Source organism: Helianthus annuus, chromosome 12, assembly GCF_002127325.2.
Source record: "Helianthus annuus cultivar XRQ/B chromosome 12, HanXRQr2.0-SUNRISE, whole genome shotgun sequence".
Lineage (NCBI taxonomy): Eukaryota > Viridiplantae > Streptophyta > Magnoliopsida > Asterales > Asteraceae > Helianthus > Helianthus annuus.
The window spans coordinates 86529807-86601895 of NC_035444.2; the positions used below are offsets into that span (position 1 = coordinate 86529807).

General features: G+C 35.5%; 2 long non-coding RNA genes and 1 other non-coding gene across 32 annotated transcripts; 2 read left to right on the forward strand and 1 right to left on the reverse strand.

Moving 5' to 3' along the window:
• Positions 1 to 41012: 41012 nt before the first annotated feature.
• Positions 41013 to 41119, forward strand: LOC118485362. Its single transcript, XR_004875662.1, has one exon. It is a non-coding gene; the product is annotated as a small nucleolar RNA R71 (small nucleolar RNA).
• A 5258-nt stretch (positions 41120 to 46377) lies between these two features.
• LOC110895401 lies at positions 46378 to 50054 on the reverse strand. 30 transcript variants are annotated; one of them, XR_004875009.1, is made up of 8 exons: positions 49877 to 50052; positions 49676 to 49757; positions 49555 to 49582; positions 49309 to 49413; positions 49060 to 49123; positions 48659 to 48967; positions 48266 to 48570; positions 46477 to 47454 (listed from the first exon to the last, which is right to left on the reverse strand). It is a non-coding gene; the product is annotated as an uncharacterized LOC110895401 (long non-coding RNA). The 30 variants fall into 30 exon arrangements; XR_004875008.1 differs by having other exon boundaries at positions 48266 to 48378; positions 48503 to 48570; positions 49309 to 49582; XR_004874995.1 differs by having other exon boundaries at positions 46378 to 46794; positions 47227 to 47306; positions 47389 to 47454; positions 49309 to 50052.
• Positions 50055 to 53878: 3824 nt separating this feature from the next.
• Positions 53879 to 55398, forward strand: LOC110896884. The gene is made up of 3 exons (XR_002568249.2): positions 53879 to 54220; positions 54312 to 54387; positions 55338 to 55398. It is a non-coding gene; the product is annotated as an uncharacterized LOC110896884 (long non-coding RNA).
• Positions 55399 to 72089: the final 16691 nt, after the last annotated feature.

Consider the following 72089-nt stretch of genomic DNA (forward strand, 5'->3'; position numbering starts at 1 on the left):
TTTATTGAAATCGAGTAGGAATTCTAGATAATATGAATATATAGTAGTTATAATATGCTTAATTTCGATTATGTTGATGTTTTGGGGGAAAACCCATTTGTAGAAGTAGTAGAATGAAGATGATGATGATTACATATGTTTTGTTTTATGAAAGTTTGGATGGATGATGTTAGATGTTGTAGGATGTTTTTGAATGAACCTAATTAGAATAAAAGTTATGGGATATTTGTGGAATCAATGATTTTGATATGAAATAGTAAGATTATGCACAAGGTACTTGTACTTTATGCTTTGTAAAAAGTACGCACACAACATGTTCGATGAAATGCCAAGGCTGATTAAGTTATCCTTTTAGCATGAAATTCTTGTTGAATTGATGAATTAGTATGAAAATGAAATTTGTATGCGAATAATTAATGTTGGAATTATGTTGTATGTGCATATATGATCTTATGGTTGTATGTGTGTTTTACTATGTGAGTAGGGAATGAAAGGATCCGATTCTAGTTTATATGTTGTGTTGTTGGAAATTGACGTACTAGTAAAGTTAAAATAGGATACGAGTGTGATATGAATGCAATATTAGAATGTGCGTTATACTAATGAAGTATGTAACCTTGATGGTATGAAAGTATAGGATCATGTTTAGATGGGAAAGCATAGAAGGCAAACGGAAAGGATATGAGGAAGCATGTACGAAACGGGCACTCGAGGTAAGTGATTTCCGTAATCACTTCTTATTTTGTTTAAGTAAGGTAGCGTTAGTTTATCGAGCATGATGATGATTGAGGTTTGATATGGTTTTGGTTGCATGAAATCGGTAACTTTTACTACGTAGACCGAACGGGTCAAAACAAGGTAGTATGGATATGTCGGAATAATGCTTAAGTAATGGCTACGGTTTTGTAACCGGGTAATGGGTAGAATTTCATATAAGATATTAGTAATTATTATGCTTACCGTAGTTTCTCGGTCGACACTAATGATATGGTAATGTTATATGACAGATTGGGGTGGTAGAAAGGCGAAAGTGATTAAGTCTTGGAAGCGGGTCAACGATATAAGGATTTAGTGATATTTTGTTCACTAAGTATATGGGTTTCCTTATTGGGACAATTAGACTGAATTATTTGTATTTTGGAGTTTAAGGCCAACGTTTGTTTTAGCAATATGCTAGTATGTCAATGTGGTAATGAGTTATGTTTGTTTAAATAAAAGAGAACTTTGGATGTTAAGCAGGTTTTGTTTTCATAAGGATTGGTCGTTTTGCAAATGGGTCATGACGAAATTTTTCTAAATACTTGTTTGTAAATGTCTTATTAATCTAGTGACGTGGATTCATATATTTGGGGATAGTATCCTTTATTACTCACTGTAAAAAAAAAAAAAACCGGGCCTATTTTCCGCAAAGTATTTTAATATTGGTTTTTTAACGTTCTGGCGTTTCATTAATCGATGTGTTTGAGCATGATTTTGAGCCTGGTTTGCTGCTTGTTCGATAATCTGGGGAACCCCATAAGCGGTTTTCCATGCGGTTGTCCATTGAGTTCCCCCAAAACCGCTTTCAAACAGTCCATAATTGAAGCTGAATTGCCACTACCTCCACCACCACTACCTCTAGACATCCTACCACCACCCTCCACCACCACACCACCACCTCCACCACCGCATCATCCCCACCACCACCACCATCACACTGCCACCAACACCACCATCTCACTGAAACCCCAACACCAGCATCCAACTGCCTCCACCTCTGAACAACCACGAACACCACCATCCTCTCAAAACCCCAACAACCACATGTTTGACGAAATGCCCTACAACAAAAAACAGTTTTTTTTGGTTCAACTTATGAATTTCAACTGACCCCCTGTTTCAAGATGTGTAAACATGAAAATCCCTAAAATGGAGTTATAAATTGAGTGAATTTGATGGGGGTTTTGTATAAGGATGCGTTGTTATTCTGGTGTGTCGGAGATCGTCGACGAAGAAGGTTATGGAGCTGCCGGTGGTGGTTGTGCCGAGGAGAGTGCAGGAGGAGGAGGTTGATGACGGTGAGAAGAAGGTTACGGTGTTTTTCAGTACGCAGACTCGAATGGCTAAAGGTTTTGCTAAGGTGAACATGAATTATTTGATTAGTTTTTGAAATTTGAATATGAGTTCTTTAGTGTTGTTGATGTTGATTTATTATTGTGTAAAGCCACTTGTTGAGGAGATGTGGTTCTCATGGATTTGAAGCTTGTTTACAGATTGAGAGAGAAAGTTCAGGTTTGTTTTTGAGATAGAGATAAGGAGAGAGAGATGTATAAGAGAGAGAGAAAAATCTAAACAAATTAGTTTCTTTTTATTTTTTAATTATAGAGATAATTTGGTCATTTAACATTACTTAACAACAGAATTCTAATTGTGTTAAAAAATTGGACTCAAATGGTTATGAAAAGTGGCTATAGGGACTCAGAGCGTTAAAAATTTTGATTTTAAACTCAAGTGGTTAAAATCATTAAAACACAGTGATTCAAAAAAGTAATTTATCCTAGAAAATTAAAATGTTTCTTTAAAATACAACAAAATAATCCCCACCTTATCCTTAAATGGGTCCATATAATTACGAAATAGCACATCTATTCAATTCGATACTAAAAAGTATTTTTATTAAATGCATACTTCGTATGAAAATATATGCATAATAAATATCATATATATATATATATATATATATATATCTAATCTAATCTAATCTAATACTAATAAAGAAGTCCTCTTAATGCCACATGGCATTATCTCATAATAAAGGCTTTTATCAAAATGACATGTGGCAATTTATTATATAACATTAACCATAATAAATAATTATATTTATATATCATCTCACTCAAAAGAAATCGATATGCCATTATAATTGAGTTACTAAATTGTACTGTATTATATATAGATAAAGATATAAGAATTAATTTCTCTTAAATATACCGATTTTACATATTAAACAAGTTTATCTTCACCTCTATGACATACGATAAAGGGTCATTATATTTTTTTTAATATGTCTGTATTTAATATGAATATCCTTTAAAATCAAAAATCTTTTAATCATTAGTTTATTATTATCTATAACAAAACTATTATTATTATTATCTTCGATTTAATTATTTATGCATTATTATATTTACATTATTTGATAATATAACATCTCATTAAGATTAACCACATATATTTCTAAAAGCAAATGATTTAAAATATTAATTATAGTTAAACATGATAAAGTAACAAATCTACTAATAAAAAAGTCCCCTGAATGTCACATGTCACTCTAATTTAAATTTTACTAAACATCAAATGTTATTTAACTTTTAATATAAGATTCCAATTATTGTCACATGTCAATTTCTCCTTCACCCTTACAATTTAGACTTACATTTAATTTAAAAATATTTTTTTAATCCTTATCCTTACTAATATAATAAATTTAATTTAAATATGTTAATAACCATATTAGGATGCACTATTTAATTAATTTTATAGATAAATACAATGTATTTTATTAATTATTATCATAAAATAAAAAATATAACAATTAGATCTTTTTTAGTAAACCATCCTTAGATTAATACTAATCAGAAAAATGCAATAATTAGACTATACTAATATTACATTTTTTAACTATGTGATCAAGATTATATAGAAGTATGATTTACAATATTTTTTTTTATTTTACATGTGTAATACACGGATTTGTAACACTTATAAATTAAAATATTATTCAATCTAAGGTTTTTATATTTAATCTGTGTAATACACGGGTTTATAGACTAGTTTATATGTATAGGGGACCGCTAAAATGAAAACCACCTCCAGTTGTACGAACCATGAGAACTACACTGTACGGGGCGAGTTGGACCAAATTTTTTTTCATAAACGTAGATGCGTGTATTATAAACACATTTATAAAAAAAAATCCAAAAAAAAAATTGTTGTGTGTTTAGTTTTGAGCACCACAAGTTTGTTTTTACGGGTACGTAAATTTTATTTAAAATTTACGGTACCCGTAAACGCAAACTTGTGGTGCCCAAAACTACACACATGACTTTTTTTTTATTTTTTTTACAAATATGTTTATAATACACGCATCTACGTTTATGAAAAAATATTTTGGTCCAACTCGCCCTGTACGATATAGTTCTTATGGTTCTTACAACTAGAGGTGGTTTTCATTTTTGCGGTCCCATATATATATATAGTTAGGGGACTAGGGGTGGATCCGTGATGAAACCCCATCACTCGTGATTGAGATTTGCACACCGCCACCACCTCAAAATATAACTCGTGGAAAATTACACGCATGAAAAACATCACGCGTTGTAATTGTTGAAAATTATGAACGTTGCTTCAGTTTGGCCTGGGTTTGTGTGTTTGTTGTTTCTATTTCTAGAAATATTAAAACTTTTGATGAAGACTTGCCATGTGAGTGCCTGTTGGTATTATATTTATTTATAGTATGTATATTCGAAGAGGTGTCCAAATCCAATATTACACAATATGCACCCATGGCATTATAGCCTAGTGGTATTTTGGTGGTGGGATAAGGCTTATGACCATTAGGTCATGGGTTCGATTCCCACAAAGAGGGTTTTTCCCAGATTTAATGGGTTTCCTTCTGAATTGGTGTATAGGCATTATTGCCTAGTAGAGATGGATATGATCGGGTGGTTCTGCTAGTGGCACGATGATACTCCAGTGGTCCGTCAGTGATCCAAATTTGCCGTTCAAAAAAAAATTACACAATATGCAATCAACAAAGACGGACGTGCAATATCTCTGGATTCGATGCCGGATCCCCCTACACAAGTTCACGTTCCAGAAAATATCTAACAAGACTTGCGTGATGAAGAAACTCACTTTCGGTTGAGATACGATTTAATCGAACTAGTAGGTTCTTTAGGTTTGGAGTTTCACGAGTCGGATGAGGAGTTGAGTTTCTTTATTATTATTATTATTTTTTTAAATTGTAGTCTAAAATATTTCTAGTATGTTTAATTGAACTAGTATGTTTTAATTGTAATGAAATTTATAATTTTAGTGTTTTATTGTTAATTTCTAATTTAAAAAAAAATTAAAAAAAAGTTGTGAATAATGGAATTCCATCACTAGTGATGACCACCGCCACTAAAAAAAGCTTATGAGTGATAGAATAATGGTTGATGACATGACGGAACTTGATTGGATGTTGTGAGTGATGAGTGATTACCACCCCCACTCCCGTTAGCATCAACCCAACATATTCATCAGAACAACTAATGTAATGTCAGTCCAATTGAAAGGTGGACCATTCAATTTGGATGAATAACAATTATGAGGGGCGGACCCAGGTATAATTCTGGGTGAGCGAGCGCACCATTTGAAAAAAAAATAGTGTATTTTTTAGACAAAAATCCGACTGCACTCCTTAAAAATATGGTTGAACCATTCATTCACACCCCCCGCAAATAATTCCTGGGTACGCTACTGTGCTTCGTATTATATGTGTATGATTGAACAATAGTGTAATATCTGTAATTTTGGTTAGTTCAAAGTGATGGATTTCACACAAACAACCAAACGGGTCAAAATAAAGAATGGTGATAAGTTTGGTTAGTTCAAAGTGATGGATTTCACAAGAATCACCAAACCAAACGGGTCAAAATAAAGAATGGTAATAAGTTTGGTTAATTCAAAGTGATGGATTTCACACGAACCACCAAACGGGTCAAAATAAAGAACGGTGATAAGTTTGGTTAGTCCAAAGTGATGAATTTCACACGAACAACCAAACGTGTCAAAACGAAGTTATAACGCATACCGAAACGGATGCGTGGGTAATGACTTCGGTACAAACCCGGTTAATGGGTTGAGTTACGAAGGCAAACGTAAACCGGGTAATGGAAGCGCGATCTATAAGTCAGTGAACCCGGGTATTGGGTCATAATCAAAAGATTTGCGAATTCTTGAAAAGAATTCGGTCTAATGATGTTCGATTATTAAAAGGTTGAACAGATCGAATAAGCGTAAACGCAAACTGGAAAACGAACGCGTGAAATGTGAGATTAATACCTCGGGTAATGGGGTTAAGTCGTAAAAAAGATATATGTGCGAAAAGGATATGAATGACATAAGCTTAAATGCTTAAACATGATAACGAGTCAACTAATTAAATATGCGATTTTAGAAACAATAGCATAAAACTTAAAATTTTAAATCCGGGTTATTGGTTTACAAGTTAAGAATGTGGGCAAATGTTTTATGGACACGCAGGAACAAATTTCGTGCGAAACGGATGAGTATTTGCGAAGATACGAAGTTTTTAGTTAAAATGGTAAAATTGGAAAGAACTGCAGCTGAAGTGTATCGTAGCCTACGGCTGGAATTTTATGTTGGTCGTAGGCTACGGTGGCCAGCTATAGCTTACAGCGGGGTCTGAAACAAAATTTTTGTTTTGTTTGTTTGGGGGACTTGAGACTTTTAGATATGTTTTATGCATTACATAACTAAAGTTTATGACAAATTTTGTAATGTAGGTGATTGTTATAATGTCACAGATGATTGGTCAAGCATAATGAAGAACCGAACACAATCGAAGATCAAGCTTCCGCTTTTGTTTATTTGTTTCACGAATCGAAAACTTTAACGTGTTGAAGTGTTTCAAATATTTATGAAGTTTTATCAAACCTGAAAACTTATATGGACTTGTATTTGCATTACTTATGTATATAAATGCAAAATCTTATAAATTTTTAGTTATGTAAGTCCGGGTCATACCTACACAAAAAGATTCATAAAAAATTTAGTTAAGATTCATATTTAAATTTAAGAGAAAATTGATTTTCTTATAATCTTTAAGTGTTATTCTACATTTAGATTACTATATTATTTATTTAATCATATTGTAATTTTTAATTTACTCTGTTTTCTTACCATAATTATTATGCTAAAAAATACACACTTATAAATGGGTTCTATAAAAGTCTAGATTTGTCTCTCAACGTACTTATTTGTATTAGTGTTTTTACATGTTTTTTTCTTCACGGATGCATAGTCAACATATTTTGAAAACCGAGCCTTGCAGGTTTTAAATACCTGCTTTTAAGGGTATTGATCGAATCGAATAACGAATTTTCGAATTATCCGAAATCAAACTTTTCAATTTTTTTACCTAAATTCGTATTCGATTCGATTAGTATTTGAAAAACGACTTAATAAATTCGATTTAATTCAAATTCACTCTAAACAATAAATTATTTTATTTTCATTTTCTATAACTACTACAAACTAATTATATTCAACAAAAAATATTATAACCTATAAAATTAATTAACTATCAATATGTCAAAACACTAAAATTTAGAAGATAGTTGATTATAAATAGCGATTTAAGTTAGATAAAAATTTATAAATGAGTAGTATGTGCTATTGGTCAATATGTTTGGTGATGTTATGAATAATAAACTTTTCACTTATGGATGTAGTTCATATTTTGGCCAAGCTTACAAGTTATACATGTTTATATATATGTTAAATAAATAATATATATATTGAATTCGAATTTCGAGTCAAGTCGAAAATAATAAATTCCTATTCGATTACTGGACTCGAATACCAGTCAACTCGAAGCCGAACCTTATTAATCGAATTCTGAACACCCCTATTTGCTCCAATGTGCAGGTAACCACTAGATGATAACTAATTACGCATGTATCAGATTTTTTTAGAGATAATTACATAGTTAGTCCATGTGGTTTGAACAAAGTAACATACTTAGGTACTAATAGTTTAAAATCACATTTTAGGGTATTAACTTTTCATTTCATAACGTTTGGAGGTATTAACGTTATTTGTAGGTTTAAAATCACATTCTAATAGTACCTAAGTATGTTATTTTGAGCAAACCACATGGACTAACTATGTTAATACCCTAGAAGTTAATACCTCCAAACGTTACAAAATTAAAAGTTAATACCCTAGAAAGTGATTTTAAACTATTAGTACCTAAGTAAGTAAGTATGTTATTTACTTATTTTGTGCAAACCACAGGGACTAACTATGTTATTAACTTTTTTTTATATAAAAAAAAGACTTTTGTATGTTATAAGGACGAATAAATAATAACGTACAATTTGTAAACATACGAAATAAAATTTTTAAGTAAATAATATTAAAATAAAACTTTCCAACGCACTAACAATTTTTATGACTAGTATTAATGCAAAGTTTAAAAAAAGTAAACTTCTAACATAAATGAAATGTGATTAATTGTATGGGACCAAGCCGCCATTACTATAGCCTAAAGGTAAGTTGGTCCGAGGATCCGAAGATTGTCGTCTGTGTCACATGCCCCTCTTTATGAGCGTCAGCTTTTTTTTTTTTTAACAGCAACAACTCTATATATATATATATATATATATATATATATATATATATATATATATATATATATATATATATATATATATATATATATAGGGCCAGCAAGAAACTGGAAAAAAGACATACAAAAGGAAAAATAAAAGCAAAGCAAAAAACGCAAAACACCGGGGACTTATAACATGTCCGCTACATCAAAACTAACCCATTCTCCCAAACCGGACGCCCAACGTTGGCTCTATTACAAATCCACAGGTAAGCATCCTCCTTAATATGATCCAGCATCTTTTTGACCGGAATGAAAGTGCTTTCAAAAACTTTCATGTTCCTTGCTTGCCAAATCCTCCACGTTGTAGCCGAAGCAACCGTATAAACGATCCTCTTCCAAATCTTGCTTCCAGGATTACTTTGAAGCTCATCCAAAATATTGACCAAACTATCATACTGGAGGGGCGGTTTTAACCGGAGCCAAACGAAAATGTTCCACCATAAGCTTCTGGACCAGATGCACTTGGCAAAAATATGGTTTGGGTCTTCGTCCGATATGCCACATCTCGGACAGGAAGTGTCGGGAAGGCTGACACCTCTATTAACCAATCCCGTTTTAGACGCTACCTTACCCAAAAGAGCCCGCCAAAGAAGGTAGTTAGCCTTAGGGGAAGCCCACGAATTCCAAACGAAATTTCCAGCCCCATTGTCACTCTCATCAGCAGCAAGAACAATTTGTTTTCTCAGCTCCTTAACCGAGAAGATATCCCCGCCATCGTTAACCCAATACCAAATATCTTCGCTATTAGAGAGCCTCGTATCTTGCAGCCTGGCCGACAAAGCGAGGATCTGACTCCACTCCTCGGTAGTGGAAGGATGGTTATTCCAGTCCCAAAACCAAGCGGAATCCCTCTCGGTACTCGACCAAAATTCAGCCACGGACGCATCTTTGTTCTTGACAAGCTTATAAATTGCTGGGTAACGGTCCATTAAAGGGGACTGATCTAGCCAGCAATCCTTCCAAAAACTAGTGAGCAGGCCATTTCCCACCTTAACACGCAGCCTGTCCTTGATGTTAATCCCAAAATTCTTCAGAAACGCCTCCACTTTTCCGATATCCTTCCAAATCCCAGTGACCGACCTTTTAAGCGGGATCATATTAGAAATTTGTTTGTTCGAATGAATCGCCGAAACTACTTTCGCCCACAATTGATTTGGGGAAGCTTTGAATCTCCACCACCATTTAGTTAGCATAGCCACATTGAAATCTTTAATACCGCCCATCCCCAAACCCCCATTACTTTTCGGTTTAATAACCCATTCCCACTTGACCCATTTGATTTTATGCCTATTCCCATGTTTACCCCATATGAAATTCCGCCTGATCCTTTCGAGCTTAATTAAAACCGATTTAGGAGCCAAAAATAAGGAGAGGTAGTAGGAAGGTAAACTTCCCAAGACAGATTTAGCTAGCAGCAACCTACCCGCGAACGACAGGTGGTTCGCCTTCCATAACGCGAGCTTTTTATTGAATCTGTCGAAAATTGGTTGCCAAAATTTAGCTCGTTTCATGTTAACTCCAATAGGGATACCGAGGTATGTGAAAGGGAGGGCACCGTCTTTGCAATTTAGCAAGTCAGCATAACGTCGAACCTCTTCTTGATCAACTCCAATACCGAAGAGTTGGCATTTTTTATGGTTCACTTTCAGACCAGTAACCAAGTTTAACCATCTAAGGAGACGTGCAAGGCAAAGAATATTATGCTCTGACCACTCGCCAATGAACAGTACATCGTCCGCATAACACAGATGAGATAAAATTGGGCCATCGTTGGGGAGTTTGAATCCATGAAAAAGCCCCAAATTCACTGCTTTTTTCATAAACATGTTAAGAACCTCCATGGAGATGATAAAAAGGTAAGGGGAGATAGGGTCACCTTGTCGAAGACCTCTTTTGAACGAGAATTCAGCGGATGGGGATCCATTAATGAGCACCGATCCTCTCCCGGAGGAGAGACATCCTTTCATCCAGTCCACCCATTTATCGGGGAACGCCATATAACTCAATGTTTGGAAAAGAAATTTCCAGTTTATTGAGTCATAGGCTTTTTCGAAGTCCACCTTAAAAATCAATAATTTCGATTTGCTCCGTTTGGCCCAAGAGATTGTTTCGCTAACGATAAGTGGATTATCGAGGATATTCCGGCCTCCAACAATTTCGAGTTCTCGTCACCGAATTTAATCCACTTGATAAATGCTAAAAACTAACCCCCCCCCCCCAAAAAAAAAAAAACCTAAAAAAAAACGAACCCCAATAAAAGGTGGTTCCTAATGGATCTCTCTACTGTATATATATATATATATATATATATATATATATATATATATAGAGAGAGAGAGAGAGAGAGAGAAACGGGATCAGGAGAAAACACTCAAAATTGTGAGAACGCATCCTGGCCCAACACGTGTCACGCGCCATAGAAAAGGGCGGAGGGGCTTTTTTGTCCTTTTATCTTCTGCTTTTCCAGTTCCGCTTTTCACAATATTGTTTTATTTTTGGGGTTTTGAGATTTTTGGCGTTAACCAAATTCAATAATTAATGGCGTTTAATGGTTTCATTGTGTATATATATATATATATATTGTGAAAAGCATAATATATATATATATATATATATATATATATATATATATAGAGAGAGAGAGAGAGAGAGAGAGAGAGAGAGAGAAACGGGATCAGGAGAAAACGCTTAAAATTGTGAGAACGCATCCTGGCCCAACACGTGTCACGCGCCATAGAAAAGGGCGGAGGGGCTTTTTTGTCCTTTTATCTTCTGCTTTTCCAGTTCCGCTTTTCACAATATTGTTTTATTTTTGGGGTTTTGAGATTTTTGGCGTTAACCAAATTCAATAATTAATGACGTTTAATGGTTTCATTGTATTAATATTTTGGCGTTTATGGCGTTTATGCAAATAGTATGCCATTGGAACTCCAGAGGGGTCAGGAAATCTATCTGAATGGCGTTTTTTTTGAAGGCGTTTTAAACAAGATGGCCCATTGTTCTATTATTTTTTATATACATTTTGGCGTTTGTGGTCGCGTTTTACAATTGTAAGATTATATTACAACCACAGGGAAAAAAATCGAAGCGAAGAAAATAAATTGAAAATCCTAATCGGATCTCTCTTCACAGTCTTCACTGTCATCAATCTCTCTCTTATTTAATAGTACAAGAACTGTCACCAAATATTTGGCGTTTTATGTAAAACTTAACAAACCCATCGGTTTGATTATTTTTCCTGCTCGTCTGTTGAAGTGGCTTTTTGTGGATGTTTGGGGACATAGATGTATGACCTGTGGGTGGGTTTTTCACTTTTTCTTCATCTTGATCTTTATCTTTGTAATCATCTCACTGTTCAGTGTCATTGATCTCTTCTCCTCATCCAAGCATTCTTCAAGAAGAAAGAATACAAAATGACATATGACTGTCATCAGTATCTTTTTCTTGAATTTTTGTCCATCTCACGCAGCAAAATCTTACTGAGTTACTCCCCTCAGCTAAGAATTCATCCAGTGAAACTTCCGGAAGAACAATACTGAATATCCAAGAAAGCATATTAGCAATCTTTGATTTTTTTAATTTTTGGCGTTTTACAATGAGTGGTATTTAGTAGTATTGGCGTTTGTTTTTTTGGTTTGATCAAATGGAAGTTGCTTAGACATATCATTTCATAGGATGTCTTTTTGGCGCGTAAGTTAGGCGGTGTATTATTATAATAAAGTATTCGTTGTTTCAGTTAATGTTTGTAATTATTGTTTTTGATAAGCTTTATCTCTGAAGTCTGTAACACGTCCCATCTTTCAAGTTTGGCGTTTTAGATTCTAATATAATAATTTTTCCCTCTCTTCAGTTTTACTGATTTGTAGTTATTGTTTCTAGTTACATTCTCAAGTATGGTTTTTATTTATTTTATTTTTTTTGGGTTTTTTATAATAGTTGTCCAAAGTAATTTTATTATGGTTTGGTAGTTTTTGGACCGTTTTATGGCATGTTGGCGTTTTGACAAGCATTTGGCTGTGTGGCGTTTTTATTATGTAGGACCGGTTTTGACACCGTTTGATTGCGTAACGAACGTTCGACGTGCGGAATCCATGAACGTGCGTGACCGAACACACAATAACGTACTAGAACCGTGATTCTATTGAAAAATATGACGTGTACAATGCGAGAATCACGTAGAGAGTACTTTCTCTCTCTAGACTTTCTCTCTCTAAGCTCTAAGCTCCTAAATCACAAATGAGCAAAAGTCTTAAACTTTAAACCTAAAGCTCCTATTTATAGGCCTTGGAATTAATGAGATTTCTCATTAATTACCAAAATGCCACCCTGCTAATTCTATCTAAATATTACAATAAAAGCTTGATTTCTTCGGTTTCTCGCTACGACTCGAATTGACGAAGGCGATAGACATTAATGCACTAACAATCTCCCCCTTGGATATTGCCGCAGTCAATCTCGTAGCGTCTTGTCTTTCTCTTTTTCGAACAGAATCCCTGTGGATCTGTCTTCAGCTTCAGTTGCTCTCCCTCTTGGTAGTCTCTTTCTTCAGGCTCCCCCTTTCGTCAAGCTTCCGTGCTTTTAGGATCGACGCCTGGCTTTCCGTAGCAACATAATCAGAAACCTACACATCTCAACCTTTCGTAAGACAAAATAATTTTGACTCTAAAAGAATTCACTCAAAATTCTCAAACATATAACACACAATATTGTGATTTAAATTAATGAATCATCTAAACATTTAAGGATTATCTTCCAACTTCTCATCATCTTAACCAAACCAATTGTTCATCTTGTTTAGCCTTTGAGATTTTGAATATCAGCTTTTCAACATCAGTTGTCGAAAATCTTTTTGGATTTTTTTTAATAATATGAAACATAAGTGCAAAAACAAAATTTAAACGCAGAAATAAAATATATACAAACATATTTTTGTGAGTTTGCGAAAGAGGATCAGATCAGTTTTGAGACACATCACAAGCACCGTTAAGCTTTTAATCGTTTTAAGCTTTAAACGATTCACATAGATTGACGATATAATTGTCCTCTTAAACTCAATCTAAAAACTTTCGAAATGCTTACCGATACGTTAAAGTATATTAATTATGCACTAAGTTCTTATGGACCCCACGATCTCAGCATATCCCTCATCATGCAATACACTAACTCAAGTAATGCCTTTAAACTTTCATCAACTGTGATATGTGCGAAAACAAAGCAGAATGTTTAAACATTAACAATCAGGTCGATACTTCCGTATACGCAGAGAAAGTCCAATGTTTAAACAAAATAAGAAAATAAAAATAAGTTGAAGTTGTTTAGGCTTTAACCACCAGGTCGATACTTCCGTATACGCAGAGTAGGTCCAAAGCTTAAACGAAACGCCAAAGAAAATAAAGCAGAACGTTTAGGCAATAACATCCAGGTCGATACTCACGTATACGCAGAGGATGTCCAATGCTTAAACAAAATAAAGAAATAAAAAAAGTTTAAATCTTTGCAAAATAAAATGCACAATCACAGCGACTTTTCAGCAAAGTTGTGAAAGTTCACAAACTTAACCAGTTTTATGTCTTTCGACAATCAGCGATTACTGAGTAGGCACACAATCAAGGAGGACAAAACTAAGTACTATGCTTGCAATCATGTTTCCCACTAGAACTAGGCTTTATCATTTAAGTTTGTATCGTTATCGCAAATCTACTAGTTTAGCTGAGCCTATCATCACATCTTTAGTGAGACCGTTTATCACATTTTACATTTCATTTCTTTAGCATGCTGTGATAGTCCACTGATTTACTATCATTTCCTCTTTTTTACAACAAAACTCATTTTTGTTTTTTTTTCAATGTTTTTGACTTTTTCAAATTTTCTAATTTTTTTAAATTTTTCTCCCCCTAAAATCAAAATATGTTTCAATTTTGATTTTCTAGGAAAATTTGAAAACAATAAACTGTACAAAGTAAAGTGACAACTTGATGAAAATCACTTCAATTCTCCATCCACTTGGCATAAACAGTCAGAACTCCCCCTGACAACAAACTATTTTCCCATTATGATTTCAAAACACTTAAGTTTGTTTTAATCAAAATGGTTTTTCCGGAAAATTAGTTTTGTTTACCAAACATTTGTAGGTTCGGGGTTACTTCATCACATTGTTTTCAACACACACATGCTAGATTTTACAATTTCAGTTTTAAATCTCAAACAACACTTGTAGAAAATCAAGTACAACTTAATGTCCCTAATTTACCACATGTGAGGCGAAAAATCACCAGAGTGAAATTTCTCAAGAAATGTGCCGATTCATGTTCCACGCTTACCAACCTGGGAACTCCGGCAAGTCAGGCTTTTCTATTTGAACAGATTCACCCAAGCCTGACGATCCTTGGGTGATTTTGAATTCTTGTTCAACAATGGTGGAAAATTTGCATCATCCATTGTTAAACCTGAATTCTCCTTTTTTACCTCAACACCAGGCTCCTCTGGTTTTGACAAACCAGAATCATTGCCTACACATGGCTTGTCTGATTTTGACCTGTCAGATTCATTGCCTGAAGGTGGCTTGTCTGACTTTGACAAGTCAGATTCATCGCCGACCATTTTCTTCTTCTTCTTTTCTTCTTTCGTCCTCAGATTTGTATCTGATGAATTCGTCTTGCTTGACTTTGTAATCGAGGGAGTCGATTCATCAGAACTTTTATTCTTACCAACAGATGAACCCGAGGACAAGATCTTCTCGAGATACTCTCTCGCCTTCTTCCTCTTCTTCCTCAGTCTGTCTTTCTGCCCCTGTGAAAGTTTAACTTTCTTTTCTTGAATTGTCTGTTCTTGAACTTTTGGTTTTAGAACTTTCTGTTCATGGGGCTTGACATTCACTGGAGTCGTTGCCAATTTTTGAGACTTAGCCCTCAATCTGTCACTCGATCTCCTTGGGCAATCTTTGGCAATGTGACCTTTGATTTGACAATTATAGCATCTTCTCGTCTCATAGCTCCAATTCTGGCAGTTAACAGCAATGTGTCCTTGATAACCACACCGGTAACACACTCTGTTATCGTACCATGTACCACTTTCACACCAAACACTCAGATCATAGCATTGTTTGGCTTGGTGATATTCCTTCCTCATGTTTGCTGGATTTGGCTTTTGAGCACTGTGGTCCGACCTGCACCACTTATTACCAACAATTTTTGAGTTTTCATTTTTCAATTTTTGTAATTTTTGATTTTGATTGGATGATCGATCTGATGAGCTGTTATTTTCTTTTTGTACATTTTTCAAATTTTTACCCTTTTGTTTTTGTTCCACTTTCTTCTTCAAAGGTTTTTGCTTAGAGCATTCTCCCTTTCAGTCGATTGTAGAACAGTTTTCTGAAATTTTTCTTTTAATTTCAAAAACAATTTTTGTTTTTTAATTTTTTCATTTTCATCATCAGATTTCTCATCACAATCTTCAACTTTGACATTTTCAAAGTTTGTGACATCGTCACTTATTGGAACAGCATTGATCGGTTCTGGACACACATATGGTGCAGAAGTCACAAAACCTTTCAACTTATTTTCTAACTCAACAATTTTATTCCGATCACTTTCAGCTTCTTTTTCAAGCTGAATGATTTTAGCAAGATGAGAATTTATTGCAATTTGTTTTTCAAGATTATTTTTACCAAAAATATCTTTCTCATGTTCTAAAATCTTTATTTGACTTTGAAAATCTTTCTCAATTTTTACTTTTTCATTTTCTAGATTTTGTTTTTGATTTTTCAAAACATTTTCTGATTTTTTAAGATTTTCATTTTCTAATGACAAACTCTCTAAATCTCTCAAGAGTTTGGCATTTTTAGATTTCAGATTTTCACAATTTAAGCACTTCTCGGTCATCTTTTCAGATTCAGCTTTCTTCTCCACCTTGATAGCTGAAATTTCTTTAACCTGCTCCTCTACCTCTTGAACAATTTCCTTAGATTTGAATTTTGCTTCATCAGTTGCTGCTTTACTCTTCTCTCTTGAATCAGTCTTCAATTTTCTAATCTTTTTTAACTCAAGTTCTTGAGCTTGAATCTTCTCGATGAAGTTACTAAGGTTGAGAAATTCATAGTTCGAATTGTTCTTCAACATCATCAAGTAAGTACTCCACTCATCATATGGCAATGCGTTTGCCAATTTGTCTTTCAATTCCTCATTGGTCTTGGTTATCTTCAATCTCCCCATCTTCACAACTAGAAGGCAATACCCGTCAATCAATTCTTTTGTAGACTCTCCCTTTATACCTGTAAAATTATCAAACTTGTTCAGTGCAATATAAATCTCAGAATCCATGCTTTGGTAATGAAAAATTCACAACAATAAATTTTCAATCAATACAAAATTTCACACAATCTAAAATCAGTTAGGATCGTTTGAGGATTCGCTCGGGTGAGTATTCGATGCTTGAGAAACACCTGAAACACCAACAAATATGTTAGTGCACCTACGTCTGCTGACTACGTCTTCCATCAAGTCTTGAAGATTTAGGAGATCAGACATGGCACAGAATTCTAGAATAGCTTGTTTGTATATGGATCGCTTATTTGTACATAGTTCTAGGATCGCTTATGTGTCAAGTAGTAGTGTGGATCGCTTTTAGGTCATGATTGATGGATCGCTTATATGGCAAGTTCAGGATCGCTTATATGGCTGTCATATAAGCGACCCAGACATATCTATATATAGCTGAGCGATTCAACACATAGTAGTAAGAGGTGTAATCTTCCGGTTGAGCCACGAAGTGCTGCCGAAGTGCTGTTAAACCTTGTAATCGAGTTGAAAATCAATACAACAGCGATATTAGAGTGAATACAACTTCAGTAGCACCGAATTATTAGTTTCCGCCTCTTAATTCGGATACGAACTTCTCTGAACGACTCAAACAGGTCGACGAACGATCCTACAAGTGGTATCAGAGCTCAGGAGGAGGAGTTCTTGCCAGTTTAGCTGCTATTTTTCTGATTTTCTACACTTTCTTCACTTTTTCAAAATTTTTCACGGTAAAACAAGCTCAAAATCACACAGTGCACTCGGAATCATGAATTAACAAATCCTTGAAGTTTTTAGAACTAAAATCGACCTAGAAAGTTGTTTTTTAGGTGATTTGCTTTTTCAGAATCGCGCAAAAGGTGATGTCAGCATCTGGATCGCTCCAAATTGCTTGTCTGGACCGCTCCAAGTATCAATTTTGACTTCTGGATCGCTCGAAATTTTGGTTATGGACCGCTCATTCGTACAAGGTTGAACCGCTCGAACTGACCATTGTGAATCGCTCGAACGAACAAACTGTGAACCGCTCGAACTAAGATTTCTGGATCGCTCATCGGGATTATTTTGGACCGCTTATACAAACAATTTTTTGGTTCGCCCGAACGGACAGTATTTGGATCGCTCATCAGGTCAAGTTTTTGAATCGCTTATTTGATCGGATCGCTCGAGTGGACATTGTGTTTGGACCGCTTATTTGACAATCTTATTGGACCGTGTATAGAATAGTCCGTTTTTGTGAACAGATTGCTAAAATTTGAAAAACATTGTGAATTTGTGAACAATTTGAAAAATGGATACTGAATTTTATAACGCTTTTGCTACCCCGGCCTCGATTACTCAAAGTGCTTTGATCGAAAATGAAACCGGAACGTCTCAGAAACCACCGAAAATCATGGATATTGATGATTACAATGTGTGGTCGGAACGATTCGGAAATTGGGTTGAAGCCTATCATCTTGATGCGTGGGAACACACTGAGGAACCATATGTTAAACCCACAAAGGACAATATTGAGAATTGTATTCCGCTAACGCTTAGAGAGATGAGTACTGCAGATAAAAAGAAATATCGAGATGAGAAATTGATGGTGAGTCTACTTCAGCAAGCGATAAAAGAAGATATTTTGATACTGCTTCAACATGATGGAACTGCATATTCGATTTGGACAGAATTGGAAGCAAAGTTTACGGGAAGTGATGATATGTTAAAGAACAAAATGTCTCTCATGAAGAAAGAATTTGACTTGTTTCGGGGATTGAAAAATGAAACCACCAAACAAATTATTGATAGATATTGTAACTTGGTGAGAAATATGACAAAGTTAGGTGTAAAGAAAGATACTGATGAATTAATTGAAAAACTTGCAGATGCGCTTCCATACGAAATCTGGGGAACATTTTTGATGATGCTAAAGTCCAACAAAGTGGAATATAAAAAGATGAAACTCGGAGACTTCATAAAGCATTTAGAAGCCCAAGAGATGGAGCAGAGAAAGATCGCTAGGATGAAGAACTACGATGGAGAGCAGGATATCAGTCTATACTACAAGCATGGTGTTACTGATTCAACAAAGTTGTCTCCTAAGATCGAAACTGCTTACAGCGTTAAAGATTCTCCTGAAAAGAAGACATCTCAAGGATCAAGCAACAGCACAAGATTCTCATCTTTCGATCCTAACATCTCTGTAACAAAGAATGGTAGAAAACTTCAGTGTAACATTGTGTTAAGCCTTGAGAATGATCAAGAATACACTGAAAATACTGCAAAAAATCAAATGTCTTTGTTAGGGATGATTTTAGAGTCTTATAGTTGTTTTGTTGCAGGAAAGATCGGAAATCCAATGCTCACGAAAGAGGATTACGATCAAATTGATGCTGAAGAAATGGAATTGATGGATATAAAATGGTGTATGGCGAGTGTGATGAGACGCGCTGAAAAGTTCAAACAAATTACTGGCCGTGATGATTTTCGTGATGCAAACGTTTCAGCTTTGGGTTTTGATAAATCCAAAGTTACATGTTTTCGTTGTAGGGAGAAGGGGCATTTCAAGAGAGAGTGTAAAAACCGTGAAGCTACCGGTGCCCAGAATCCTTTCGGAAACAATGATTATCACAAGAAGGCCATATATCATCAAATCACTCAACCAGCACAGCAGCATCAGGCACAAACGGCACATGGGAGAGATGTGGTTGATAAAAAGGCATGTGTTGTTAGTCAGGGAAAATATGATAATTTTACCTGGGAAAAGTATCTTCCGAAAGAAAGCAAAGTGTGTTTAGCTGAACAAGATGACGAGAAGATGACGGAAGGATTTACTTGGGATGATTTTTGTCCAGATCAAGACTTTATAGCCAAAAATACTTCTCATGCTTTCTTTGCTAATGCTTATGATTTGAAATGTGCAGAAAGATGCAGAAAAGTCATGGAAGCTGCTGAAGAGAGACAAAGAAAGAACAGAGAGGAGGCAGAAGAGGAAGAGAGATTGAAGAAAGAAGCAAAAGCTGAGAAATTGAGAAGAGCTCAATTTTTATATTCAAGCAGAACAGTGAAAGAAGTTCCTGAATTTGAGGTTAAAGTGGATGCTGAACCGGTCATGGTCCAAGAAAAATGCATGAACTGTGATTCGCTGATTAAGCAGAACAATGAGCTGTTACACAATATTCACAAGTTGAAAGAATCGTATGATACTATGAATAGAGAAATCAACAAATACACTGATTCTGATGGTGAACTAGCTGAAGCTATGAATACTTTGAAGATAGCTTATCTAAGACAGCTTGATACGGCAAACTATAACATAAAGAAATGTGCAGATCTCGAGCTTGAGTTGGCAACACAAAAGATAGAAACTAAGAAAGTTAAGAAATTATTAGACAGTTACTCATGTTCTACTTTTGTTGTTGACAGGATTTATCCAGTGGTGAAAGATTTGAAGACATTTGAAGAAGTGAAGATATTTGAAGAAGAAAAATCTGTGACAAAAGATGAAGAAATATTGAAGACTTCTGGTAAGAAACCGAGTGTATAATACAATAGATGTCCGCCCCCGGTCGAAAATGGATATTCACCTCGAAATCCAAATTCAGAAAGAGTCAATAAAGCAATCAATTTGAAATGGGAGTCTGGGCCATCAGATAACTTGCCAGAAAATATCGATGTCACATATACGTCATCCGACACTGATCATGAGTCAAAGTTGATAAAAAGTATGGTAGATCAGGTGTTAGACACAGATGACAATGAGGAATCAAAACCGAAGTTAAAACCCGAGTCAAAGTCTGGGTCCAATGCGTCAAAGCCAATAGTTAAAAAGGACAAACGGGTTTATGATAAAGAGTTTTTACTTTCGAAATCTAATTTGAATGATGAATCAGTCAAAGTAGTATATACTTTGAAAGGTTCTGACAAATTATATTCTGATGAGAGTTTTCCAATAAGAAGTGTCAGACTTGAAATGATTCAAAAGGTTTTCAAAATGACAGAAATTAATATTTCTGAAATAAAAGATTTCAATCTTAATGGAAAACCTAAACAATACACTTCAAGAGATCAACAGAGAATCAACAAGAAAATGGGTTACAATTGTGGTTATAGTTTCCAAAAGAAACCAAACCATAATCGTAATCACAAAAAGAAAGGTCTTGGTTTTATTCCACAGAAAAACTATAAAAATGAAAAAGTTTATAAACCAAAAACAATGTTTGTTGCAGGAAAAACAACAGAAGCTGAAAAAGAAAAATCTTTCAGAAATCAGACAAATCAAGAATTCCTTGCTAAGAAGCAAGAGGACATGAAGAAGAAGGAAGACCCGAAGAAGGTTGAAAAGAGATCTTGTTTTCAGTGTAAAGTTGTGGGTCATGTTGCGAAAGATTGTCCAAAGACATTTCGACCAAAACAAGAAGTCTCAAGAAAAATGAAAGAAAAAGTTGTTGAAAAGACTGAACTGTCAACCCGGAAGTTCACAGGCTTTGAGAATTCAACTTATGAAAAAGGAGAATGTTCAAAGAGTGCTTCCAAAAGAATAGACAATGCCCTGAAATGGGTTGTAAAAGGTTCAGGTAACAAGTCTGGTGATGAATCTGATTCCATAAAATCAGAGGAGCCACGTGTTGAGAAAGAGATTGTAAAGAAATTTCCGAAAGTGGACGATGTGAGTTTTCCGCCACTAAATGCTAAAAATTACAAATCTAAAATCGGAAAAGTTGAAATTTCAAATCAGTTTTATTCTGACAAAAAGAAAATTGATGTTGAAAAAACTTTTAACGGAAATGTAAAACGCATCTTTGGAAAAATGGTCAGTGGTAAGGCCCAAAGCATTAAGGATTTTTATGCTTCCAAAGGATGGGTTTACAGGTCAGTTGAAAGAAACAATGAAAACGATGAGGTTACACCCAAGGAAGGTCAGGCTTGGGTGGATATATTTTTTCAAGAATGAAAACCTGACTTGCTGGAGATCCCATGATGGTATCGTGGATCATGAATCGGCATCTTTCTAAATCTGTTTGTGAAGTTGCAGGACTTGCCGGAACTCCCAGGTTTGTAAGCGAGGAGTAGGAATCGGCACCTTGAGAATTCAACCAAAAGATGGTAATTGGTTGAAAAACAGGTTTGAAGAGCTTGAATTGCTAAACTTACAAGTGGTTGTATGTTTGTGATTGTTATATTTGGTTCAGAATGAGAACTAGTTGATCTTACAAGTGGTTAAATCAAGGTCATTGAATTGGACTTGATTTAATTATCATTCATGAATTTGGTAAACAATGTGATGATTTTGCCCCATTTTTACAAAAGGTAAAAACAACTAAACTTATTTTCCGGAAAAACTATTCTGATTAAAACAAACTTAAGTGTTTTGAAATCATTATGGGAAAATAGTTTGTTGTGAGGGGGAGTTCTGATTGTTTAAACCAAACGAATGGAGAATTGAAGTGTTACGATGTCAGTTGTCATTTTTTTTGTACAGTTTGTTTTCAATTTTCTTTAAGATGTATTTGAATTTTAGGGGGAGTAAGAATTTTTAGAAAATCCAAAAACATCAGAAAATTTGAAAAAGACAAAAACATGATAAAACTGAAAAATGAGTTTTGTTGCATAAAAGAGGAAATGATAGTACATCAGTGGACTATCACAGCACGCTAAAGAATTGTAAAGTCAAAATGTGATAAACAATCTTACTGTGGATGTGTCAGTAGATTTTCGCACATTTAGTAAATTGAAACGAGATATAAACCTAAATCAAACTTACTTAATTCGTGGGTAACTATTCTTGAATATATGGGTAACCCCTGAAATCTTGTTTGAAAGGTCCCGTATTCTGAAATACTAGGTCTTTATGCTCAGTGATATCTGGGGTATTATTCCGGGACTTCTGCTGTATGGAAATACTGACCTAGTCCCCGAATAATACTTTCTGCAAAAAGCTTTGAAACATAAGCGCCGCCCTCAGCAAACTGATTAAACAATAAAATTGGTAATCTTTGCTGTTGTAGCAAAAGATCCTCTAAAGGGGACCCACCAAAAGTCGAGCCGTCATCTCTCTGCTGAACGGAAGTTCTGACCTGAGCTCTCACGGTTTCGCATCTACCTCTTTACAGATATCATCTGTGGTATACTCACCTGTAAGACTGAATATTTGGGATCTGGATACGGGAGTATATTCAAGTGGAGTGATACACAATTAAGTTTAAGTCTTTAAAACATTAATATCGTATCTCGAATCAATTGAAATCTGTGTGAAAATTTAAGTGGACAAACATACTGACAATCTAGGTAAATTGTTTAGAACTTAATATGTAATCAAGCTTAACGGTGTTTGTGATATGTTTCAAAACTGATATGATCCTCTTGCACAAACTCACAAAAATATTGTTTGTAAATATTTCATTTCTGCATTTACTTTTATTCAAATATCCAAAAAGATTTTTAGTGTGTTTTAGCATAAATTTTGAAAATTCAAAAAGATTTTCGACAACTGGTGTTGAGATGCTGATTTTCGAAATTCAAAGTGCTAAACTTAAAGAACTGGTTTGGAGAGTGTTTGTGTAGATGGTAAAGTTGTTTTGATAAGAACCAGTAATCATTTCTTAAATGCAAAATCATTATTGTTTTGGTTCAACATAGTTTCTAAATTGTTGACAAATTTTAATCTTTGTTGAAACTTATGGTTAGGTAGAGATTGTGCAGGTACAGGTGTTAAAGTGCCAGGTTACGATCTTGAACCTGATGGGAGCCTGTTTGCGATCTCAGAACCAGTGAAAGTTTGAATTCCAGACTACGATCCCAGCCGTGTGAGAGGGGGAGTCTGAAGGCACCGAGTCAACATTCAAGAGAGAAGAGTTTGTTGATGATGAAGATAGAGAACGAGGATTCTTGGAATGACAGATATTTCAGAGGCAGATTGTCGACTGATGAAGATTGTAGATAGACATGTGCGAAGGCAGATTGGAAAGATCTATGAAGACTCCGTCAACATCCGAGGGGGAGTTTGTTAGTGCACCTACGTCTGCTGACTACGTCTTCCATCAAGTCTTGAAGATTTAGGAGATCAGACATGGCACGGAATTCTAGAATAGCTTGTTTGTATATGGATCGCTTATTTGTACATAGTTCTAGGATCGCTTATGTGTCAAGTAGTAGTGTGGATCGTTTTTAGGTCATGATTGATGGATCGCTTATATGGCAAGTTCAGGATCGCTTATATGGCTGTCATATAAGCGACCCAGACATATCTATATATAGCTGAGCGATTCAACACATAGTAGTAAGAGGTGTAATCTTCCGGTTGAGCCACGAAGTGCTGCCGAAGTGCTGTTAAACCTTGTAATCGAGTTGAAAATCAATACAACATCAATATTAGAGTGAATACAGCTTCAATAGCACCGAATTATTAGTTTCCGCCTCTTAATTCGGATACGAACTTCTCTGAACGACTCAAACAGGTCGACGAACGATCCTACAAAATAGAACTGATTAGGATCGGGTGACAACTCGTTTGGATTGACACTCGATTTGTTGCACTTTGAAACTTGAACAAACAAAATGCCTTAAATCGGATTGTGATGTCTTTGAATAGGGTGATAATCCAATCAACCTACTACTTGATTGATAGCACTACACGACAAATACTTTTAAAAATTTGATCTGTTCAAGTCTTTACCTAATAGCTCATGCAAACACTTTGCAAATGGCCAACAATCAACAATCTATTTAATTTGTTTTATTTGACTTTTCATTAAAATGAACTGACACTTCAAACAATGTGCAAATCTCGTGACCTCTTGACTTGAATGTATTTTTAATCAAAACACCTACAAACACATGACCTTATCACATGCACACAACAATCAATGATTTAATGATTGTAAAAGTGGCAGACAATCTGACACTTAATATCAATTGCAAACACATGCAAACACTTAATATCAAATGTCAAAATATTCAATTTGAAACACATGCAATCTTGGGCAATTCAATTAAGACTTTATCAATGAAACTTGATCGGGCCTCAAAATCCACTAACTCTACAAACAAACAATGAACTGTACTCAATTAAAATTGACTGATAATTGTGATTAGGCCAAAAAGTCTGTAGTGGGCTGACAACAATCCACTTAACCGACAACTAAGACAATGTGATTAGGCCGCTTTAAACCACAACAACTATGATTGGGCCGCAATGTTCACTAAGCCGACAACATCAGATACAAACAATTTAATTTTTACTTCATATGCAATAACCTTCAATGATTGGGCCGCTTTGTTAGACTTAGAGTCTTTTGATCAGATAACATACAAAAGCTGATAGACCATCAATTTCTATTGGGCCTCCCAAATCACTTAATCGACAACATTTACAATTAAACATCAAAACATTTTGATTGGACCACAAATTCAAAACAAATTCAGCTGATTGGGACGCCAACCAACTATTGATTGTTTGTATCTTGGGCCGACAAACTTATCGTTTAAAAATCTTTGATTGGGCCGAGACTCTTGTTCACATTAATTGATTCTTATTTGACCGAATATACAAGACACAATGTATCACATGCAATCTTAATTGATATGTCCGACAGATGTTTAACTTCTAAAATCTCATTGGGCCGCTGAATTATGTTGATCTCATGCAGCCTATTTAAGTCTCGTGGCCGACAAACTTTATTCAAGTCCTGTTTCAATTGAACCTAATATAAAATGTGGCCGACAATATTAAATGTTCAATTGACAATTCAACACATTCAATTAATGTGATTGGGCCAATTCTGTTATAGTTATGATTTAACTTTGGCCGACAATTTGATTTTATTAGACCGTTGGAGTGAAACCACAAGAGCGAAATCCCTCGATATGATGTCACAAAGCGAAACCTTCTCTTGTTCAAATGAGCGAAACCTTCTCTTGTTCAAATGAGCGAAACCATTATAATGTTCAAATGAGCTAAACCAGGATGACAAATGAGCGAAACCTCAAGGTTCACAAGAGCGAAACTAGGTTTGCACTATGAGCGAAACCTTATCTCTGATAACGTAAAATCGGAACAAAAAACTGAAATTTCTCCTAAACGGCTAGGAGTTTGGATCTGAAACTTGGTAGGGTTATAGGTCAGGTGTTTTCGCACAACATATCAAAAATTCAGCCGATTCAGACCGTAAAATCCCGTTCAATTTGACGAAAAACAGAAAAAAACGTGAAAAAAATGAAAAAAATGAAGAAATAGATGAAATTCGGATCTGAAATCGCTGAAATCTGGTACGAATCAATGTGTTTGGTCAGTGCAATCGAGCTCCTAGCTCTGATACCACTTGTAGGACCGGTTTTGACACCGTTCGATTGCGTAACGAACGTTCGACGTGCGGAATCCGTGAACGTGCGTGACCGAACACACAATAACGTACTAGAACCGTGATTCTATTGAAAAATATGACGTGTACAATGCGAGAATCACGTAGAGAGTACTTTCTCTCTCTAGACTTTCTCTCTCTAAGCTCTAAGCTCCTAAATCACAAATGAGCAAAAGTCTTAAACTTTAAACCTAAAGCTCCTATTTACAGGCCTTGGAATTAATGAGATTTCTCATTAATTACCAAAATGCCACCTTGCTTATTCTATCTAAATATTACAATAAAAGCTTGATTTCTTCGATTTCTCGCTACGGCTCGAATTGACGAAGGCGATAGATATTAATGCACTAACATATTAGATACGACGTTGTTATTATCCTTTGGATTCTCAGTCTTCTTAACCTTCTGGGCAGCTGGCTTCTTCCTACGCCCACGTTTGCAATCCAAAATTCTCCTCCTCTTTTTCGGCTTTGGTTTCTCCTGAGCTTAGGCCTGGAAAGTTATTGGCTCTTCAGTATCTGCTTGGTAGCCAGATGGGTTTCCTGTGATATCCATATCGTGGTATGGATAGTGAAATTTCGGAGTGCCTCCGATAGTTCGTTCATGCTGTTAGCACACATGAAGACATACACAAATTTAAGTTAAAATTTTATTTATCGTAAATTAAATTTTCACAAAATCACAGAATGGCAACCAGGAAAATTAAGTATTTCTAAATACTTAATTGGCTTAAATCAGTGGCTCTGATACCAACATTTTCTGACACGGCCCCCGGCCCGGTGTGACCGGTCCAGAAGCCGCGGGAGAGAAACCCGTGGTATTTGTATTTTATTTGGCTGCGGAAATATTAACAGGATCGTTTAAACTTGAAAATGCCCAAATTATTTTATTTCACAATTTTGGGACAACCCCATAATTTACAATAAAGGAAATTTTACGAGGAAATTCCATATTTTACAAAACATAGTTATTTATTTTAGTGAGCCACTTTTTCAAGCTTGTAGTGCTACACGACACTTTTCCCTAGGTCACTGCAGATCACCTGAAAACATGTTTAGAAAGATTTTATCAGTGGGGAAATACTGGCGAGTCACTCAATTAGTACAAAATGACACATTGTTATAATATACAGTATTAAGGGTGATTAAATTGTTTCTATCAACCAATTACCCCAAATCGGTATTTGTCACTCGACCGTATCAGTGACTATGGTCAGATCACCCATTGGCTAATCCGTTGTCCAATGGTGACGGGTATCAAGTAATGTATACAAAACCCCACATACCGGCAGTAATTGAAGATTACAAAGACTTAATCCCTGTAATTATAACTTTGAAAACAAATAGGGTTTTGGAAACAATTTGGTTAAAAGAGAATGACTCACTTTGCAAGTTTAATTTAGACAGAACCTTGCCTACTGATTTATCCTCGTAACCTAGTTAAATAATAATGCACACGAAACTAGGTCAGTAACTTAATACATCATTTACGATAAGCTCACGAAATCAAAACCCTCACGACGAATGACAAAGTATAGCCCGTATTCGGGCAACACTTAAACATCCATCGGATCGGTTTCAATCGATCGGACATTGTATCGTAGCAGTGATCAAGTTATTACCCTGTTGGCGCAGCAGAGATTCGTGCTTGTGTGTGTTTTTGAACGAAAAAGTGAATAACTCAACGTACAAAACGAATTTGAACGTCGAAACAACGCAGCCATGCAAGTGCCAAACCCCTGATTTATATGCTGGAAAATGGTCCCTGTCGCGTGGTGTGACAGGCTGTCACGTGGCGCGACGGCTCCTTTTTTAGGGTATGGTAGCCTCGTGTCCACTTAGCCTAAATGAGTCAACTTTCGGCGAATTTTGTGATTTACAAGCGTTTTTATGGATAATTATCCATTAGGGTTTAACCCCCTTGAGTTTTAGGGGCCCTGGTCCTAGTTTCGATTGTTCTGAAAAATTTAGGGGTCATGCCATATTACTTGGGGGTCTCAATTAGGGTTTCCTATTGGACACTAATAAATAAGAAATAATAATTTTGGCGAGAGTTGTTACATCCTCCCCACCTTATTAAAATCTCGTCCTCGAGATTTACTGGAACAAGTAGGGATATTTTCGCTTCATCTCTGATTCCAGTTCCCAAGTGTACTCCGGTCCTCTCTTTGAATCCCACTTGACTTTGACCAGTACTAGTCTTTTGTGTTTGAGAAACTTGACCTTTTTATCTTCTATCTGAAGTGGTCTCTCTACAAATTTTAACTTTTCATTTACCTCTATGTCTTGGAGAGGTACTACCAGGGATTCGTCAGATAAACATTTCTTGAGGTTGGATACATGAAATACGTCATGTACCCCGGCGAACTCTTCTGGTAGTTGTAAACGATAGGCAACTGGTCCTATTTGCTGGATTACTGGGAATGGTCCTATGTATCGTGGACTTAGCTTTCCTTTCTTTTCGAACCGAACTATCCCTTTCCAAGGATAAACTTTTAAGAGTACCTTGTCTCCCACTTGAAATTCTAGCGGCTTGCGTCGATTATCTGCATAACTTTTCTGAGGATCTCGAGCTGTCTTTAGTCTTTCTTTGATTTGAGTTATCTTGTCGGTGGTTTCTTGTACGATTTTAGGACCTGATAATTGGCTTTCTCCTATTTCTGCCCAGCAAACGGGAGTTCTACACTTTCGTCCATACAATGCTTCGAATGGGGCAGCTTCTATGCTCGCATGATAACTATTGTTATAGGAGAATTCAATTAAGGGTAGGTGGTCATCCCAATTTCCACCAAAATCTATTACACATGCCCTGAGCATGTCTTCCAGAGTTTGAATCGTCCTTTCACTTTGTCCGTCTGTTTGGGGATGGTATGCAGTACTTAAGTACAATTGGGTCCCCATTGCTTCTTGAAAACTTGTCTAGAAATGTGAAGTGAAACGACTATCTCTATCCGACACAATAGAGAGTGGAACTCCATGTAAAGATACTACTTCGTTTACGTATAACTTGGCTAATCTTTCCATACTGAAAGTTTCCTTCATGGGCAGGAAATGAGCTGATTTGGTTAATCGATCCACAATTACCCAAATTGCGTCGTTACATTTTCTGGTTTTGGGCATCTTAGTAACAAAATCCATGGTTATTAGTTCCCATTTCCAAACAGGCATTTCTAATTGTTGGAGTAACCCTGAAGGTTTCTTGTGTTCTGCCTTAACTTGTGAACAAGTTAGACACTTAGATACATATCTAGCTATGTCCTTTTTCATTCCTATCCACCAGAAGTTATTTCTTAAATCTTGGTACATCTTGTTATTTCCAGGGTGCATAGTATATCTAGATTTATGGGCTTCCTCTAAAATCTTGTTTCTTAAATTTCCTTGCTTAGGTACCCAAATCCTTCTTTTGTGGAATCTCCAAATTCTATCAGCTCATTGCTCTAATTCCTTTATCATTCCTTTCATTCCTTCAACATCATCCTTAATTGTTGTTACTTGAACCTTCTTCAGTTGTTCCATTAAATCTAATTGTAGATTTAATCTAAGAGCATGAACCCACTTTTGCTTTTCATGATACTTACGTCTTAGAGCATCTGCGACTACATTTGCTTTTCCTTCGTGATATTGGATATCACAGTCGTAGTCACTTAGAATTTCCATCCATCTTCTTTGCCTCATGTTCAATTCTTTTTGCCCAAATATGTACCTTAAGCTTTTATGATCCCTATAAACGCTAAAATTACTTCCATACAGATAGTGTCTCCAAATCTTAAGGGCAAAAATTATCGACCCTAATTCTAAGTCATGTGTCGTATAGTTTTCCTCGTGCTTTTTCAATTGCCTTGAGGCATACGCAATTACCTTTTTGCGTTGCATTAGCACACATCCTAATCCTAGCTTAGAAGTGTCACAATAAACTTCAAAATCTTCTGTCCCTTCGGGTAAGGCAAGAATTGGGGTGTCTGTTAACTTTTTTTTTTAAAAATCCTAAAGGCCTCTTCCTGCCTAGGTCCCCATTCAAACTTAACTGATTTACAGGTTAGCTTAGTTAATGGCACAACTATCTTAGAAAAATCTTTAATGAATCGTCTATAGTATCTAGCTAACCCTAGAAAACTTCTAACTTCCATAGCTGATTGCGGGACCTTCCATTTGGTAATCGCTTCTAATTTAGAGGGATCTACGTGAATACCTTCGTGATTCACCATGTGTCCTAAAAATTGCACTTTCTGCAGCCAAAATTCACACTTTGAGAATTTGGCGTAAATATTCTCTTTTCTTAACAGGGTTAAGAGTGCATGTAAATGCTTACAATGCTCGTCCTGACTTTTGGAATAAATAAGTATATCGTCGATGAAGACAATTACGAATTTATCCAAATACGGTTTACAGATCCTATTCATCATATCCATAAATGCTGCAGGAGTATTTATTAGTCCAAAAGGCATAACTGTAAACTCGTAGTGACCATACCTAGTTCTGAAAGCGGTTTTAGGTATGTCTTCTTCTTGTACCTTCAACTGATGATATCCGGAGCGTAAATCTATCTTAGAAAAATATCTAGCCCCCTGAAGTTTATCAAAAAGATCATCAATCCTAGCTAATGGGTATCGAATCTTAATTGTAACCTTATTCAATTCTCTATAATCGATACACATTCGCATCGAACCATCTTTCTTCTTTACAAGCAACACTGGTGCTCCCCAAGGGGATGAACTAGGTTGTATGAATCCTTTACTGAGCAATTCATCTAATTGCTTTTTCAGTTCTAACATTTCGGTGGGTGCTAAACGATAGGGTGCCTTAGCTATTGGTGCAGTTTCAGGAATCAGATGAATTCTAAATTCTACTTCCCTATCCGGTGGTAATCCTGGTAGTTCTTCTGGGAATATATCCGAGTATTCTGATACTACAGGAATTTCCTTAAGTTCCTTATTCTTAGTGCTAATGATTACCGAAATCATATACACTATTCCTTGCTTTCGTTCATAACTAGCAACTTTCATAACGGAAATGAACTTCATTGGTTTGCGCGGCTCATCCCCTGTAATCATAATTACTTCTCCTCCGGGTGTATGAATTTCTATGGATTTTTTATCACAGAGGATTCGAGCATGGTTGGCTACTAACCAATCCATTCCTAATACGACATCAAATCCAGCTAAATTCATAGGTAATAGGTTTGCAGAAAATTTATAACCTGAAAGTTCTATATTTTCTTTTTGCAAAACCTTATCTATGTTAACAGAATTTCCGTCTGCTGTTTCTACCGTAAAAATCTGCCTAAGTTTGGTTAAAGGTAGATTAAGAGCTTGGCAGAACGAAGTATTTATAAAACTTTGGTTTGCACCAGAATCAAATAATACTTTCGCATAAACGTTGTGAACTAGGAACGTACCAGCTATCACATCAGGGATCAGATCTGCTTTCTGTGTAGTCAACTGGAAGGCTCTTGCATTCTTCCTCGTAGTCCCTTCCGTAGGTTTAGCTTTGTTGTCAGCTGGTTTGACTAGTTTAGGACATTCTGGTCTCAAATGTCCAGCTTCGCCGCAATTCTAGCAGATCCTTGTTTTCTTCCTGCATTCCTCCTCTCGATGCCCCAGAGCTTTGCAGAAGTTGCAGGTTTCATTACATCTTCTAAAATGTTTCTTTTTACAGTTTCTGCAGACTGACGGGGTGGAAGATTGCCCAGTTCCTCTTTTATTGAAGTTGCCACTAGTATTACCCCCACGAAATCCTTGTGTAATTTTCTGAGCCAATTCCTTCTTTCTGTTTTCTTCTCGCGTACGCACCAGCCCGTCCGTCAAGGTGTTGGCTAATTCCACCGCGTCGTCAATTGTGCGAGGTCTCGCAGCTTTGACGATATCCCGAATCTTGCTAATTAAACCCCAAATATAGCAAGATATAAGTACCGGTTCTGGCGAAGCCAGAGTTGGTACGATTCGGGCATATTCGAAAAACTTCGAAGTATACCCTCGACAGTCAACATCTACCATCCGGTGGCTCAGGAATTTATTCGCCATTTGTTCCTTTTCATATTCGGGGCAGAATTTCCTTTCCACCAATTGCTTAAATTCTTCCCAGTTCATGGCATAAGCCATGTCACTTCCTTTGGCTTGCAACATCGTATTCCACCATTCTAATGCCTCTTCCTTGAAAAGGTGAGAAGCATACATGACTTTATCTTCCTCGGCGCATTTACTTATTTTAATTACTGCTTCAGTTTTCTCTAACCAACGCAGTGCAGCAGTCGCCCCTTCATTGCCTGCAAATTCGACTGGTTTACAGGCAAGAAATTCCTTATAAGTGCAACCAGGTGTTGCAACTTTCATTTTCTTGAGGATTGGGGCTTGAATCACATTATTATTATTGTTGTCGCCTCCATTTACACTGTTGCTAAAATTATCGTCGTGCGTGCGTTTACTGGGGTTGGCTTGTGAAGGCTCAACAGGACTTTTAACAGCAGCGACGATTGCCGAGATAGCATTGGCTATTCCCTGGGCGACGATGTTTTCTATATCTTGCCAATTTAGAAAGTGATCCTCATTATTGTATTCCGATTGATTAACTTTATTAACTGGTTCATTAACAGCGTGTTCCATCTGATAATTAACAATATATACAAGTTATTGGCACAAATAAATAACAACCAAACGCAATAAAGTAATCGCACAAAATCACGTCAACACGTATAGCCAAAATTGTCGACTTTGCGACTTTCATATTTTATATATTTTAGTATATATCCGTACACACCAGTTATCTTACAAAAGTTCTATTTTTAAGTTATTTTACATGATTATATTTTTATTATTTATTATTATTTTATTATTGTTAAACACATAACCACACAATACAACAACAATCAGCTGGGAATTCAGAAACGACGCTCCCTCTCGTCGTATTTCCATGAGATCTGTTCTCCCACTTCCCGGATTTGATTTCCTGCGTCCACCAGTTCTTCGTCATAGTGACGGAGTTCAGCCAAGTTTTCTGTGCTCATAGGTGGGTTTGGTGCAGGCTAAGGGTCAAACGGGGGGAAATAGGTATTAGGGTTATTCAAGAGGTTCTGAAATTGCCAGTCAGTTGTCCACCATTCTTCCAGCTCTCTTTGTAGAGGTCGGGGGTTGACAATAGGATCTGGGATAGCAGGCTCTAAATTAACTGGAAGTTGTGATTCAACTGGGTAATTGAAGAAGTTTTCATCGGCAGGTCCGATGAGGTCGCTATTTGCCAGTTTGCGATCCAGCTCCTCCCATGGTGGCATTTCCTGGGCTTGCCCTGAACTTTCCCCGGGTCTCCTTTCCTTTGCCTTTATCCTTTGGATTCTCAGTCTTCTTAACCTTCTGGGCAGCTGGCTTCTTCCTACGCCCACGTTTCCAATCCAAAATTCTCCTCCTCTTTTTCGGCTTTGGTTTCTCCTGAGCTTGGGCCTGGAAAATTATTGGCTCTTTAGTATCTGCTTGGTAGCCAGATGGGTTTCCTGTGATATCCATATCGGTAGTATGGATAGTGAAATTTCGGAGTGCCTCCGATAGTTCATTCATGCTGTTAGCACACATGAAGACATACACAAATTTAAGTTAAAATTTTATTTATCGTAAATTAAATTTTCACAAAATCACAGAATGGCAACCAGGAAAATTAAGTATTTCTAAATACTTAATTGGCTTAAATCAGTGGCTCTGATACAACCTTTTTCTGTCACAGCCCCCGGCTCGGTGTGACCCGGTCCAGAAGTCGCGGGACTGAAACCCGTGGTATTTGTATTTAATTTGGCAGCGGAAATATTAACAGGCTCTTTTAAACTTGAAAATGCCCAAATTATTTTATTTCACAATTTTGGGACAACCCCATAATTTACAATAAAGGAAATTTTACGAGGAAATTCCCTATTTTACAAAACATAGTTATTTATTTTAGTGAGCCACTTTTTCAAGTTTGTAGTGCTACACGACACTTTTCCCTGGATCACAACAGATCACCTGAAAACATGTTTAGAAAGATTTTATCAGCGGGGAAATACTGGCGAGTCACTCAATTAGTACAAAATGACACATTGTTATAATATACAATATTAAGGGTGATTATATTGTTTCTATCAACCAATTACCCCAAATCGGTATTTGTCACTCGACCATATCGGTGACTATGGTCAGATCACCCATTGGCTAACCCGTTGTCCAATGGCGACGGGTATCAAGTAATGTATACAAAACCCCACATACCGGCAGTAATTGAAGATTACAAAGACTTAATCCCTGTAATTATAACTTTGAAAACAAATAGGGTTTTGGAAACAATTTTGTAAAAAGAGAATGACTCACTTTGCAAGTTTAATTTGGACAGAACCTTGCCTACTGATTTAGCCTCGTAACGTAGTTAAATAACAACGCACATGAAACTAGGTCAGTAACTTAATACAACATTTACGATAAGCTCACGAAATCAAAACCCTCACGACGAATGACAAAGTATAGCCCGTATTCGGGCAACACTTAAACATCCATTGGATCGGTTTCAATCGATCGGACATTGTATCGTAGCAGTGATCGAGTTATTACCCTGTTGTCGCAGCAGAGATTCGTGCTTGTGTGTGTTTTTGAACAAAAAAGTGAATAACTCAACGTACAAAACGAATTTGAACGTCAAAACAACGCAGCCATGCAAGTGCCAAACCCCTGATTTATATGCTGGAAAATGGTCCCTGTGGCGTGGCGCGACAGGCTATGGCGTGGCGCGACAGGCTGTCGCGTGGCGCGACGGCTCCCTTTTTAGGGTAGGGTATCCTCGTGTCCACTTAGCCTAAATGAGTCAACTTTCGACGAATTTTGTGATTTACAAGCGTTTTTATGGATAATTATCCATTAGGGTTTACCCCTCTTGAGTTTTAGGGGCCCTGATCCTAGTTTCGATTGTTCTGAAAAATTTAGGGGTCATGCCATATTACTTGGGGGTATCAATTAGGGTTTCCTATTGGACGTTAATAAATAAGAAATAATAATTTTGGCGAGAGTTGTTACATAACACCCAAAAGTGCGTAAAGAAAAAAGGGATCGAGTATACTCACAGATCGTGCTTAACAAGTAAACACCCTCTTGGATTGAAGGGAGCCGTGAGAGATTAGCCTGAACAGTTAACGATAGCATATAAGGTTAGCGGCGCGTTAAACGGTGCAATGTGTCTAAGTGTCGGATGGTAATCCGATCGGATGGCAATCCGATCGGATGGCCAGTCGATCGGATGTCAATCCGTTCGGATGGTCATCCGATCGGATGGCCATTCGATTGGATTGACATTCGTTTTGGGTAAGGACGTGTTTGTGTATGATGGCTTTGAAGTTTTCGTTGTAGCACTTTGAGAATAGAGAAGTATTTCTACCTTTGAGGTCGTCGATCGAACGGTCGTCCGATCGGATAGCGATCCAATTAGTAAGACACTTAGTGAGAACAAGTTCACAGCAGGATTGTCACTCGATCGGATAGCAATCCGATCGGTTGGCAATCCGTTAGTTACTAATGATCTTTGAAAATTGAAAATGATTAAGTGTCGAAGTTCCAAAAGTCATATGATCGGATGGTCGTTCGATCGGATGGCTATCTGATCGGATGGCAATCCGTTCGACGTTCAGATCTTTGAAAAGTTAAATAAAAGTTTAAGTGTTGGAACCAGGTGAAAGCCAATCGGATTGAGGGTCGATCGGATGGCAATCCGATCGAACGGCAATCCGTCCCAACAATCTGATCGTCTTAGCACTTGATTATCTTGAAAGTTTTTGGCGGTTTGATCGAGACGGTATGACCATGATGCGTGTGAAGTGCGATACATTTTAGGTGTATATTTTAAGCCCTTTTTACACTTTTTTAGCCAAGTTTTAAATTTATAAACACGACATTTACTAACACTAAACACACATATGGGCAAGTGATCCCATCGTGGACGTAGTATAGTGTTGGTAAGATACCGAGGTCGTCCAAGGACACAAGAGCTTTTAGTACCGGTTTATCCTCAACGTCTAGTCAAATCAAAATGTTACAAAAAGATTTTTTTAAACTAGTAAAATAAAACTAACTAAAATGATGAAAACAAAATAAAAGTAAAAACAGATAGACAAGATTAATCACTTGGATCCGACTCGTGTGTAGTGTAACCTTTGATTATTTTCGCACTTTTGCACTTGTTTAAGAGATTATCTTAGTTATTTTAGTAGACCCCTCTTTTGAAGGTGACGTTACCCACAACCCAGTAGTTTGAGTCAGCAAGGATACAATCCTAAAGGGTCGGATTATTGAAAGATAATTAATTAAGTTATTAATGCATAATGTGGTAGGCCCCTCTTTTGAAGGCGACGTTACCATCGGCTAAGTAGTCTGAGTCAGCAGGGATACAGTCCTAAGTAGCCGGGTTAAAGTTTTAATAGTAGTTTAACTTATGAGGGATCAAAGAGTTTGGACCCCCACCATCCAATATCGTTGGGTATTGAAGGAGATCCTACTAAATTTGATCCAGGTCCTTTGCAGGATCTATACACTGAACAATGGCAAGACTCTTACCAAACTGTTCCCTTAACCCCCGACCAGGTAGCCAACATACCTCCATATAGACCGTGGAGATATGAATGGTGAAAATCTTTTATTTTATATAGACAGTAAAATAATGCCAAGACACCACGGACAGACGATAAGGAAGAATCACCTTCAACATAAGAAACTAGTAATTAAAGTCATTAATACAAAACCAATTAAAAAGTGCAAAAGATTAAAAGTAAAAAGTATTACACTAAACACTTGTCTTCACCAAGTGATGTAAGAGACTTAGGCAAACATGTCCTTTGATTGTCAAGAACTCTTACGATCAATCTTGGATCCCGAGACGACTAACACACTCTATGATGGACAATGGATGATGGTGGTGGATGATGGTGTTGTGATGGTGGTGGGTGATGGGTGAAGTGTGAGAGAGGTGGTGTACCAAGGGATGAGTTGCAAGAGCTCCAAGCACTCCTATTTATAGGCTGAACAGAAGCCTAGGCACGGCCCCGTGTCCACTAGGCACGACCCCGTGTCCATCTGACTCTCTCTCTTCATTAATTGCAATTCGCAATTTCATTAAATGCGTCTGCAACAATTGACCACGTCCCCGTGTCCGCTGAGCACGGCCCCGTGGTGGGCAGTAGAAGCTTCTATCACTTTGTCTTTTCTGCTGACACTTGGGCACGCCCCCATGCTCACTGAGCATGGGGCGTGTTCAGTCTTCTGCCTTCTTGTTTTGCTTTGGGAAGATGCTGTCGGGTGGTCGGGCATGCCACGTTTGTTCCTTTTCTTGTATTTATGTTAGATTTAGCTGTATTTTTGCTTCTTTTGTTCATTTGAGCTTATTTAATCCTGAAAATACAAAAGGAAGACAAAAGCACACTTTTTCCAACATTAGTACTAAAAAAGGGTTAGTTTTATGCCACAATTGATGTAATTTATATGTTGCATTTTGTGCACATCGAATACCCCCACACTTGAATCTTTGCTTGTCCTCAAGCAAAACTGTTTATAATGTGGCTTTTTCACTCCCAAATGGAATGGGTAGAAGAGAAGGTTTTTGGACTTGTCATAGAGTGTCGGGATTTCCAAGATTCTTTATTTAAGTTTTATTTTTATTTATTTACAATCCTATTCGTCATGATTTATTAAAAACGTTTCATAAGATAATTTACTTATTAGGGCATAACATGCCTTTTTAAAATTCCATTTATATACAAGTTCACATACCTCACGGGGGATCACTCAACACTCGGCCGAAGGTGTATTTTTAGTGAATCACTCGAGAGCGGCATGGAACTTACTCCTACCATAGGCTTGCCAAACAATCAATCCTCCTCCTTTTTAACTATATACCTTTGTAAATATCAAGAGGACTTTTTGGGTGAAGGGTTAGGCTTGGGCTAAAGGTGGGTGGTTGGGTTAGTGGTTAGTAAAAGGGCGAAAAGCGTAAAAAGCATCGTTTTTTTAAGACTTTTTATTTTTCACAATTTTATTTTTTTTTTTACTTTGATGAACCATTTCTTTCAAACAAGGTTAATTTTGATGAACTTGTTTGTTTGTTTGGTTTCAGCAACTTTTTTTTTTTTTTTGAAAAGTCATAAGAAAAACTAAGCTTTGTTACTAAAAGAAAAGGTTAAAATAAAAAGGTTTAGATGGGTAAAAATGGTGATTGTTTTGGGTTAAGAAATGAAAAGGTTTAGGCTCAAAGGGGTCAACTAGGGGGATTTTGGGTAGGTGGTAAAAAAATGAAAAATAATGGTGTAGAAAGAAAAAAGGGTTAGTCCTAATGCCTCCATCATTTACTTACTCGGGTTTAAGTTGGTAAGGACCGGGAATGTATTGTTGTGGCAAGTTCTAGAGTCGTACGAACTAAGCGGCTATTCACACAAGAAACGAAAAATGAGCATTTAGTGTAAAGATATGTATTTGTATGCTCAATAAAGGCTCAAAACTCACTTTTGTGGGAATGGGTTTTTATGTGATCAAGTATATATAATCAATATTAACTAAGCTTGTCATGTCGTTTCATAATTTTCTTATGTTGGTTCTTTTTATCACGACGCTATCGGTTGTAAACTTGTAAAAATATAACCTTGTTAGAACTTGAAATTCCCAACTTAAACTTAGACAAGTAAAAAAATGAAAATTTTTTTGAAAAAAATTTGGGGTGATTAGCGGTTCCAATAGAGTTTTGTGTAAGGCTTGTTAATTAGGACTTACAAGATTCAAAGTTTTAGCATCCCCCACACACTTAAATTACACATTGTCCTCAATGTGTCCCAAAAATAAGTTTTTAGGTTGATTGAATGTGTAAAAGGGTGTTAAAAGCAAAATTTTATGTTACTGGCACTCTGGACACGGCCCCGTGGTGACCGGGCACGGCCCCGTGTTCAGGTGCCAGTGACAAAATTTAATAAATAGGGAACAGAAGCCTGGACACGGGGGCGTGTTCAGTGAACACGGCCCGTGTCCAGTTACCTGAACTGGGCGATTTCTACAGATTGTGCAGCACGGGGCCGTGTTGGGCGGACACGGCCCGTGCTGAACTTGTTGTAATGAAGAAATTTTTGTCGGATGGCCATAGGTTTTCGTGCATGGGGTGATGTTTCTCGTTTCCCTTGTTATCCTTGACCATCCCGAGTGTGTTTTATTCCTGCAAATTAAACTAAAAATTAATCTAAGCTAAACTAAGGATAGTTCCGCGGAATGCCTCCGTGGTGCGCCACGTTTATAAGGGTCCTTGGCTAGACCCAAAGTGAGGTCATATATTTTCCGAGCGGGATGTTTTGCATCCCATGTTGCACCGTCGGAGAGCATCATCCAAACTCGAATCAATGGCCTTCATGTAATTGACTGGGTCATTGTCCTCTACTCTCTTCCCAACTCCAAACTTCACTTCCTTATCCCCAAACTTCAAAGTAAGTGTTCCGTCATTCATGTCTACCACTGCTTGCGTGGTGGCTAGAAATGGCCTCCCTAGTATGAGGGGGACTTCGGTGTCCTCTTCCATATCTAGTATGACAAAGTCGGTCGGGTAGACGAAATTGTCGACTTTGACCAATAGATTTTCAGCGACACCTTGTGGGTATTTGACGGATCTGTCGGCAAGTTGTATACTCATCTTGGTAGGGCTTGTTTTTCCTAGGACGAGTCGTTTGAACATTGATGCAGGCATGAGGTTAATGCTAGCCCCAAGGTCGGCTAGTGCATTACGAACGGGGGATTCCCTGATCGAGCAAGGAATTGTGAAGCTTCTAGGATCAATCTTCTTTTGTGGGAGTTTGTTGAGTACGAGGACGGAGCATTCTTCGCCTAGGTTAACTAATTGCAATGATTCAATTTTTCTTTTATGAGTGAGGAAGTCCCTCATGAATTTTGAGTATTTAGGCATTTGAGTTAGGACTTCGATAAAAGGAATATTAACATGTAATTGTTTTAGTAGATTTTCGAATTTTGCGAATTGCTCATTGGTCTTTTGACGAATTAACCTACCGGGGTATGGAACCGGAGGAGCCTTGGTAGGCTCTTGAACTAGAGGAGAAGTCTTCTCTTGTTGGGGCGTTGTTGTGCTTCCCTCAGTTGGCGGTGGTGGAGCTTCTTCGGAACCCACGGTACGGTTTCTTAACGTTATGAGATGGACTTGTGCTTTTGGGTTTGTTTCGGTATTACTTGGTAATGCGCCTTGTGGTCTCTCGGAGAAATTTTGAGCTAATTGATTTATTTGTTTTTCAATGTTTTGTATACTAGCTTGTTGATTTCTAAAATTCGATTTCAATTGTTGAAATCGATCAGAGTTTTTCTTTTCAGTGTCGGAGATGAGGTGAGATACAGTATCTTTAAGCCTTTCTCGTCCACCTTGTTGTTGAGGGAAATTTTGTGACTCATTTCTTGGTTGTTGAAAGTTTGTTCGTTGGTTTAGGCTTTGTTGGTTACTACTATTGCCGGGTTCTCTCCAACCAAGGTTAGGGTGGTTACGCCATCCTTGGTTGTAGGTACCCGTTGGAGGACCCGACGGCCTAGGTCTGTTATCAATGTAGTTTACCGACTCTGGTTGATCATCTATTTCTTTCATACAACTCCAATTTTCATGTGGCCCACCACACCCTTCACAAGCCATAACCGAGACCGTTTTTGTCATTTCTAACTTTTTGATTTTTGAAGAAAGGGCCTCGATTTGGGCTTGTAAAGAAGTGCTTTCATCAACCTTATGGGCGCCCGGGGCAATAGATTTATTGCCTCGGGGAGTGTGCCACTGGAAATTGGTTTGAGCAATTTCCTCAATTTGATTGTATATTTCATGTGGGAGGCGATTACCTAAAAGTCCCCCGGAGCTAGAGTCAAGTGTTTGTCTTGTGTGTGGCAACAACCCATTGTAGAAAGTGGATACTTGTTGCCATACCGCAAGACCGTGATGAGGACACTTTCGCAATAGCTCCTTGAACCTTTCCCAAGTTTCATATAAGGATTCCCCATCCTCTTGTGAATATGTATTAATTTCAGTCATTAATTTAGCCGTTTTAGCGGGAGGGAAATACTTATATTGAAATTTTTGGGCTAGTTCATCCCAGGTGTTTACCGAACCAACTGTGAGGGCGTTGAGCCAAGCTTTTGCTCGGTCTTTTAGTGAAAATGGAAACATTCGAAAGCGGATGGCGTCATTTGATGCTCCATTGATCCGAAAGGTATCACATATTTCTAAGAAATTAGTAATATGTAGATGGGGATCCTCGTCCGCAAGCCCATGGAAGGTTGCGGAGTTTTAAAGCATTTGTATCAAATGTGGCCGAAGTTCGAAGTTGTTAGCTTCAACATTTGGTGCATTGATAGCGGCGCCGAGATTACCCACGGTGGGTCGTAGGTAATCCATGAGGGTACGTTGGTCCGCCATTGGAAGTGGGTCCCCCGAAACCTTCTCTTGGTTTTTAGCTTTAAGTCTTTTTCTAAGAAAGCGTTCGGGTTCTTCTAGAGGTTCTTTTATGTCTCTACTAGAACTGGAGCTCATACACTACGTAGAAGGTTCAGATGTGGTGTCTGGTTCCAAGTCCTGCAATAAAAACAGAAAAGAATGTTGGTCAGGAAGTTCACCACGACCCCGTGCTCAGTGAACACTGCCCGTGGTCGGAGATACATCGATTGTTTCCCGGATCCCTGTTACTGGAAAGTTGGACACGGCCCCGTGTTGCACCGACACGGCCCCGTGCTCAGCTCTCTGTAAGTCGGAAAATAAAAACTGCCAGTGACACTGCTGGGCACGGCCCGTGTCCGACCAGGCACGGCCCGTGCTGAGCTCTGCAGAAGCTGAAAAATTAAGAAAATCTAAAAAACAAAAATAAAATAGAAAAAATGATTAGGCCGCTGATTCCTAACTTTCTTAAAATCCTTTTGTCCCCGGCAACAGCGCCAAAAAAACTTGATGCGTATGAAGTGCGATATATTTTAGGTGTATATTTTAAGCCCTTTTTACACTTTTTTAGCCAAGTTTAAAATTTATAAACACGATATTTACTAACACTAAACACACATATGGGCAAGTGCACCCATCGTGGACGTAGTATAGTGTTGGTAAGATACCGAGGTCGTCCAAGGACACAAGAGCTTTTAGTACCGGTTTATCCTCAACGTCTAATCAAATCAAAATATTAGAAAAAGATTTTTTTAAACTAGAAAAATAAAACTAAATAAAATGCTGAAAACAAAATAAAAGTAAAAACAGAAAGACAAGATGAATCACTTGGATCCGACTCGTGTGTAGTGTAACCTTTGATTATTTTCGCACTTTTGCACTAATTTAAGAGATTATCTTAGTTATTGTAGTAGGCCCCTCTTTTGAAGGTGACGTTACCCTCAACCCAGTAGTTTGAGTCAGCAAGGATACAATCCTAAAGGGTCGGATTATTGAAAGATAATTAATTAAGTTATTAATGCATAATGTGGTAGGCCCCTCTTTTGAAGGCGGCGTTACCCTCGGCTAAGTAGTCTGAGTCAGCAGGGATACAGTCCTAAGTAGCCGGGTTAAAGTTTTAATAGTAGTTTAACTTATGAGGGGATCAAAGAGTTTGGACCCCAGCCATCCAATACCATTGGGTATTGAAGGAGATCCTACTAAATTTGATCCAGGTCCTTTGCAGGATCTATACACTGAACAATGGCAAGACTCTTACCAAACTGTTCCCTTAACCCCCGACCAGGTAGCCAACATACCTCCATATAGACCGTGGAGATATGAATGGTGAAAATCTTTTATTTTATATAGACAGTAAAATAATGCCAAGACACCACGGACAGACGATAAGGAAGAATCACCTTCAACATAAGAAACTAGTAATTAAAGTCATTAATACAAAACCAATTAAAAAGTGCAAAAGAATAAAAATAAAAAGTATTACACTAAACACTTGTCTTCACCAAGTGACGTAAAAGACTTAGGAAAACATGGCCTTTGATTGTCAAGAACTCTTACGATCAATCTTGGATCCCGAGACGACTCACACACTCTATGATGGACAATGGATGATGGTGGTGGATGATGGTGTTGTGATGGTGGTGGGTGATGGGTGAAGTGTGAGAGAGGTGGTGTGCCAAGGGATGAGTTGCAAGAGCTCCAAGCACTCCTATTTATAGGCTGAACAGAAGCCTGGGCACGGCCCCGTGTCCACTGGGCACGGCCCCGTGTCCATCCGATTCTCTCTCTTCATTAATTGCAATTCGCAATTTCATTAAATGCGTCTGCAACAGTTGACCACGCCCCCGTGTCCGCTGAGCACGGCCCCGTGGTGGGTAGTAGAAGCTTCTATTACTTTGTCTTTTCTGCTGACACTTGGGCACGCCCCCGTGCTCAATGAGCACGGGGCGTGTTCAGTCTTCTGCCTTCTTGTTTTGCTTTGGGAAGATGTTGTCGGGAGGTCGGGAATTGTCACGACCCCTGACCCCATCCTAGACGGAATCGGGAGCCGTGAGCAGTCCAGTGGTACCGGTGATTATTTTGAAAAACATTGCAGTGGAAATTTCATCAGGACCGTGAGTTAGGAAAAATATCAGAGTTTAGAAACACCGGATTTTATTTAAATGGATGGAATAAATTCCATGTTTTACAAAGGTAGCTTTTAATATAAAAACGATATTTCTTAATTTGATTTAATTTATAAAATAAGCCACTTCTTGAAGTCCTTCAGTGCCGGATCCAATCCTTACTCCAATTTACTGTAACTACCTGAAATGCATTTTAAAAAGGTTTTGTCAGCGGGAAATACTGAGTGAGTTCATTCAGGTTTTATGAAAATATATTTGTTATACTTTACAGCATTAAGAGTTTTTACATTTGCTTCTTAAAGATTGGCAAAAACTTAATCACTGCAAAGTATAACTAGAAAACAGTGTTATAAGTTACAGTATTAAGAGCGATTACAATGTTTCTAATATTAAACCAACTACCCACAGTACTTGTCACTCGAACATCCATCGGTAGCCTCTTTGCCCGATGGTGTCTGTGACTATGGTCATATCACTCATTGGCTAACTCGTTGTCCAATAGTGACGGTTATCAAGTAATGTATACAAAACCCCACATACCGGCTGTAATTTGGTGATTACAAAGACTTAATCCCTGTAATTATAACTTTGAAAATAATTTGGAGTTTTGTAAAACAGTTGATAAAAAGAGAATGACTCACATTATAAGCATGTAGTATTGAATTAACAAGCTTCCTGATTCAATTTCTTCTGAGAATTAGCATCTACTTTGATTGTAAGTATATGGGTAGAGTTTAGTCTACTGATAAGCCTGATAACCTAATTTAAACTATAATGCATACGAAAACTAGGTAATTAACTAATACAGCATTTACGATAAACTCACGAGATTAAAACCCTCACAAAGAATGACAAAGTGTAATCACTTAAACATCCATCGGATTCACAACGAATGACAGAGTCTACCCCGAGTTTGGGCGGCACTCAAACATCCTGTCGGAATCACGACTAATGACAAAGGATAACACTAAAACATCCTGTCGGATAGTTTCAGTCGATTGGATATTGAATCGTAGCAGCGATTGAGTTAATACCCGGTATCGTAGCAGTACCCCGATATCTTAAATTTGAATTTTGAGTGGTGAGAATTCACTTTTGTGAATTGGTTTTGACACAGACGAATAGCTTGTGAACCAAGCTATTTATAGCCAAAAATTGACCCCCTCGCGTGACGCGAGTCGTCATAGGCTTGCTACGTGTATTGATAGGTTAGCTGATTTGATAAAATAATAATTTTAAATTTTGACAGCAAATTATTATGGATAATCATCGAGTAGGGCATACCCTCCCTGAGTTTTAGGGGCCCTGATCCTGATTCTGATTGTTATGAAAATTTTAGGAGTTGTGCAGGATTACTTGGGTGTCTCAACTAGGGTTTCCTATTGGGTAAATAAAATAATAGGCATGACTTTTGATGAAAGTTGTTTACAACATAGAATAATAAATAATAGTTTTGGGTAAATTATTAAAAAAAGAAATAAAATGGTGAGAAAAGAGAATGGACCCACTTTGTAACTTTAAGGTTCAACTAGAAAATCTTTTGGTATAAATTTTGGGTATAACTTCTAAGCTATTAAAAATATATAATGCACTCGTGGTAAGTATAGTATCCCTAATTCAACCTTGTCCCGAAGTTCCGAGATCGAATCCCAACAACTTAGTCGGGCAGAGCCCTGACATAAGTTATGAGGCTCAGATCAATGGCAAAGGGTAGCGGTGATCGGGAGTTAAAACACTTAAAACGGGGCAGAGCCTTATTATTATTATTATAGTGTAAATAAAAATAAAAATATAGAACTACAGAGATGAAAAAGGGGCGGCGAGACTGATTTATGAAAGAATGATTGTTTCTGAAGAGTGGATGTCCCTTTTTATAGTTGCACAATAAATTAGATGGTCACTCTATCCACTTACACGTAGCTTTTAAGCATTGAAATGATGGATACGTGTCTTTGAAACCTTCAAATGAGCCATACATATATATCTATACTAGGTTATCACCCGGGAATACTCCCGGGTTGTGAATCTTTATATCTAAAAAATAAATATACATCTATATATATTAATTAATAAAAATATACCATGTAGTTGTGAATCTTTATAACCTGGGAACTTCCCGGGCAGAAAAAATCAATTTATAATCTAATTATGTCATTAAATAAATTAAAAGACAAGTTTTCAAACGTTATTAAGTGTTTAAATAAATAAGTTAAAATTTGGTGTCAATACTATGCGGTACCAATGTTGAAATTAAAAGACATGTTTTCAAACGTTATTTGCCGTAAAATAACACTTTTTTTCCATGGGGCACCTCCTTCCTTTTCTTTACATGTGCACCCCCTATGCTATGCGATACGGTACCAGTTAAACCAAAGCACTTATGAAGAAATGAGTTGAGCCAAACCACTTTTTTTACCATAATCCCAAAGAAATAAAGGCACTTATGTTTTTACCTTTTTTAACCAAAACCCGATTACCAAATCTGACCCAATGCTAACTAAACCGAGTATTTAACACAATTGTACATGAAGCCACACATGACCTAAATAAAAACATAACAAAAAATTTCCACATCAAACTTTCCACAACAAAACTTTTAAACACATTAAAAGAAGATAATTGAGATATATTTCCTTTTTTAAACAACCAACAAATCAAATTTTATCACCCGAGAACTTCCCGGGTAGGAAAAATTAATTTATACTAATCAAATTATGTCATAAATAAAATAAAAAGACATGTTTTCAAAAGTTATACGTATAAAGAATCCATACATATTGTTTCTATATCAATTTAAATTTATACAAGTCGCAAGCTGAATCATTAAAAAAATACAACTAATAAGATCGAATGTGTATTACAAACTTTTCATGCCGCGCATGCGTTGGGAATTTGATACCTATTATAAAACATTACGGATAAAAATCAAATTACCTTAAAGGCCTAAACTTAATCGTAACTGCTTCTTCCTTTGAATCACAACGATGGGCGAGATCGGCTGAAAGGTTTGAAAAAAAAATATCTCATTTTCATGAATCAATTGAACTTCATAGCGATACCCAGGAAGCGTGAATGAGGGTTTAGGTTATTGCAGAGGTTGAAGCAGAAGAGAAAGAGGGGTTTTTGTAAAAGAACGTATGAGCATCCATAAACGGCCTGAAGGGTAGAATGGGGAATTAGGGTTATTACATACTTTATATAACCGGGTAAAAAATGGGTATGGGCACCGCGCCTCAGCCCATATAAAAGTAATTTCGACTCACTTGTTTTCCCGCTCAAATCAATGTGAGGAGGCTTCACAAGATGCCATGTGTCCCACAAGATTATGAGCATTTTTTTAAAACATGAATTGACTTAAAAGGTCAAGCCACACAAATCAAAACAACAATGTATATATGCATCACCAAAGAATTTTTTTCGCAAGGCAGTGGTGGTCGTTAGACCGTGTCAGCATCACTACCAAATAACCCACCGAGGAAGCGGAGGCGGTGGGTTCAAGAGTAACCAACATTAAGCTTCTCCATTTTGTACATAAAGTCATTTTGGTTGTGTTCATAGAATTTATGCAAATTAATAGGAACTCATTACCAGAGAGAACGGATAGTTGAAGATAAGGAAGCCTCAGAAAAGAAGAGAGAACTTTAGACTGCATTCATTATACCAGTTACCTGGGAAGCCTTAACAACTTGATTAAAATAGTTTTGTGCGCAAGAGGTGTACTCTCGTGTCTCATATATCAAATCAACATACCTCTACAAAACATTTCCATCATAGGAGCTGCCAATATTGCTCTGCTAAAGCAAAATCACCTCAGACCTATTCAAAAGAACAAACAGATGTGAAAAATCATTAAATGAATCCATGAACAATGATGTGTGTATTGAAATAGATATTAATCAAACAAATTAAAAATAAAAAAAAAACTCTTTCAAGTATTTTGCATAATGCTAAGAAGCATTATGTTTCCAGGGTCTGCTACAATCATAATCATACTCTGATAATACAAATCGTGTTAATATTGTTAAGATCATTCTAGTACCCAACAAAATTATGATAATATATAGAAATTTTAAGAATCATAAGTGACTCAAAAGTGGAAATAAAATCCAATTACACTTTAATACTGTCAACATTGTGAGCAAAGTTCCAGATCAACCTAGTCATAATCACCTTTTAGGCCACCATGATGTGGAGCAGTATCCCGACTCGCTATCGTTATTTTCTTATTATGGTCTACAACATAAAAAAGATCATCATCATCACCATTACTGACATTATTTCTTAATAGTATTGTTATATTATTGAATAAAGAAATATTTATACAATTGCCAGCATTAACATTTTATTTTATAAATGCATTTCAAAACTAAACACAACATAAACTAATACCAATTCCACTTCATTTCATGGTAATTAACAAAAAAACATGGTCATAACTTCAATTTTCATTATGAATTCATGTAATGTCCTTTGATCAATTTAATTCTTGTTATGATACCTAATTAAGAACGTAAAGATAACACCATATCATGATTACCAGCCGGGCAATCATTTTCACATACATAATGTGTTTTGAATCAACTTCAGAGAAAAAAGATCAACAAAATCATAGAATTTGAAAGTATACCATCCGTTTTGGCACTCGTTGATCCATTAGAGTCCATGTTGACTGCTCCGGTGATCCCACAGGTGACCGAAGTTGTTTTGAGATGTACTTGGATCTTAACAGCCAGCAAACCTCTTTAAATAGTTTAAAATAAATGACCAATCAATGACTAAAAGTGTTACTGGAAAATCCTATCTCCACTGCTATTGGACTAAAAGTCTTGCCGGAATTTCACTTCACCACCATCAACGAACTCACCATATAAGCTTTCCACTTTTGTTGGCTCGAAGTGTTCGTTGAATCCGGCGATATCTCCAGAGCGTAACCTAAACATAAATAAAACCATACGAGAGTTAATTGGCGGTTAAAGGACCTGTGGCTTACACATGGAGATAGTATCGACAATCATACGACCTTGAAAAATCATCGCCGCTGTCGAGGGTTCAAAGTGTAACCCTAGTCCGTCTTCTCCATAAACACCACCAGTCACAACCGACGGCTGTGAAACCGGATCATCCTAACCTCTAACCGCCTACATTGCCCCTCCGCACAGCCACTCCAGATCCGTGTAAACATAAAGTGAGCATCTCTCCCAACTTCTCACTTTGCAGTAGGCTTTTTCTGCTGCAAAAACCCACCAAAAACCAAGAAAGAAGTTTGGGACACTGTGAGGCATGCACGCGTATTCGATGAATTCACCTCAACTGGTTGTGTGCTACTAACCTGAAACCCAAATATCAAAAATCGAACACATAGAAGACACTCCGGTTAATAACACAACTGCAAATATATGAAAACACAAATGGTGTACATACCTCGCTATTTGCATCGATGATAATGTATTCCTCGCCAAATTATCCATATGTGATTTCTTTGACTCTAAATAATCAACAATAAACAAAATAAAGAAGCTGATATATGGAAACAAATTTTCATTCATGCATTTTAACAAACACTTCATATGGATTCAATCTTAGCACTTACTCACATCAAACAATTGTATTGAAAATTAAACTAACATTGATTATTAAAGTGTGATGTCGAGAAAGAAAACGTATACATACCTTTAGATTGAAAGTGAGTCCTCGCTTCGATAAGTTCTTCGACGACGCTTGCAAATGTCTGTTTAACAACAAATCTTAACTGGACTACGATAGCGTAGAATGTTTCTATATGCCATTGAACCAAATTTGTTAAAAACATACCTTAATTTGAAACAAAAAAAAACCTAGATATCAAGAAGTAAGAAGAATCGGTAAGAGAGTTGCATAAAAATATAAAGCATAATCGGTCGATTTGAAAACAGGTACCGAAACAAAACCCTAATTCCTAAGACTCCTGCAACCAACAACTCTTAAAACGTAAAAAAAACAGTAAAATTAATCCAAATCTAAAATATGTAACGCACTCTGACAAGAAAACAAATTAAACCTCAGATTAGTCTGACATAAACCACAAATCAACCCTTGTAACACAAAATCCATTGAACGACGAACGGAACAAACGTTGACAACTGAAATAATGGAAACCAAGAAAACCAAATGTCAAGATATATAAGATAGATCTCAACACTTCAGAAACGATGAAGAAGAGGATGAGCGATATTCAAACCGGGATAATGTAAACAATCACCTAGTGGACGAATGAGAAGTTGATGAGATATTCATACCAAGAATCAATAACTTACACCAGATTATGCTCATGCTCGATGATTGTTGATGCAATTAGGGTTCGCGATGATGAAAGATTGATGTCTTCGTTGAGATTCGGAGTGAGACGGCCAGAAAAATGGATATCAAAATTAGGGTTTGTGCAAGGGAAGAATCCGTGTTTAATATGAGACCCGAATCCAGTAACGACCCAAAGTCCGACCCACACCATTCGGATCCCGCTTTCATTTTCGTAAAATCGTGAATGATGAAGGCATTTGAGAATTCCCTCCTAAACTCAAAAATATAAGTTGCCACATCAGCAAAAATGTCTCAAATCCAATGCCACCTAGCCCAAATCACATCTCATTTATATATATATATATATATATATAGATATTAATATTTGAATTGATTTTGATGCAGACACGTCTTTACATAATTTCAAATTGAAATTGAATTATGATTTTAACTATATTATTATCTTTTTTACTTTATATAGTTATAATAAATTTAACTGCTTCACTTATTTGGCGTGTATAACTTCTAAAATATGACGTTCTAGAAAATAATAAATATGTCTTTAGAATGAGTATATTTTTGTCTACATTTGGGTCTAAGTTTTATTAAAAATAAAGTATGTTCAAATACGATGTATTTTTATAATTTTATTATTATATGGTTCCTAGACCCGTCTAGGCATTCCATATTTTTAACAATCAACTTACCCGTAATCTACCCGTCTAATAATATAAATTTTTATACACTTTTATTTTATTAGTAAGGTCCCCCATATACGGCAAATTAAGTAGTATAATATTTCAACCAACTATATATATATAAAATAGTGTTTAGAATTATTTGGGTTGAATATTTATAATAAAAATGAACTAGTTACTAGTGGTTAATAAATTTAACCAAACCTATAATTCTTATATAAAAGTAGGAATGTTACAGGCATGCCACGTTTGTTCCTTTTCTTGTATTTATGTTATATTTAGCTGTATTTTTGCTTCTTTTGTTCATTTGAGCTCATTTAATCCTAAAAATACAAAAGAAAGACAAAAGCACACTTTTTCCAACATTAGTACTAAAAAAGGGTTAGTTTTATGCCACAATTGATGTAATTTATATGTTGCATTTTGTGCACATCAGACCACGTGCTAAACAATAGAAACCCCATCTTGACCCAAGTGATCCGATTGAACAGGAACCACCCTAGTCCGATCAGTTAACTGTTCGAGACGGTTGTTCATGTTTAACCCGAAATCAGTTGTCCCTTGGATAGAATTCAGATCTTGGACCAACACATCACTCAGAAAGAGGAGAAGGTCAGAACGAGCTCCGATTCTACCGGTTTTGAGTGCATTGAGTGTAAAAGAGTTGAAAGAAAGTTAGAAAACCATCTTTCAATCCTTTTAATCATGAACATGTGTAGATCTATGCAAAAATATTGTTTATTCTTGTGGAAATCTCTGGGATCCGAGTTGTTCTTGGTGGAATAAGGCCAAACTTTGAAGTTCATAAGAACTCCATGATGACATCATCCTAGAACACCTCAAATCCACTGATTTCACGGTTAAAAGTTAAGATTTAAAGGTGAAAAAGATGAAGAAGTGTGTGTAGATCATAGAAGTATAAGATTTAGGTTGAAAACTTACAAGAATCGCGAGAAATTGAGAGAAATGAGTGCTTGAGCGAGCTGGTCGAGTGAGAGAGGCTGTCACATCACAAATGATGTGACAGGAGGGTATTTATAGGGTTTCCAAAAGAGGAAAGTGCACAAGGATCGGATGGTGCCTCGATCGGATGGCAATCTGATCGGATGGCCACTCGCTCGGTTGGCCATTCGATCCGGCGTGTTGAGTTTTGTTGTTTCGATTCGCGTGTTGAGCGTTGCGATGCGTTTAAGCGAGGTTCGATGCGATAGATTAATAATAAGCACACAAATACTATATCTAACATACAATCATCATAAATAACTTGCGTTTAGCGTCTGCAATTCGATTGCGATAGAGTTGCGATTGTGTTTCGATTAATCACCACAAACATAAACATAATTAAACATCCACAAGTAACATATAAATAGCACACACACACGTAAAACATTATGCGATGCAACAAGCGATAAAACGATAAAACATGCGATAAACATCGATTATACCTCGATTATTAATAGATACTCCACATAATACAAATAAAGCGACAAAATAAAGATTCGATTGCAAGTCAAAGAATCAAATCGGTAGTTGAGCAAGGAGTGACAGATCGCAATTAGCAATCTTTTCTTCCTTTGACTTCAATCTTGACTTTGACTTTGACTTTCGTAGCACGGGGTGTTACACCTTGAATTTCCAATGAACGATGTTTGATTTTTTAACTTTTTTGGCGTTTTACCGAGAAATAGAACGCCACTAAATAAACCACCTTAAAACTGTAAATTTGATCATACTGAAATCAATAATGTTTTGCTGTATGGTGATGGACAACATTGTTAATCCTCAGTTAAGAAAGATGTCTGACAATGTTGTCCATCCTATACAGCTAAACTTTATTGACAAACAAACCTCAATAATGTTTTTGTATGTTTTGGCGTTATAAATTGGATGGAAGTTGAGGATAAAGTCAATAAGATTTTACTCAATGAAATGGACAATATCCTTACTTAAGGACTTTGTCCATTACATTGAGCGGAAGCTTACAGACAACCAAACTGAATTTCAAATAAACGTTTTGGTTTAGAAGATATTTGATGTTTGGGTTTTTTGGCGTTTCTAAGACGAATGGTATATATTAAATATGGCGTTTGGGTTTTGTGTGTGTTTTTAATTGAATGTCTGAGATGTTGTATATATAGGATTTTTTGGCGGTTTTTTTAGGCGGGATTTTATTATAATTAAGTTTGGCGTTTTATATCTAATTGCGTTTTTAGTTAGAATGGCGTGTGATTTTTGTTTGACATTTTATTTCATGAGATGGCATTTTGTGTAGAGGAGTCAAAAGACTCTTTTACCCTTAATGAAGCGCGTCCACGTAATAAAATTGATGTTATTTACGAAAACACCACCACGCCAATCTAGTCCATAGATTGTTTTGATCGGACGATTCATAAGCGTTCTCACACTTTCCACCGTTTTCTCTAAATCCTGACCCTATATTATATATATATATATATATATAACAATTTAATACTAGATTTATATATATATAGCAATTTAATACTAACAGTTCAGAATACTAACAATTGTAGCAAGTATAAACTAACTAAGCGTTAACACACTAACATTTAACACTAACAACTAATAATTAAGACTTAAAACACTAATAGCAGCAGTAAGAAGAAAGACGAATGGTAGAAATAAGAAGAAAGGTACTCATATCGGAAAAATCAGTGATACATTGGTCAAATATCGGTACCGATATTCTGACCGATGTTTTGCACTATTAACTCGGTAGGGGAACGATAACCGATATATCAAAATATTAAAGGGATACCGATAATTATTAGTTGTTACCGCTCGGTGAAGATGGAGAAGCGGTGTTTGGTTACCGATCGGGAAGGAGGGAAGGAGAGAGGGGGTGTGTGTTGTGGGGTCCATGCCATCTCAACTAATCAAACATTTTTCCTTTTTTTTTTTCAAATAGTTTACCAATTCAAGAAGTGTCTAACCATTGCCAACACTTTTGAGCATAGTTTAAACACTTTTCATTGAATGACATGACACACTCTCATTGGTTGATTTTAAAATTTACCACTTTCAAGTTTCTAACCACTACCTACACCCTAACTATGTAGTGTAAATTTATATATTCTTAAAGACAAAGGTCGGTGACACCGACAAAAGACAAAACTGCCCTCCAGCGCTTCCCCCTTTGTTCTTCACTGTGTTTCATTCTTGGCTTTCAAATAACCTTTGTCTTCACGCACAACAGTTGTCTTCTCTCAGTCTAGGGTTACACAACCATTACCATGGAGGGCTGCACTAAACCCTAAATGTACCCTAATAGGCTTTTCTTCACGTACGTTCCTTTATCCTTGCATCAGCCTCTACAAATCAGGAACGGCGAAAAATTTAGTCTTAGGTTTGTCAAAATCAGCATCGGAAGCGCGACGAAGTGAGCAAGCAGCAACGACGACCAAAACAACCCGAAACGGCAGTCATTTAGGGATTCGGATTTCGGATTTTGCGGCAAGTGCAGCGACGGCGGTGACTCGGATTCTCCTTTCTTTCGATTTCAGGTTACCTCAAATCGATAACAGTCGAACACCTCCGCACGAACTCTCAGGCCACGGAGAACTCTCAGACCACGGATCGATTGAACAGAGGTAAGAGTTAGGCACTTAGTTTGTTTGTTCGTTGAATTGAGTGGTTAATTAGTGCATAAAATGAAAGTTGTAACTGATTTCAATTTTGTAGGTGCTGATTGTTTGTCGGTTGGAGAAGGGGCGTTTGTGGAGCACCACCCGAGCGGAAGGGTTTTCGTGGAATAAAGGTACACAAGATTCCATTGTGGTTTTAACTTTGAATTGTTGTACTATGGAGGTCACATTTGTGTCGTGGTTAATTGATTGTTGTAGATCTATGCCCTTAGACAATTTGGTTATACATTGCTCTATTATGCTCCATTTTCTTTATTTTGTCCCGGTTGCTTCTCATGTCTAATATAGTTTGGTAATTTGGTGTTAGAATTACCACTCATATAGTGCTAAGAATTGTAAATACTCATGTTCGAAAGAAGGTGCGTCGGCCACGGCAGTCGCTGAAAAAAAAAAGATAATAACTGGAAAATGATATTGCGAGAAGAGAGGAGGAGGGTCATCCATATGGTTGATACCATGTGAATAAAATAAACTGTTGAATTGATTTTCTCAATATTATGTTTACATGCATATATACACAAAGTATTTCCTGTGATTAAGTCTAACCTAATATCAAAGATTTAGACTATAATCTAATTAGATAAGTTTATTCACAAGATTCTATCACTGGTCTCAATGATTTTTTTCAAACTCTACTACTGATTGTCATTACATAATTTGAAAACAAACACAGAATATGATATCATTTACATGTTAAGATAATTTGTGTTGTGTCTTTTTGGTCTGTTGCCATGTTAAGCATACTCTAGCATCTCACAGCAAACCACCCCATCCACTTGAAGGGGACCCTTCTCTTTCCTTTGCTATTTGATTTTGTGGATCATTTATCAACTAGAAAGTCTTTTTCCTCCTGGAGCTCAAACAGAATGCAATAGATTAATTAAATTAGTTGTATTGATAAAAAATTACACCTTTCGTTTTTGTGGCCTACTTTCCTACAAAATCTATTTGATTAATGTGGTTTTACAAAATCTGTTATATGAATGGCGGCCTACTTTCGTACGTATGTTTGATTTTCATATCTTACTCTTTCATATCTTCAAGATGTTTTTTTGTGTTGCAGAATCAATTGCGTTCAGGTTCTCTATTGTTTTTGCGAGTCGTTACAGGTACTATACGTGTTATCCGTTTGATTTTTGCGATGTGCCCGCGCCGCAACGCGCATCACACGTTAATGTCATCACCGTATATTGTAACCGCAATGCATACAGTATACAGAGTTAGATCGGATATGTCAAAACATGTGTTTTTATATGGTTAACGAATCATATAACATGCCGCCGACTATAAACAACTAAGGTGTCGCCGCCGTAATGCGCGGCATATGGCAGTTTTAACGTACCTGTCATTTTAAATTCATGTTTCAACGTAAACGACTCACGTTTTGACATAATTTTTTCTCTCAAACGAGTCTGGTAAAAAATAATACGTTTTTATACTTATTTTGTGTACGTTCGTAAACTGTGTTCGAAAGCGAGTCGGGTCAAATATAATGCGTGTTCATTCGACGAAGACGTAAATTTTTTTTGGATAAAGAGTCAAGTCAAATATACACTACAAATGCAACTTATTATAACTTTCGACGCCGCCGCAACGCGCGGCAGGTCAAGATCCTAGTATATATTAAAGAAGAAGGTCGGTGGAGAAATCCACCAACCCCTTCTACCCCATAAACTTTGGTATAATGACAAAACAAACCCTCTAATTTTATACATGTCACTTTTACCTCTAAAGATTCAAACCCCTTCTACTCCATAAACTTTGGTATAATGACAAAACAAACCCTCTAATTTTATACATTATATATAATTATATTATTATATATATATTAAAGAAGAAGGTCGGTGGAGAAATCCACCAACCCCTTCTACCCCATAAACTTTGGTATAATGACAAAACAAACCCTCTAATTTTATACATGTCACTTTTACCTCTAAAGATTCAAACCCCTTCTACCCCATAAACTTTGGTATAATGACAAAACAACTCTAATTTTATACATGTCACTTTTACCTCTAAAGATTCAAAAGTTTCGAATTTATCCTAAAACTAATTTTTTACGTTGTTTTTTTGATGTACGTGTCCGTATAAATTTGAGTTCGTCTACGCTTTAACGTGATTTAAAAAAAATGAGTCGGGTCAGTTACAAAATGTTTTACTTTTATGTACGTTTTGATGTAAATTTTGTTTGAAAATAAAATCGGGTCAAATATAATATGTTTCATTCGACGAGATAAATTTGAGTTACTATATGTTTTGACGTAAGTTTAGTTCAGAAACGAGTTGGGTCGATTTTAGTCTATACTTTATCACGTCGCGTACGATGCCACCACAAGTATTTATTTTATGTACGTTTTGGATTGGTCTACGTTTCGACGTAAATTTTGTTTGGAAACAAGTCGGGTCAAATATAATATATTTTCATTCAACGACATGAATTCGGATTACTCTATGTTTCAACGTAAATTTAGTCCGGGTACGAGTCTGATTGATTGTAGTCTATAATTTATTATTATATATATATTAAAGAAGAAGGTCGGTGGAGAAATCAACCAACCCCTTCTACCCCATAAACTTTGGTATAATGACAAAACAAACCCTCTAATTTTATACATGTCACTTTTACCTCTAAAGATTCAAACCCCTTCTGCCCCATAAACTTTGGTATAATGACAAAACAAACCCTCTAATTTTATACATGTCACTTTTACATCTAAAGATTCAAAAGTTTCGAATTTATCCTAAAACTAATTTTTTACGTTGTTTTTTTGATGTACGTGTCCGTATAAATTTGAGTTGTCTACGCTTTAACGTGATTTTAAAAAAAAATGAGTCGGGTCAGTTACAAAATGTTTTACTTTTATGTACGTTTTGATGTAAATTTTGTTTGAAAACAAAATCGGGTCAAATATAATATGTTTCATTCGACGAGATAAATTTGAGTTACTATATGTTTTGACGTAAGTTTAGTTTAGAAACGAGTTGGGTCGATTTTAGTCTATACTTTATCACGTCGCGTACGATGCCGCCACAAGTATTTATTTTATGTACGTTTTAGATTGGTCTACGTTTCGACGTAAATTTTGTTTGGAAACAAGTCGGGTCAAATATAATATATTTTCATTCAACGACATGAATTCGGATTACTCTATGTTTCAACGTAAATTTAGTCCGGGTACGAGTCTGATTGATTGTAGTCTATAATTTATCACGTCCAGTATGGCGCCGCCGCAACGCGCGGCAGGTAAAAAAAACTAGTTTCTATAATAAAGTATCTCATAAGTAGTTTGATATAACGTGTGGTAGAGATCTTTAAGCGGTAAAATGTAGAAATTTAATTCTCAACCAACCATATGTTTCAAAATAATTCTTCCGTAAAAAAGTTATATCAAATTAACATTAAATTATTATACTAACATAATTATTCTTTATACAATCCTTTAAATTAACTAAATTAGTTAGTTTTTTTTGGAAGGCGAAATTCATTAAACACAACCGCGACGACTATCTCCAAGAAAGAGATAGATAAACGCAAAAAAATGTTACATCAACGGGAAAATAAAATTACATCAATTTCTCCAATCTATCGAACCCTCCTTGTGTCTACTTTTAACCATAGGAAACCCAAAGACTTCACATCCGAAACAATGTGAACTACATTCGAATCCACTCCGTTGAAAACCTTTTCGTTCCTTGACTAAATTAGTTAGTTAACAAAAGAAAGTTAATCAAATAAATTTATCTTTATGTAACAATTAATTAAACTAGTAAATTAGTAAAAAAACCATATAAATTAACTTCTCTTTGCATGTTACTTGTTGAATATAACAAAAGTTAAAAGAAGTTATTAATATTTTTTCTGATATGAGTGCATTTCTTCTTATTTCTACCATTCGTCTTTCTTCTTAGTACTACTATTAGTGTTTTAAGTCTTAATTATTAGTTATTAGTGTTAAATGTTAGTGTTTTAAGGCTTAGTTAGTTTATACTTGCTACAATTGTTAGTATTTTGCTGAACTGTTAGTATTAAATTGCTATATATATATATATATATATATATATAGGGGAAAGATAAATCGAAAACCCAAGTGAGTTGAGAAAACCCAAATAAACCCCATTTAACATTTTTATTTTTTTCTAAAAAAAATAAGGAATGTAATATAAATGTACACGGACCTATTTATGAAAAAAATGAAAAAAAAAACGCTTACTAGTTTTTTTTTAAATGTTGAAAATTTGTATATTACATTTTTTTGGACATATATATTATGTAACCTGAAACTTGTAACATTTTTTTTAAAAAGACTACTCGGTGTTTTTTTGTGTTTCATTTTTTTAAAAATGTTCAAATATATGTATATTACATTTCCTATTTTTTTTAGAAATGTTTCTTGAGTTTACATGGGTTTTTTATAAGGGTTTTCAGGGTTTATTCAACTCAAGTGGGTTTTTAATTTATCCTTGACCTATATATATATATATACATATATATATATATATATATATATATATATATATATATATATTGGAAGGTTCAAATGAGAAGAATTTTTTTGTAAGAAGAAAAAATAATAAGTTTCAACCAATAAGAATGTTTTATTTTACTTCATTTAATATTTACATTTAATTTTAATGTAAGGGTATATTTGTAAACTTACATATATCATTAATATCTAGTCTTCCTTTTTAATAGCTAACTACGTTTTTCAAAAATTAAAAAAAAATTGAGTGTAGGACAAATTACTAGGTGTGTAGGATAAATTACGAGTTGTGTAAGATAAATTTAAGTATGTGTAGGATAATTTTCGAATTGTGTAGGATGACTTTTTTTATGTGTGTAGGAAATGAAAATTAATGTCGAATAATAGTTTTTATAAGTAATTAATTACTTAAAGATTGTAATAAATGAGATGAAAGAATAACTACTTAATATTTTACAATTGTACCCTTTGTTCTTTTTCTTCTCAATTAAATTTTCTTCTTAAATGAATCACCCCTACACACATATATATATATATAATGCTAGACAAAAAACCCTAAAAATTTTAGGAAACTCTGGAAACTTAAATCTCCCCCCATTTTTACCCAACCTCCCGACATTTTTTTTTTTTGAAAAAAATAATACATGTAATATACATGTTTTAAAGTGTTTTGGGCCAAAAAAAACAAAAAAGCGCCGAAGGGATGTTTTAAAAAAAATAAACAAATTTCAGCAATGTCCGGTTGCCTAACATGTGTTAGGCACAAAAGACAGAAACTTGCTGATTTTTTTAAATCATTCCTTCGGCGCTTTTTTGATTTTTTTGGCCCAAAACTCTTAAAAACATGTATATTACATGTGTTATTTTTTTCAAAAAAAAAAATGTAGGGAGGTTGGGTTTTCTTTGGTTTTCTATATATATAGGGTTTTCTATATAGCCCTCCCCTATATATATATATATATATATATATATATATATATATATATATAGGGTAAGGTTATTGTAAAAAAGGTTAAAAGTGTGAGAAAGGTGAGAAATATTGTGGAGATGACATGTGTCCTAAATCTAAATTAATTCAAAAGGGTAAACAAGTAATTTTATCATTAATTCAATTAATTAAAAACTTCCCATAACCGCCACCATAATTATAGGAACTGGATTTTTTTAAGTATCTCTATAAACACCATTCAGCAAGTATATAACACCATTCATGGACTAAACATCTGATCGAAACATATTTTTTTCTCTATATAAGTATAGCAATATGGTACTCATATTAAAGATAAAAAAACGCTTGTTATTATGGTGTAATTTTTTTTTTAAAAAAAGTTATTGACGTTTAAAAAAGACGGGGGAAGTTACATGTGCATTAATGTTAGTTTCTTAATTTAAAACTTTTAAATTTACCTATATACCCTTAATCTAGAAAATTAATATGTTTAATAGTAAACATTATTTACAATTTTGCCATTATGATCTCAACCATAAGATCAAAGATTTAGTGGTGTAGATTCTTTCTTACCTTTGTCACAAAAACCCTTTTTTACAGGAACCTCTACATATATATATATATATATATATATATATATATATAATGTAAGTATCTTTAGAAAACCCACTTTAATTTAGAAAACCCGGGAAACTCAAAGCTCCCGATGTTTTTTTTCTTGAAAAAAATTACACATGTTATATACATGTTTTTAAGGGTTTTGGGCAAAAAAAAATCAAAAAAGCGCCGAGTAGATATTTAAAAAAAAAATAAACAAGTTTTAGTGTAATACATGTTACAAATATGTCAGATGAATGTAACATATGTTACACCAAAACTTGTTTATTTTTTTTAAAAATATCTACTTGGCGCTTTTTTGATTTTTTTTGACCAAAACCCTTAAAAACATGTATATAACATGTGTAAATTTTTTCTAGAAAAAAAAACATCGGGAGCTTTGAGTTTCCCGGGTTTTCTAAATTAAAGTGGGTTTTCTATACATCCTTCCCCTATATATATATACATATATATATATATATATATATATATATATATATATATATATATATATATGGAGACGATCATGAGAAAACTATATCTAAATGAGAAAACTAGAAAACTAACTAAAAAAACCTAAAAAAAAGCTAAAAAAACATACCAATTTTTTTTACAATTTTTTATAAAAAAATCGCTACTTTTTATATATAAAAAAATTTTCAAAAATTTTTTATTTTTTGTTGTACTGCACATGTGCATTATATGTGTACTGCACATGTGCACTGTATCCCACTGCACATGTGCACTATATCCGTAATAGTGCACATATGTAATAAACAAGAAACATTTTTTTTATTTTTTTTTTGAAAATCTTTTTCCATGTAAAAAACTAGCGATTTTTTATAAAAAATGAAAAAAAAATTTGGTATGTTTTTTAGGTTTTTTTAGTTAGTTTTTTGGTTTTCTCATTTAAACTAGTTTTCTGGTGATCCATCCCCATATATATATATATATATATATATATATATATATATATATATATATATATATATATATATATATATATATATATATATATATATATATATATATATATATATATATATATATATATTTAGCATGATATTAAAATTACCGATATCCCACCACGATAACAGATATCTGAAATATTGATCGTTGACCGATATCCGATATTTTACCGCATTAACTAGTTAGACATTACAACAAACAATCATAGAACTTTTAAGTGCACAAACATAACAAAACCGGCCAACAACCAAAAGTAGTAGAAAATTAGACTACAAGGTATGGTGATGGTCCATCCTTGGAGGATGATCCGCCACGTAGGCGACACGTCATAGTCCTCCCAAGGATGGATCATCCTCCAAAACTAGAGGGCATGGGAGGATGGTCCTAGTCATAGTCCTCCACCACTTTTATGTTTTTTTATTTTTTTAATCTTCAACTTTTATTTAACATTTACCAAATAAAGTAACAAAATATTTTCATTAATATTAAAAAACATTACATAAACTTAAAAAAAATTAAACTTAAAGAAATAAATTTAAAAAAAAAACAGAAACTTAAAAAAATAAAGTAAAAAAAAATAAACTTAAAAATATCCTAACATATTAAAATAAGCTACTAGTCTTCGTCTTCCATGTGGTGGCCGGGTTCGTTTTGAGTGTTGTTCCAAATGTACTCCACCAAGTCCGCTTGTAGATTGTGATGTGTGTACTCGTTACGTAGAGCGAAGGCGTTCAAATCTTGTTGTTCCTCACTAACTGGAACAGAATTTCCAGTAGACGCGTTTTCGTCGTACTCGCATATCGCTCTCCCTTCGTCTTCAATGATCATGTTATGAAGGATGATACAAGCGTACATAATGTGTCGTAACCTCTTTGGTGTTTGCGAACGTGCTGGATGTGAAATGATGTGCCATTTTTTTGTAGAACACCAAAAGCCCGTTCAATATCTTTTCTTGCACCCTCTTGAAACTTCGTAAACTTTTTTCTTTTGTCGTCGGTCGGGTGCGGGATAGTTTTAATGATTGTCGAGTACGTTGGGTGAATCCCATCAGACGCCATGAACACCTGAGCCGCGTTCATAATCATGTTGTGCATAATAGCATCCTCTTCCGAAGATGATGAATACCACGCAGACAAAGACGATGAAGACATAGAAGAAATTGAAGAAATTGAAGAAATGGGTGAAGCCATGATAATTTTTTAGCGAGAGATGGGGTGGTAGCGGGTAAAAAATAGATGAGTTTTATAAAAAGGGAAGAGGGTTATAAAATGTGAGAGAAATATGAGATTGTAGTGGGTGAAAAGTTGTGAAAAAATGAGTAAAAGGGGTGAGTATTTATAAAAATGAAAGTGAAATGGGGGAGGATTAAAAAAATAGCCGTTGAAAAGTATTTAATTTTATTGTTTTCAACGGTCAAATTCGGAATGGGCCCACATTTTTGGAACGTCGCCAACGGCGAAATTCGGACGGGGAAGACGCGACGGGAAGGGGGCGGCACGGTGTTTGCTGCGGCGCCGGACCGCGACGGTGTGGGGACGTCCCTATACCGTGTAGCCTTAAAGGAGTGGTAGCGTTAAGGTACGATGCAGAAGATTTTGTATAAGATTTACCAAATCATAACCAGAATCCGAAACCATAAAATATCAACCATAATTGAGATTACAGGAGCCCTACATGGCTGCGTCGGCGGTCGGGGGTCTTAACTGACTCTCATAAAGAGGGGGCATGTGACACAGACGACAATCTTCGGATCCTCGGACCGGCATACCTTTAGGCTATAGTAATGGCAGCTTGGTCCCATACAATTAATTGCATTTCATTTAGTTATTTTATTTATGTTATACTAGTCATAAAAAATGTTAGTGCGTTGGAAAGTTTTATTTAATATTATATTTACTTCAAATTTTTTATCTCGTATGTTTACAAATTGTATGTTATTATTTATTCATCCTTATAACGTATAAAAGTCCTTTTTTTATATAAAAAAACTAGGTTAGAACCCCGTATAATACATGGGTTGAATAAATGTAATTTTATATATCAAATAATAAAACAATATATCTTTAAAACCCCGTTTATTACACGGGTTGAAAAATGTAATTTTACATAACAAATCATAAACCAATATATCTTTAAAAATCTCGTTTTGAATAAATGTAATTTTATATATTAAATAATAAAAAATTATATCTTTAAGAACCTCGTGCATTGTACGGGTTGAGTAAATTTAATTTATTAAATAATGAAAAAGTTACATTTTTAAGAAGATCATGTATTGTATGGGTTGAACACATGTAATTTTATATACCAATCAATAAAAAGTTATATCTTGTTATATCTTTATAAACCATGTGTATTATACGGATTGAACAAATCTAATTTTATATACCACACAATAAAAAAAAGTTATATTTTTAAAAACCTGGTGTATTACACGAGTTGCATAAATGTAATTTTGTATAGTAAATAATAAAAATATTATATCTTTAAAAAACCTCACTTATTACACGGGTTGAATGAATCTAATAAAAATTATATCTTTAAAAAACTAACGAATATACTCGATATATGATGGATGGGATGATTGCGGTGATGATTCTTATAAATGTCACGTAAACATAATGAATATTGTATTTGAGTTGAGAGTTGAACACGGAAATAAAAGTATAGAACCAATAAACATTGATTAATGTTTTTGTTTACCCCTTATATTATGAAATAGGTTCTACCCCCCTTAACTATTTTAGTTTAATAAAATAAATAAATCATTTACATTATATTAATTTATATTTAGTGTACTCTTTTGTTAATTTCAAAATCAATAATTCTGAAATCTTATTTCAAAATATTATATTATCTTCTATACGAATTGTTTAAATTTATAATAAATTTAATTTTATAGTTATCTTTTAATTAATACTAATTATCTCTAATTAAGTAGGATAGAGAGGAAAAAACTAAAAAATAGATGGCTTGAATGAATGACACGTGTCCTCTTATTGGTTTCTTTTATTATAATAGACTAGCGGTAAGACCCGTGTGCAAACACGGGTCGTTTCTTAGAAAACCATATTTCAATTATATGACATGTTTACAATCTTACATTTAGTTTGGTGTGTGTGTGTATTCTATCATTTAATCGCGTTATAACTTAATAAAGTTTCATTTTTATGTCGTTTTTATAAACCTAGAGCTATTATATCTTAGTAGCCTAACAATTTGGTTATAGATAGCTGGATTCAGTAATGGCACTTGTTTAAAAAGCTTAAAGAGCCAAATGCCCGTGTAAAAACACGGGTAGTCTTTAGAAAATATACATACCAAATTAATGTGCGATCATCTTCAAATTCATACATATCGAGTATACAATTGAACAAAACCCAAAAATACCTTTGCACAATAAATAGATTCACTGATTCAAACATATAAACTTCATCATATACAAGCTATCCCTGCTGTTAACAGCTTAACTAACATTGAAAGCAGGAATTAACATTCTTCCACACTTAGACTCTAACAAAAACAGACCGATTGTGCTTCTTGATTACTCATCCATTTCATGGTGTGGGTAAAACGAACCTTGAAGTTTTAGATATGATGGTTGACAAAGAGGGCTTGAACATTCGGTCTTTGGCTATCTCTATAAATGCAGAAGGAGCTGAAAACGATATTTGAACAAATGAAAATCTTTATCACAAAGTGGCTTCGTATTGTCAAAAGTTCCTTGCTTTCGCCTTCTATATCGTTGACTCGGATCCTACATTTTCCTTTACCAACTTCAACTTTAAGATGCTTAATCAAATAGTTGGCCGGTCGTCTGTTAAACCATCAAACTACCAAATCAAACAGTAAAAATCGAACAATATCAATATAAATCTCAAACTGGTCGAACCGGCTGGTTTGCTTTGCTTTGAATGTTATAGTTGAAGAACTACGCTAAAAATGATAATAAGTGCAATACAACTCTACAAGATCTATAAAAGGAACTAACCTGGTGTGTTAACTGTTCTTTCTAATATAACTAATAGCGATATAAGTCAATCTCACTCCCAGTCAAGGCGACTTAGTTTAACCTTTGAACCTGAGCTCGACTTCATCCTGGCTTGACTCTTGTAATGCAGTTTGACCACTGTTTGACCAAAGTCAAAAAACTGTTTGCAAAAAAAAAAAGTCTATTTGACCAAAGTCAAACAACTGTTTGCAAAAATATGATTCTTAGTGGTTCAAAAGTCTGTTTGACCAAAGTTAAAACACTGTTTGACCAAAGTCAACCTCTGTTTGTAAAGGGTAATCTCTGTTTAGCCAAATCACTATTTCTCAAGACTCTGTTTGTAACCAATCAGAGGTTTCAAACATCTGTTTGTCATACCACTGTTTGAAATCCTAACCTCTGTTTGACCAAAGTCAAACCACTGTTTGCAAAAATATGATTCTTAGTGGTTCAAAAGTCTGTTTGACCAAAGTTAAAACACTGTTTGACCAAAGTCAACCTCTGTTTGTAAAGGGTAATATCTGTTTCGCCAAATCACTGTTTCTCAAGACTCTGTTTGTAACCAAACAGAGGTTTCAAACATTTGTTTGTCATACCACTGTTTGAAATCCTAACCTCTGTTTCAAAAACAAAGATTACAAAAGGAAAAACAAACATCTGATTGACCAAAAGTGAATAGACATTTAACCTAAGTTATTATAAAAGACTAAAAATTATCTCTTAAATGAAAAGTTGAAGCCAAGGTACTGCTTGCTGCAGTTTTATAAGCCAAAAAATGTTACCTTACTTTATTATTTATACCTTTTGAATTACTTGATCCACTGAATTCTGTTTCGGAACATGGTTTTGATTCGGGTTCCATAGCTGAGTAGAGCTCAACCAATTCCTCTTATCACCGGAATCGGTCTCAACCTTTGGATCTTCATCACAAGTTTTCTTAATCTTAAGTGGTACGAACTCTTCAAGCACCGGCTGATTCGTTGATTTCTTTAACACCAATAACTCCTCTTTCAATACACCAATTGCTGAAACCAAAACATAATATAAAAACAACTTAACCACCATTCAAGAAAATCACAGAAAGCCACACAATATTCTTACATCCAGAAAGTGCTATTACACAGAAAGTGCTCTGACGATAACTCCGATCTTCTCCTTCACTTTCATATCCAGCCGGATCTTCAATAGCACACTCTTCTTACTCTTCGCATTTCGTTGTTCTATGGCTATCTATAACCAAATTAAACATACCAAGTTAGCATGGTTAAAGTTACGGATTAATCGACTTGTCAATTGCCAAATCATCATTTTGACCAGGTAACAGGTCAGGTTGCTTAAAATAATTTTTTGATAAGCTATATGTTTTCAAAATTACTGAAACAAATTATGTTACCTGAAACAACAATTAGATAATTTTCGTAAAATACACGAAAAGACAATTGGTAATAAAATGTTCATACCCGAGTGTGGATAGTGACTTATTTATATTTGCAGCTTCTTTTTAATCGTTCACCTTCAGCACCAGAAGTTTTTTGTCTGTTAAGAAAAAACCAAATAATTCTAATTTTGAAAACAAAACCAAGACATTGTAGGAAAAACACACATAATATTATATATATTCAGCACCTTTCTGAACCAGCTAAATCAACAAAATTTTGCTTTACCAATTTCACCTTTATAAGAAAGAACATATCTTCCTTTATAATAACTCTTAAGTTGCAAACGGGCCAGTTTGAAAAAGCCCGTAGCACTCAAACCAGTTCTTATGTTCATTTCGACCATATGGAAGAAAAAGTTTCTAACTTCACCTTAATAAGTAAGAACAAATCTTCCTTTTAGAACAACTAATTCTTAAGTTGAAAACGGGCCAGCTTGAAAAGCCTGTAGCTTTCAATCAGTGAGGAGTTACAGGCTCGCCAGCACTCAAACCTTCGGGTTAAGTTACTCCATTAGGACTCCAAATTCAGCATATTTATAGAAATTTCCAAAAAAGCCATGTTTTATTTTGTTTTTGGTAAATAATCATACTGCATCTGGAATTTAGATTTTAGAAATGCTTAGGCAACTTTACAATAATTCTCTAAATCTAATACAATCAAGATCGATACCAAACACAATCCATGATCATTATAAACAGTTTGAAATGTCCGAAAAAATTAACCAAAATAGTTTGAAATTATCAAAGTTTTAACCAAAGATCACTATCTCAATCCGAAACAGTTCGTATAACTCCGAAATGATCCTAAACAAACTGAATTCTCAAACTGGAACTCATACCTGCAGGTTTTCACGCTCAATATACACACCGAGCTGTCTTGCCACCTGCCACATCAGCAATACGATTCAGCATTAGAGACCAAGAAGCACATCAAAGTAAATGAAAAGCACAGTAGAGAATTAATAACTTAGATATAATTTCATCTTTGTCCACAGGTGAACGCAATTCAGTATCTATCTTTATAAATCTTCTAAGAACCTACAAGAGACCTTAAACACATCAGACAACAATTTGATAAAGCGAAGAACACGTAGCTTATAAACAGAAACAAATCATCAATTTCTTGAAAACAGCTTATTTTACGTTAAATAAGTAGATAAGCATTAGCCTTTTAACTCATTCAAACACTCAAAGTGCTTATCTGCTTTAAATAAACACACATATTCAAGCATCACAATGATGACCATTTATATTTTAGTTGTAGGATCGTTCTCGGCCCTGTTTGAGTCGTTCAGAGAAGTTCGTATCCGAATTAAGAGGCGGAAACTAGTAATTCGGTGCAATTGAAGCTGTATTCACTTTAAACTTGCTGTATTATTGATATTGAATGCGATTACAAGATTTGACAGCACTTCGGCAGCATACCGGAACAAACACCTTCAACTATGTGTTTCAGACTCGCTCATATGAACCTATTTATAGACATCCTGGTTCGCTTATACGTACATGTACGTATAAGCGATCCTGCATCGTGACACAAGAGCGGTCCTAACCTAAACATGACACAAAAGCGAACCTAGGACATGAATACATAAGCAAACCTATACAAACAAGCTATTCTAGGTTTCCGTGTCATTTCCGATCTGTTCAACTTCAAGACTCGATGGAAGACGTAGTCAGCAGATGTAAGTGCACCAACAGACTCCCCCTCGGATGTTGACGGAGTCTTCATAGAGTCTTTGCACATGTCAATCTACAATCTTCATCAGTTGACAATCTGCCTCTGAAATATCTGTCGCTTCAAGAATCCTCGTTCTCTATCTTCATCATCAACAAACTTTTCTCTCTCAGCTGTTAACTTGGTGTCTTCAGACTCCCCCTCTCACACAGCTGGGATCGTAGTCTGGAATTCAAACTATCACTGGTTCTAAGATCGTTAACAGGCTCCCATCATGTTCCAGATCGATACCTGGCTCCATTCTCTCTCAGGATCAATATCTGGCTCAAGTCCTGCACAATCTCTACCGAACCATAAGTTTCTACAAAGATTAAAATTTTCGACAATTTAGAAACTATGTTGAAACAAAACAGTAATGATTTTGCATTCAAGAATTTATTATTGGTTCTTATCAAAACGACTTTACCATCTACATACAAACACTCCCCAAACCAGTTCTTTAAGTTTAGCACTTTAAATTTCGAAAATCAGCATCTCAACACCAGTTGTCGAAAATCTTTTTGACTTTTCAAAATTTATGCTAAAACACACCAAAAATCTTTTTGGATTTTCTGAAAGAAAGTAAATGCAGAAAAGAAATATTTACAGATAATATTTTTGTGAGTTTGTGCAAGAGGATCATATCAGTTATGAAACATATCACTAACACCGTTAAGCTTGATTACATATTAAGTTCTAAACAATTTACCTAGATTGTCAGTATGTTTGTCCACTTAAATTTTCTCACAGATTTCAATTGATTCGAGATACGATATTAATGTTTTAGAGACTTAAACTTAATTTTGTATCACTCCACTTGAATATACTCCCGTATCCAGATCCCAAATATTCAGTCTTACAGGTGAGTATACCACAGATGATATCTATAAAAGGGTAGATGCGAAACCGCGAGAGCTCAGGTCAGAACTTCCGTTCAGCAGAGAGATGACGGCTCGACTTTTGGTGGGTCCCCTTTAGAGGATCTTTTTTACAACAGCAATGACTATCAATTTTATTGTCTAATCAGATTGCTGAGGGCGAGCTTATGTTTCAAAGCTTTTAGCAGAAAGTATTATTCGGGGACTAGGTCAGTATTTCCATACAGCAGAAGTCCCGGAATAATACCCCAGATATCACTGAGTTTAAAGACCTAGTATCTCAGAATACGGGACCTTTCAAACAAGATTTCGGGGGTTACCCATATATTCAAGAATAGTTACCCACAAATTAAGTAAGTTTGAATTTAGGTTTATATCTCGTTTCAATTTACTAAATGTGCGAAAATCTACTGACACATCCGCAGTAAGATTGTTTATCACACTTTGGCTTTACAATTCTTTAGCGTGCAGTGATAGTTTACTGATGTACTATCATTTCCTCTTTTATGCAACAAAAACTCATTTTTCAATTTTATCATGTTTTTGACTTTTTCAAATTTTCTGATGTTTTTGGATTTTCTAAAAATTCTTACTCCCCCTAAAATTCAAATACATCTAAAGAAAAATTAAAAACAAACTGTACAGAACATGACAACTGATCTCCATCCGTTTGGCTTAAACAACCAGAACTCCCCCTCACAACAAACTATTTTCCCATAATGATTTTAAAACACTTAAGTTTGTTTTAATCAGAATGATTTTTCCGGAAAATAAGTTTAGTTGTTTTTTACCTTTTGTAAACTTGGGGCAAAATCATCACATTGTTTTACCAATCTTCTGAATAATAGTTAACTCAAGTTCAATTTAATGACCTTGGTTTAACCACTTGTACGAGCAACACCATTTCACAACTAAAAACTTTCAAACCTGTTTTTCAACCAATTACCATCTTTTGGTTGAATTCTCAAGATGCCGATTCCTACTCCTCGCTTACATACCTGGAAGTTCCGGCAAGTCCTGCAAAACTTCAAACACAGATTTAGAAGGATGCCGATTCATGATCCACGATACCAACTTGGGATCTCCGGCAAGTCAGGATTTTATTCTTGAAAAAATATATCTACCCAAGCCTGACCTTCCTTGGGTGTAGCCTCATCATTTTCATTGTTCCTTTCAACCGACTTGTAAACCTATCCTTTGGAAGCATAAAAATCCTTAATGCTTTGGGCCTTACCACTGACCATTTTTCCAAAGATGCGTTTTACATTTCCGTTGAAAGTTTTTTCAACATCAATTTTCTTCTTGTCAGAATAAAATTGATTTGAAATTTCAACTCTTCCAATTTTAGATTTGTAATTTTTAGCATTCAGTGGCGGAAAATTCTCATCGTCCACTTTCGGAATTTTTCTTACATTCTCTTTCTCAACATGTGGCTCCTTTGATTTTATGGAATTAGAATCATTACCAGACTTTTTACCTGAACCTTTTACAACCCATTTCTGATTTGTAGCATTGTCTATTCTTTTTTTGAAGCACTCTTTGAACATTCTCCTTTTTCATAAGTTGAATTTTCAAAACCTGTGAACTTCCAGGTTGACAGTTCAGTCTTCTCAACAATTTTTTCTTTCAATTTCCTTGAGACTTCTTGTTTTGGTCGAAATGTCTTTGGACAATCTTTCGCAACATGACCCACATCTTTACACTGAAAACAAGATCTCTTTTCAACCTTCTTCGGATCTTCCTTCTTCTTCATGTCCTCTTGCTTCTTAGCAAGGAATTCTTGATTCGTCTGATTTCTGAATGATTTTTCTTTTTCAGCTTCTGTTGTTTTTCCTGCAACAAACATTGTTTTAGATTTATAAACTTTTTCATTTTTATAATTTTTCTGTGGAACAAAATCAAGACCTTTCTTTTTTGTAATTACGATTATGGTTTGGTTTCTGTCGGAAACTATAACCACAATTGTAACCCATTTTATTGTTGATTCTTTGTTGATCTCTTGAAGTGTATTGTTTAGGTTTTCCATTAAGATTTAAATCTTTTATTTCAGAAATATTAATTTCTGTTATTTTGAAAACCTTTTGAATCATTTCAAGTCTGACACTTCTTATTGGAAAACTTTCATCTGAATATAATTTGTCAGAACCTTTCAAAGTATATGCCACTTTGACCGATTCATCATTCAAATTAGATTTTGAAAGTAAAAACTCTTTATCATAAACCCGTTTGTCCTTTTTATTTGTCGGCTTTGACGTATTTGACCCAGACTTTGACTCGGGTTTGGACTCCGGTTTTGGCTTCTCATTGTCATCGCTGTCTAACACCTGATCGACCATACTTTTTATCAACTTTGACTCATGATCAGTGTCTGATGACGTATATGTGACATCAATACTTTCTGGTAAGTTATCCGACGACCCAGACTCCCATTTCAAATTGATCGCTTTATTAACTCTTTTTGAATTTGGATTTCGAGGTGAATATCCATTTTCGACTGGGGGCGGACATCTATTGTAGGATACACTCGGTTTCTTACCAGAAACTTTCAACTTTTCTTCAACATTTGTCACACACTTTTCTTCATCCGATGTCTCCTCTTCTTTGAACGTCTTCAAATCTTTCACCACCGGATAAATCCTGTCAACCACAAAAGTAGAACATGAGTAACTATCTAATAATTTCTTAATTTTCTCAGTTTCTATCTTTTGTGTTGCCAACTCAAGCTCGAGATCTGCACATTTCTTTATGTTAAAGTTTGCCGTATCAATCTGTCTCAGATAAGCTATCTTCAAAGT